Genomic DNA, 72,089 nt, shown 5'->3' with positions numbered 1-72,089 from the left:
CATGGAGGTTTGCTGGCACATTCCAAACAGCTGGCTTTTAGATGCATCTCCCAGAGTTTCCCTCCAGATCCTCAGAGGCCTGTGAACGGAAGGGGTCCATGGCGGGCTGGGAGAAGTTGCAGCCTCTCGCTCTCCTCCTGCCATTCTGATCCTGAAGTGCTCAGCCATTTGAGTTAATCTCCAGTGAGAGTCCCTTAGAATCATTCTTGCACGAGGAATGCTCAGTCGCTTAGTCATGTCCAGCTCTTTGCAACCCCATGGACTACAGCCTACCAGGTTCCTCTGTCCATGGGCTTTTCCAGGCAAGAATACTGGAGTGGGTTGCCATTTCCCACTCCAAGGGATCTTCCCGACCAAGCGATTGAACCCTCATCTCCTGAGTCTCTTGTATTGGTAGGCGGATTCCTTACCACTGAGCTACCAGGGAAGCTCCTGAAGGAGAAATAGTTGATCTGTTCATTTCTGAAACAGTTGGTCTGTTCACTTCTGTTTTTATACTGTTTGGGGAGAAACTGAGTCCTGGAGACTTCAGATGACCTGTGGGGCAATCAGGGCTCAGTTTAAGTCATTGTAGGTGCTCCTGACAGATCTTCAATTGTGGGCACATTTCCAATACTTAGTCCAAACACAGGCCTGTATGTTTGGCGTGTAGGTAACACTTGCTTTGATTCACCACACAGCAGTCCAGGGAGGACACTTAGTTGATGTGCTCATCCCCTGGAGTAGGGAAGGCTTTGGGAGAGTTGGTGTCTTCTAGGCCATTTCTTCCCCAGTCCCCTACCTGACTTTTCTTCTGCCTTGGGTGTTTTAGCCCCAGCTATTCCCACCATGCTGTCTACTGAGCACCTGTGAAGAAAAGAGTCCTTCTAAAGCCTCATTCAAGGTATGGTTAGGGAGTTTGGGATCGACCTGTACACACTCCTGTATTTAAAATGGATAACCAATGAGGACTTACTGTACTGCACAAGGAACTCTGCTCAATGTTATGTGGCAGCCTGGACGGGAGGGGAGTTTGGGGAAGAATGGATACGTGCATGTGTATGGTTGAGTCCCTTTGCAGTCCTCTTCAAACTATCACAATGTTGTTAATCGGTTATACTTCAATACAAAATAAAGCCTCATTTGATTCTTTTGCTCGGTGGGGGTACTGTGAGGTTCAGCCCTAAGGGGCCCAAGTGGAGGAGCCTCTGGCTGACCTTGGCTGGTGGTTCCCAGATACAGTCCTAGGAGAACTGGCAGCATCCCTGGAGAAGGTGCTAGAAATCGAAATCCTCAGCCTTCCTCCTCCTAACTGAGAGAGGAACTCCAGGGTGGACCCACTAGGCTCAACTCCAAGAACCACTTGCTGACACCAACCTGTTCAATTCAATGTTTTCTTTCGTCCAGTGTCAACCAGGCAGACATGTGGACCCCCTCCCCTTGCCCTAGGGAGTAGCCCTGCGGGATTACGGGTGGGCCTTACCATCATTGCTCAGAAATTGTCCCTTTAAAAAGTATGGCCCCTCCTGGTCCTGGCCTGTCTTTTTGAGAAGTGGGGAAAGAAATACAGGAATGAAATAAGTGGAAGGGATGGAGGAGGAGAAAACACAGTTCCTGGAGCAATAAAACCTCAAAAACTGCTGTGGGAAAATTTCCCAGTCATGGTGGATTAAAAACACGCGTCCAGATGAGCCGCTCTAAGTAGCAAAGAGTGGCTGAGAGCAAAGCGGAACATTAGGAACTCTGGCTGTGGTTGGCCACCAAGGTCTCCTCACACATCTGTCAGGGCTTCTGATCTGATGTGGCCTGCTTCCAACCTGCAAACTGCGTGTGCATGCCACACACACACACGCACATGAGCAAACACACATACAGATGTAGATACACACATGCACACTCAGATATACACAGGCACATACATGTACACACAGAGACACACATGCACACACACACAAGTGTCAGTTCAGTTCAGTCGCTCAGTCGTGTCTGACCCTTTGTGACCCCATGAATCGTAGCACGCCAGGCCTCCCTGTCCATCACCAACTCCCGGAGTTCACTCAGACTCAGACTCACATCCATAGAGTGGATGTGAGTAGGCACCTGTGTAAGCACACACGTATATATACTCAGATACACACAGACACACACGCACAGACACATATATACACACACATGCAGGCACACACACATATACACATGCACACCCAGATACACACAGACACACACATATAGACACACATATATACACACTCTCATACACACAGATACACACTCATGGACACCCACACAGACACACAGATGGGCAAAGACCAGATCTGGGGCTCCGTTTGTAGCTCAGCTGAAGGCTTTTATCAAAACAAATGCTGCATCTCTCATCTTTCAGTCTCTGCCCAGGCTCTTCAGCACCCCAGGGCCACAAGCGGTGGGGTTTACAATGGAAAATAGAAGCAGGACACTGTATGACGTGTCATCTGTGGGTTTGGTGGCACTGCTCTCCAGGAGGTGTGGTGACAGAGGCCGGCTGTCACTGGAACTCAAGAGGTGGCAGGAAAGGTGCCTTGTGTGTGATGAAGCCTGGAGTCAGTCCTTGGAAGCAAGAAATCCTGGAAACTCTCAGCAGCGTCCAGGGGATTCTGGGTGGTGAAAGAGCCCACACTTGGGCTGGTCTCTACAGAGCCTAGTGAGGGCATTTGGGCAGGCAGTCAGGCGTTTTTGGTGTCTGGGAAGATGGTACGCTCATACTTCCTGCAGAGCCCTGTAGTGCTACAGAGCAGAGGTGGCAACATTTGGAAACTTTGAGAAAGAGCTTCGTGGTTCCATGCAGGCAGCTGGGGTTGACAGTGGTGGGAGTGCGTGCTACTTACAGAAGACACAGCAGGCAGCTGAAGCCTGAATTCAGGCCCACGCTTCTATGTATTCCCCGGTCTCTGCAGTTCTGCATGCTAGATTTTAGATTAGTCTAAGTGGATAAAACAAGCAGGCTTAATATTAACTGGGGAATCTTGAAATCCTCTGAAGGTTTCTGTGGGGTGTGACTATTAGTAGCAAGTGACTGTTACCAGGCTGTAATTTTCAGTTCTGTGTGAAGGAATACTCCTTCCTCTTCTGAAGGTTCTGCTCTTCACACATTGAGGGAGCGCTCTGAAGGATCATGGTGCCACCCTGGCATTATCTAGACTAGGAGGCCATCCCACCTTGAACAAGGGCAGAGCTAGAATTGGTGAGGACCAGGTAAGGTGGCTGAGGGCTCTAGGGTGCCCCGAAGGCCTTGTGAGCAAGAAGCCAGGCCAGGATCTTGAGACCATGGGGTTTTGCTTTCTACTCAACTGATGTTGAAACTTTGGAGAGGATTCCAGAATGAACCATAAGATTTTTTCTATATCCTTTAGCCAGAGTTTCCTGTAATAACAGTTATGCCCATGAAAAAAGTGCGAGAGAACAGGGGTCTTGGTTCTCAGAAGCCTGGGGTCTCAGCCTGGCCATGGCTGCTCCATCTCTGAGACAAATCCATCTCCAGCTTCTCTTAGTTCTAGAATGCATCCTTCTACAAATACAGGGGCTCCATGGAGCCCCACAACCTCAATTCTTTTTGAAATTCAACTCCTTTGTGTGGAGTGTCTAGTAATTGCCCTGGGCAGAGTCTGGGAGGATTCTCAGTTTTAGTCTTATTCTAAAACTTCAGTTCAGTTGCTCAGTCGTGTCCAACTCTTTGTGACCCCACGTACGGCAGCACACCAGGCCTCCGTGTCCATCAGCACCTCAGATGGTGTGGCTTAAATAACAGAAATGTATTTTCTCAAAGTCCTAAAGTCTGCAAGTCCGAGATCAAGGCATGAGCAAGGCTGGCTTCTCCTGAGGCCTCCCTTGTTGGCTTGAAGACCACTGTCAACATGTCACATGGTCTTCCCTCTGTGTGTGGGTTCTCATCTCCTGTTCTCATAAGGACACTGGACATGCTGGATTAGGGCCCACCCTAATGTCCTCATCTTACATTAACCCCCTCTGCAAAGGCCCTGTCTCCAAACATAGTCACAGTCTGAGGTCCTTCAGGTTAAGATTCCAGCATATGGATTTTGGGGGATGTCCTTTCAGCCTATAATGGTGAGTGGGCCTGTTTGAGAGGGTGCCTGTCCCCTCCCTCCTCCAACATTCAACGCTGCTCTCAGAAAGTGCCTGATCTAAATCTCCCCAGAGAGAGAGAGAGACAGTGGGAGACAGAGACAGAGAGACAGAAGTGCCAGGCTTCAACCCTGTGCCGTGTGCTCAGCAGAAAACCTGTTTAAAGGGAAGCAGATGCTCCCTGCACTCCTGATCTCACACTGAGTCTGTTTAATATAATTGACCTTGGCTCGTGCACTCACCCTTAGCCCACCATGTCACTCAGCCATGGTTGAGGCTCTTACGGCTCTGACAGTTTCTCAGAGGGTCCCCAGCAGGATGCAGCTGTGTCGGCCCAGGGCTCTCACCTGCTCTTTCACGTCTGCCTCATGGCCTCTGGCTTTCCTCTCTTTCCTTCCCCACTTCCCCACTTTCCCCAGCATCCGGACTCATGTCTCAGAGGACTTTAGGGGGATTCAGACTAAGACGGTGTGGACTATGGATGACATGCACCCCCATCTTGGCTGTGAACTATGGGGAAGGATTTGTTTACATCTCTCACTGATAGTATCCTTTGGCCTCCAGTTGGCACTGACATGTCACTGCTGTGTTAACTGCCTCTGTGCCCTGCTACTGAGGGTGACAATGAGAGTGGGACTTTGTGGTACTAACTGGAGTTTCAACCCATACGCAGCACACATGGAAAATGACCAGAGGGGCTCACTGACAGCAAATGAGGCCGAATGTGCTTTCTCTCTCTCTTTTATTTTCTTTTTCTCCTAATTCATTTTTTCATATAAAAATGTGATAAAATGTACATATCATAAGATTTACCATCTTACGTATACAGTTCAGTGGCATCAAATGCATTCACGTTGTCGTACAATGGGGTGATGACCACTATTCGTCTCTGGAACTCTTTTCATTTTGGAAAACAAACATGTGTCACCATTCAACACGAACTCCTGACCTACTGTATAGCACAGGCAACTATACTCAGTGTTTTGTAATAACTTATAAGGGAACAGAATCTGAAAAGGAATTCAGATTTCCTTTTGTGTTGTATCCCTGAAACTAGCATGATACTGTAAGTCAATTATATTTCAATTAAAACAAAAATCACTAAATCTGCCTTCTCTCTTCCCCCCAGACCCTGGCACCCGCCATTCTACTTTCTGTTTCTATGAATTTGATTATTCTACACCTCTCATATTAGTGGTATCATATAGTATTTGTCCTGTTTCTGGTTTCTCTCCTTAGCATGATGTCCTCAAGGTTCATCTATGTAGAAGCACGTGTTTTTAAAGCTGAATAATATTCCATTTTGTGGATATACGACATTTTATTTATTTGTTCTTCAGTGGATGTTGGGGTTGCTTCCACTTTCTGATTGTTGTGAATAATGCTGCTATGTACACTGGGTGTTCAGACAGTTCTTTGAGACCCTGCATTCAATATTTTTTGGTAAATACCTAAAAATAGAAATATTGGATCATATGGGAGTAAAATGTGCTTTTAATAATTTTCAAAGATTGTAAATATCAATAGTATCCGCTGGGTCACAAATACATCTTCAGATAAAGGATCTGTGGACATTAGTATAAGAAAAACCACTTGTCCTGGTTTAGTTTCCCACAGAAACAGACCCAAGATGGTGGCTTGGGTGCAGAAGTGGGATGTGATCCTGTGAGGGTGGAAAAGTAAGCCCCCCACCAGGGAAGGCAAGAAAGCGGGTGCCCACCGCCTGGTTACACTACTGGGTACAGTCCTGCCTTAGCTCTGTGTTCGGGTGACCAGGGGAGACTTCCTGGATGACCAAGGAGAGGTACCTCCCCAGGCAAGGAGGGCTCTCATTGTCTCAGGGAATCCTAGCAAGACCAGCTGTCTGTGGGCTGTTTATTGTCACCATGCACTGAGATTCAAAACAGTGCAGCTCCCTAGAAAAACATGTTTGTTCCAAACAGCGGTTCTGTTTGCTCTTGAATTGTAATCATATTGATGCCAAATTGACATGCAATATTACTTATGCTTTATTCAAAATCATCTTCTACATGGAAGTTAATTTGAAAGATTCCAGTGACACAGTGACCCAACAAACATTTCTTTCAAAAGGAAGCTCGTAACGGCTCAGAATCATTTCCATTCCATTCGCATGAGGTGCACGACTCCCACAGTCATACATGACCTTGTTTTTAAACAGTCGTTTGAAATAAACAGTGATAACTCAGTGGTTTAAAAAAAAAAAAAAAGACCAAGAATCAGCTCTAGAGTTATCATCGCTTTGTCCTTCTATGGGCACTCACAGCAACAGTGAACTCTCAGGTGTAAGGGCAGATTTTAGTGCATTTGTTTCATCTCATGATGATTTTTGATATTTTTATCATAGAAAACATACCTGTAAATATACATGTTCTCATATCCCTGACTCATGTTCTCACTCTGAAACGGGTCCTGGGCCTGGGCAGAGGTGCCTGGTGTCTGGTGTTTTTTCGAGTGGAAGATGAACTCATAGCTGCAGCAGAGAGAGGCCTGGCTGTTAACGACCATTGCCTTAGGGTGAGATGAAACTGTTCCTGCCTCGTAAGGATCTTTCTCTCTGTCTGTGAAGGAAGATAAGGGGACTGCCTGTGTGAGGGCACCTGGGAGCTAGTCAGGACCCTGACACCCCAGAACTGCCCACCCTGGGGTGGTATTTTGCTGATGATCCAACCCGGATATGTTTATGTGATTATATTTGTTTCTTTGAGAAATGGATTATTTCCTGCCATTCTTGTAAACGAGAGTGTCACAGTCATCAGAGACTGCAGCCCTCCAACGTGAGCCTCCTGTATCCTCTTAGGTCACAAACAGTTCTCACTTTCGGCCACAAGCACAATTGATCTGGAAAGACTGAGCATGTGTGGCTCAGGATGATTGGACTGTAAACTTGAGGTAGCATCTCATCTGATCCTGGCTAAGCTGATCCTCTGCAACCTCTGAACTTGCTAGAAGGTTCCAGAATCTCCAGGGTAAGGGTGGCTGGAGAGAGAAAATGGATGGAAGAACCCCGCTGGGGTTCAGGGGCTCTCTGCTGTTCCTTCTCTAGGCCCCCTGAATGTGCTCTGGGTAGATTTGGTTTCCAGTGGCTCCTACAGCCCATGTGGTATAGGTGACCTATGGAATTTCAGGCCTCTGTGCCCCTCCCCTTCCACCAGTGTGAAGGACAGCCCCTCTATCTCTCACCCTGTAAGTTTCCTTGGTGGGGGACTCAGACCCAGGCCACAGTGTCCTGACTATAGACAATACTTGTTATGCTCTCAGAGTGGTCCCTCTGGGCCTAGAATCCGGCAGTGTCACTCTCCCTCACCCATCAGGCACCCCAAGGCATTTTGAATTCGACTTGGACAATCTTAATAGCATGAGACATTTTGGAAAACAAACAAACAAAAAACTTTACCCTTGATCTTCCCTCCCGCTTATTTTTTATTCATTTAATTTTTTTTTTTTTTTTAGAAATCTAGGGAAGGGCTTTGAAGTGTCCTAGAGCCTTGAGGTGGGAAGGGGTGGAATTCCTCTGTCTGGGTTCAGCAGGCTTCTCTGTCAGGAGCAGATGGATTGGGGCACCCGCAACAATAGCAGCAAATGCAGCCCAGTCCTCTCCTTTGATGTGCGAAGATTAAACATCGTGTCAAGTGAGTGCTGGAAGCTGGACTGAAATGTGATAATATGGAAGCCTGATACCTTAGGGCCAAAGCCTTATAAAGATAAAAATCAGATTATTAATGACAGTTTCCAGTTTTAAAAAAAAAGCCTTAAGATGTGTTTGATCAGCAGGTTCCAGGCAGACACCCCTGCTTGAGAACACATGCAGACCACATGCTTGCAAATGGAAAAGACCCAGTCTGGAAAGCAAAGGCTTTGGGAGCAGACTGGCCAGGAGAGCTGGGAGTCCTCAATGCCTCCACAGGAGGTTTGGCGAGAAGCCAGGGCCACTACCGAGAGGCCACCCCTCCAGGCGTGTCGCTCTCTGAGGGTGCCTGTGTGCTCTTTCCAGCTGTCGGGGAATCGCTGTGCAGAGATCCGAGTCTGGCTGCAGCCCCTGCCTGGAGGCTGTAGGGGGTGAGGGCAAGCGTTTCTCACATGGGGAAGAGACAGGTTTCTGCAAATCCCCTTCTATCTGATGTGTTCTTCCAGGAAGCTTATTTGCAGTGGATGGGGGGTTGAGATTTGAGGAACCCCCATGGGGTAGGGTTTCACTGGCTGCCCTGGACCTAGAAAGCCTGTCCAAGATGTGTTTGCAAGAAGGCATGTTCCGTTCTCCAGCTGAGATGGTTTCAGTTAGGTGGTACACGAGGCACGTGGGGAAAAGGTCTCTGGAACTGTGAGGGGGAGGGGTGGACTCCAGACTGAGTGAGGTTCCCAGTGGGCGTGTGATGTGGGCCTCAGTTTTCTCAGCTGTAACTGCAGAGGGTCAACCCACACGATGACCCTGGTCCTCTGCCATCATGGCATTAGTCATCAACACCTCAGTGTAAATAGTCCCTAGGATCACTTTTGGGGGATGAGACTTGGTACAGACACTCAGATTAAGGAAAGGGATTGGAAGGGAAGTTTCTAAGTACAAGGATCTGCCTGGGCTGCAGGATTTTGGGAGCCCTGGTCAGGTAGCAGGATGACAGGAGAGGGGTTGGGAGCGAAAGCACAGATGTGTGAGGTGGGGGAGGTTCCAGGTGTCAGGGTCATTACCATCCTCTGGGCAGGGTGTTTCTCCATCGGAGCTTCACCACACTCCCAGGGGACACACAGACCCTGTCTCATTTGTCTTGGATCAGTAAACCGAGGCTCAGAGAGGTTGGATATCTTGAATCAGAATTTGAATCCCAGCCTCTTGAATCTAAGCTAGGTTTTGTGACCACAGAACATTTAATTTATCACTTGGATCAATCCAATTGCAAAACCCACTCCTGGTGTTGGCCCCTGGCCCTGGCTGCCCCTTTGCACTCCTGGTGGTGGTTTAGTCGCTAAGTTGTGTCTGACTCTTGTGACCCCATGAACTGTGCTCCAATAGGCTCCTCTGTCCATGTGATTTCCCAGGCAAGAATATTGGAGTGGATTGCCATTTCCTCCTCCAGGGAATCTTCCTGACTGAGGGATTTTCACCATTGATGGTGTGCAAAGGCAGCCTGGCCCAATGAGGGATTTGAGAGACTCCTGAACAATCTGTGGGCTTCCCTGGTGGCTCAAATGGTAAAGAATCTGCCTGTAATGTGGGAGACCTGGGTTCAATCCCTGAGTTGGGAAGATCCCCTGGAGAAGGGAGCAATGACCACACCAATATTCTGGTCTGGAGAAGTTCATGGACAGAGGAAACTGGTGGGCTGCAGTTCATGGGGTCGCAGAGTCAGACATGACTGAGTGACTTTCACTTTCACTGAACAATCTATTCACTCAGAGGAGATGGTACTGGCCTGTCAAGGTCACCTATGGAGATGTAGGGGCCATGGCACCAGCTGCATAGTGGTTCCAAGGACAGATGATAGGATGCTGGTATGGCATCACGGATCAGACTCAGAGGCTGCTTCCCAGTGTTCAAATGGGTCTTCCTTCCTCTGTCTCTCTGCTGGTCGTTGAAGGCAGGCAGGGAGCACACTTCCTCTGGATGTGTTGCTGGATGGCTTGAACTAATGTATGATTGCCGAGTCTCGACCTGGTATGGCAGAATGCCCTCAAATGGTGATGGCTACTGAATACCCATTGACTGTATGACAGTTAGTGTGTGGGCTGGAAAGCAGAGCAGAGGTGTGGATGTTGGATTAAACACTTCTTGAGCACAGAGCAGAGCCTTCGTACCTTGCAGAATTGTTTTCGGGTGGGTCTTTATTGTGAGTTGGAGGATGATGGGCAGTGGGTGATGGGCACGCCCACACAGGGTCCTCCATGCAGCCAGGGCAGAAGTAGGCTGGGCATGGACGATCTCTAGCAACTGCACACATCTGCATATCACAGGAAGACAGGCTGGTCCTTGAGGATGTAGGAGGGCGCATGGGATGGAGAGCCACTTGATCTGCAATGATGACTCATTCTAGGAAGAAATGGGTCAGGGATGGAGGATGGACAATGTTGGTCATCTGCATCCTCTTGGTTGGAATGTAAGCGATGAGAGTTCAGCCTGCTTATGCACTTATGACTGTTCTTGTCCCCGTGAAATCACCGTGCAGGTGAAAAGGGTAGATCTTTTGCTCCTCTGGGGAATCCTGCTGTCAGCTGGACTTGAGAATCTGCTCCCCAAATGTGATATTTCAAGTCCTGAAGAAATCTATATTGACCCATTTCTGCCTGTCACTGTCACATTGCATCCTCCTACATGCCCCTCTGCACCTACAGCCCTCAAGGACTCCAATCCACCCTTGAACACTGGGCCTTGAGCAATCTGGTCCTTTTCAGAGGTCTGGGCTCCCTATGAGGGCTGTGGCTCCTGCACCAGCTGGCTCCTGCACCAGCTCTCTGCCCGTCTCCTGGCAGACCTGTCTCAGGAAGTGTTGCTATTTCTGGCCCACGGTGGATCATACATTCCTCCTGGGCAGATGGATGTAGCGGGTCTCACTTTAAATGGGCCAGATTTTGTTACTGTATCCCATGTGTGATGCCAGCTTTAAGAGGAGAGGTCTTCACATCTCTTTTTCGAGGGTGAATGAGGAGGGACTTCCCTGGTGGTCCAGTGGTTAAGACCCTGTGCTTCTATTGCAGGGGGCACCAGTTCAATCTCTAGTCAGGGAGCCAAGATTCTGCATGCCACATGGCACAGCCAAAAATACAAAGGTGAATTAGGAATGTTTCCAAACTCTGTTTGATGCCCATTTACCCAGAAACACACACATCAAGCATGGAGATCCACGACTACACAGCAGCTTCACAAGGTCTGCACTGTTTTCCCACAAAATGTTCAAAATGGGTGTGAGTCGCAGCCCAGATCCTGGACCTTCTCACAGCACAGGGGAGGGGAGGTGCCTGTCTCTCTGTTCCACCTGCCTCCAGGTATTCACATTCAATCTGCAGCCAAGTCTCTTCCTGTGTTGAAAAAGGGCTGAAAAACTATAGCCACAGTCACATTGTCACAATGAATCATAGATGTGGGTCATGCCTTGGGACAGATAAACAGGGTCACAGTTCACATGGCACCAGAGCTAGCTGGCCCTGGGTGAAGCTTGCGTGATGAGACCTGACCTCACCTCCCACCCCACACCTCAGGGTCACCTGCCAGGATACACTCCTCTCATCCCGTCGCTTCTTATCGGGCTATATTTCGAAAATTGTGCTTATGCATTCCCTTCAATACTTCATCTATAATAAAAAAAAGTGGGGTGGGTGGAGAGGAATAAACTAAACTATAAGGATTGCCATACATACTACTATATATAAAATAGATAACTAATAAGGACCTGCTGTATAGCACAGGGGACTCTGCTCACTACTCTGTAAGGGCCTAAGGGAAAAGAATCTAAGAAAAGGGTGGATACAGGTATATGTATAACAGGTTAACTTGATTATACAGCAGAAACTAACACAACATAATCAACTATATGCCGATAAAAATTTTTATAAAAGTTTTTTTAAAAGTGGATTTCCAAAACTCAGGTCAAATGGACTCAGATGGCCTAAAACTGTGTCTAAGAATGAACAAAACTCCATATTCTTTAGGTATAAAATTCCACCCATCAGCCAAGTTGTCCATGTTATTATTGGTGTTGGAGAAGACTCTTGAGAGTCCCTGGGATTGCAAGGAGATCCAACCAGTCCAACCTAAAGGAAATCAGTCCTGAATATTCATTGGAAGGAAAGATGCTGAAGCTGAAACTCCAATACTTTGGCCACCTGATTTGAAGAACTGACTCATTTGCAAAGACCCTGAGGCTGAGAAAGATTGAAGGCAGGAGGAGAGGAGAATGACAGAGGATGAGATGGCTGGATGGCATTACTGACTTGATGAACATGAGTTTGGGTGAACTCTGGGAGTTGGTGATGGACAGGGAGGCCTGGCGTGCTGCAGTCCACGGGGTCATAAAGAGTCAGACATGACTGAGCGACTGAACTGAACTGAACTGATGGATAGTAGTCTGCCAGGCTCCTCTGTCCATAGGATTTTCCAGGCAAGAATACTGGAGAGGATTGCCATTTCCTTCTCCAGGGGATCTTCCCAGTCCAGGAATCAAACTCACGGCTCCTGCATTGGCAGCTGGATTCTTTACCACTGAGCTACCTGGGAAGCCATATCCTATAAAAAGAAGGTGCTTCCAGGCCAGCCAACCACAGAACCCTCCACACACATTCTGCTCCAGTCTGGCTTCTCTTTTTCCTTCTCTAATTTAAGTCTGGTGAGTTAGTTGCAGGATCAGTATTGGTCACAAAGTCTCCCTTGCTACTAAACTGATGCAATACACTTGCCTCTAACTGTGAAGGGTCAAGTGAAGCATCCTTTAATTTCCACTACCCTTATTTTAAAAGACCCTGATGCTGGGAATGATTGAAGGCGGGAGGAGAAAGGGACGAAACAGAGGATGAGATGATTGGATGGCATCACTGACTCAATGGACATGAGTTTGAGTAAACTCCAGGAGGCGGTGATGGACAGGGAAGCCTGGTGTGCTGCAGTCCATGGCGTCGCAAAGAGTCGCATACGACTAAGTGACTGAACTGAACTGAACTGACCCTTACTTCAGTTTAAAATTTTCTGACTTTGACATTAAACAGTATTAGATATCAGCTACAAAACGTATGACCAAAGATAGACTATCTTACAACATAAAAGATAGCATCCCATGTATTTCAACATAGTAGCATTTGGTCTGTCAACCCATGTTCCTGGCCAAATACAGAAAAAGTGATGTGCTTTGCCAAAGCTGGTTTGGGCATTTGAATAATACTGTTCTTGTGATGAGATTCTGTAAGAACATCTTCTGTCAGACTGAGCTCCCTAGCTCACATCTCCAAAGGCTTTTCATGTCCAAGTCTGCTGAAGCACTTGGCAAGCACCCTCTTTACTGTGCTCTGAGCAGGAACTGAGGATGGGTTTCCCAGATGAAGGAGCATCAAGAGGGTGGCAGGCTGGTGGCCAGCACACTGGCCCTGGGCCAGGAGGAAATAAATGAAACCAGAGTCAGAATCACAGTGCTGCCTTGGCTTCCTAGGGACACCCTCTCCCTCTGCCTGGGCTCCCTGGGTAATTAAGAGGCAGCTGGATTCAGAGAGCTAGCTTGACACTGGGTGGAATCAGAGATTCATGTCCCAGCTTGAGTGCAGAGTGTCCTGTGCAAAGCCTGGGTGGTCACTGGGCATCTTTCCACTGGGCAATGCCATGCTTCCTTTCAAAAGCTTATAGGAGACTCCCCTCTTTTCCAAAGGCATGGAGCTATTTCATGTGCTGTTTTCAATTTTCCATGATATGACTCCAAAGAGCCTGTGATGACGGGAGGGTGTGTTTGTGAAACTGAAGGAGTCTCCCAGACCACAGTTCTGTAGACAGCGTCTCACTGAGTTGGGATGCAGAGGCTGGGAGCAGACAGCAGCGCACTGTTTTCAATTCTCAGCCTGGCTCTGCATCTGAATGCGGGTGGTGTGCACCATGTTCTAGGAAGAGCTGAAGGTCAACTTTGATGCTGGCTTTTAAAAAATGGGGAAAATCAAACACAGATTCCTGAAATATTAGCAACCCCGGGGCTCTGGGGATTTGGAAAAGAGGATGTGGGAAGACCTTGGACCTGACTATTCTTCTCTTTAAATTGATTAATTTCTCACCTTTCTCTCCTTCTTCCTGCTTTTCCACTAGACACCTGGTCAGGCATCTTTGCTGCCCTGGGACGGGCAGTGTCACAACTGCAATTGCCAGTTGGTTAGACTGGTGTGAGTACCAGAAGTCTGGCTCAGTTCCCCCACTCTGCTCCTGTTCTCCTTCTCCCACTACTCCTCTGGGTACCAAGGAAGAGAGCCCTGGGTGCATGCGTGAGTCTAGACGTCTGCAGACTTCTCTGTTTATTATATTGTATTATATTGCATTATATTGTATGTGTGTGCTCAGACATGTCTGAGTGTTTGTGACCACATGGACTGTAGCCTGCCAGGCTCCTCTGTCCATGGGTTTCTCCAGGCAAAAATACTGGAGTGGGTTCCCATTTCCTACTCCAGGGGATCTTCCTGGCCCAAGGATCAAACCCAGGTCTTTGTGTCTCCTACATCAACGGGAGGATTCTTTACCACTAGCACGTGTCTCTTTACGCTGGTGTCCTAATGCTCCAGCCCCGCCTTCTCCAGGTGTGAACACTGGACAACTTTCTGCCTGTTTTCACTCTCATTGTTTGCTCCACCCGCTTGCTTCTTCTTGAGAAGTAAGGCCCTGTGGCCATACTGACCTGTGCAGAGACCTTTGTGCAGGCTGAGTAGTGAGGAGGCCTTCCTGTGACTGGAAGGTGACTCTGTTTCTCACGTGTAGCATCATGTTTTGAGAGAATGAATAAGCCTGGGAAGCCAAAAGGGGCCAAGTCCCTGGAAAAAGTTCATATCAGTGCCTTCTGTGTCAATATTCTTTTAAACTCTTTCCCAGTTTGCATGAGAAAAGAGGTCATGCCTAAAGAGGGTGATCAGTGAACTTGCAGAGTGTTACTGACCTGCCTGGAAGGTTGTGATCTCCAAGGCAGTCACAAAACCTGTTGGGTCTCAGGGCACAATAGTCATGAAGGGTGACCCCACTGGCCAGACTCTTATTGTCTATGGAATATCTGCTGAATGAACAAAGCAGTTGGGAGTCTGAACCCAGAAGCGAGGCCCAGGAAAGACCCTGGAGTCAACTACACAGAAGCGCATGTCCTAGCATGGGACGGTTGGATGGAGGGATGGACATCAGGCTCTGGCAAGGTGGTGCTCACAGCTGGGTAAATGTTCCGGTCACCCAACTCCAATGTGTGTGTGTGTGGGGGGAGGTTTCCAATACAGCCAAGCAATTCTCTGAGACTAGGTGGGGGCCCTACAATCAACTGAACTCTGACACTGTTGATCCAGAGGTAGCATCAGATTCCACAAGTTAAGGGCTCAGTAGTGCAAGACTGTCCCCATGTCCCCTCAGAGGCCAGTTTCAAGTTCAGGTTGTCACCTGGGCTTCTGGAACAGACTGGATATAGGTTTCCCAAGTCTAGCAAACTAATCCTTAGAATTTGATTAGTTTGCTAGAATGACTAGATTACTAGCTTACTGATTTATTATAAACTGTGGAAAATTCTGAAAGAGATGGGAATACCAGACCACCTGACCTGCCTCTTGAGAAATCTGTATGCAGGTCAGGAAGCAACAGTTAGAACTGGACATGGAACAACAGACTGGTTACAAATAGGAAAAGGAGTATGTCAAGGCTGTATATTGTCACCCTGCTTATTTGACTTATATGCAGAGTACATCATGAGAAATGCTGGACTGGAAGAAACACAAGCTGGAATCAAATTGCCGGGAGAAATATCAATAACCTCAGATATGCAGATGACACCACCCTTATGGCAGAAAGTGAAGAGGAACTCAAAAGCCTCTTAATGAAAGTGAAAGGGGAGAGTGAAAAAATTGGCTTAAAACTCAACATTCAGAAAACGAAGATCATGGCATCCAGTCCCATCACTTCATGGGAAATAGATGGGGAAACAATGGAAACAGCGTCAGGCTTTATTTTTCTGGGCTCCAAAATCACTGCATATGGTGATTGCAGCCATGAAATTAAAAGACGCTTACTCCTTGGAAGAAAAGTTATGACCAACCTAGATAGCATATTGAAAAGCAGAGACATTACTTTGCCAACAAAGGTCCGTCTAGGCAAGGCTATGGTTTTTCCTGTGATCATGTATGGATGTAAGAGTTGGACTGTGAAGAAGGCTGAGCGCCGAAGAATTGACGCTTTTGAACTGTGGTGTTGGAGAAGACTCTTGAGAGTCCCTTGGACTGCAAGGAGATCCAACCAGTCCATTCTGAAGGAGATCAGCCCTGGGATTTCTTTGGAAGAAATGATGCTAAGGCTGAAACTCCAGTACTTTGGCCACCTCATGCAAAGAGTTGACTCATTGGAAAAGACTCTGATGCTGGGAGGGATTGAGGGCAGGAGGAGAAGGGGACGACAGAGGATGAGATGGCTGGATGGCATCACTGACTCGATGGACGTGAGTTTGAGTGAACTCCGGGAGTTGGTGATGGACAGGGAGGCCTGGCGTGCTGCAATTCATGGGGTTGCAAAGAGTCGGACACGACTGAGCGACTGATCTGATCTGATCTGAGCCTTCAAAGGGTCCTGCTGGGTTTCAGATTCATGCTACAAAATAGATTAAAAAGGTGTTTCTAGAGGACAGTTCAGTTCAGTTCAGTCACTCAGTCGTGTCCGACTCTTTGCGACCCCATGAACTGCAGAACGCCAGGCTTCCCTGTCTATCACCAACTCCTGGAACATACCCAAACTCATGTCCATTGAGTCGGTGATGTCATCCAACCATCTCATCCTCTGTTGTCCCCTTCTCCTCTTGCCCTCAATCTTTCCCAGCATCAGGGTCTTTTCCAATGAGTCAACACTTCGCATCAGATGGCCAAAGTACTGGAGTTTCAGCTTCAACGTCAGTCCTTACAATGAACACCCGGGACTGATCTCCTTTAGGATGGACGGGTTGGATCTCCTTGTAGTCCAAGGAACTATCAAAAGTCTTCTCCAACATCACATTTCAAAAGCATCAATTATTTGGTGCTCAGCTTTCTTTATAGTCCAACTCTCACATCCATACATGACTACTGGAAAAACCATAGTCTTGACTAGATGGACCTTTGTTGACAAAGTAATGTCTCTGCTTTTTAATATGCTGTCTAGGTTGGTCATAACTTTCCTTCCAACGAGTAAGCATCTCTTAATTTCATGACTGTAATCACCATGTGCAGTGATTTTGGAGCCCCCCAGAATAAAATCTGTCACTGTTTCCACTGTTTCCCCATCTATTTCCCATGAAGTGATAGTACCAGATGCCATGATCTTAAGTTTTCTGAATGTTGAGTTTTAAGCCAACTTTTTCAGTCTCCCTTTTCACTTTCGTCAAGAGGCTCTTTAGTTCTTCGTCACTTTCTGCCATAAGGGTGGTGTCATCTGCATATCTGATGAGATTGATATTTCTCCTGGCAATCTTGATTCAAGCTTGTGTGTGCTTCGTACAGCCCAGCATTTCTCCTGATGTACTCTGCCTATAAGTTCAATAAGCAGGGTGACAATATACAGCCTTGACGTACTCCTTTTCCTATTTGAAACCAGTCTGTTGTTCCATGTCCAGTTCTAACTGTTGCTTCCTGACCTGCATACAGGTTTCTCAAGGGGCAGGTCAGGTGGTCTGGTATGCCCATCTCTTGAAGAATTTTCCACAGTTTATTGCGATCCACACAGTCAAAGGCTTTGGCATATCAATAAAGCAGAAATTGATGTTTTTCTGGAACTCTCTTGCTTTTTTGTTAATCCAGAGGATGTTGGTAATTTGATCTCTGACTTCTCTGCCTTTTCTAAATCTAGCTTGAACATCTGGAAGTTCATGGTTTACGTACTGTTGAAGCCTGGCTTGGAGAATTTTGAGCATTACTTTACTACCGTGTGAGATGAGTGCAATTGTGTAGTAGTTTGAGCATTCTTTTGCATTGCCTTTCTTTGGAATTGGAATGCAAACTGACCTTTTCCAGTCCTGTGGCCACTGCTGAGTTTTCCAAATTTGCTGGCATAATGAATGCATCACTTTAACAGCATCATCTTTTAGGATTTGAAATAGCTCAACTGGAATTCCATCACCTCCACTAGCTTTGTTTGTAGTGATGCTTCCTAAGGCCCATTTGACTTTGCATTCCAGGATGTCTGGCTCTAGATGAGTGATCATACCATCATGATTATCTGAGTCATGAAAACCTTTTTTGTACAGTTCTTCTTTATATTCTTGCACCTCTTCTTAATATCTTCTGCTTCTGTTACGTCTATGTCATTTCTGTCCTTTATTGTGCCCATCTTGCGTGAAACATTCCCTTGGTATCTCTAATTTTTTTGAAGAGATCTCCAGTCTTTCGATTCTATATTTGCCCTGATCACTGAGGAAGGCTTTCTTATCTCTCCTTGCTATTCTTTGGAACTCTGCATTCAGATGCCTATATCATTCCTTTTCTCCTTTGCCTTTAGCTTCTCTTCTTTTCACCACTATTTGTAAGGCCTCCTCAGACAGTCATTTTGCCTTTTTGTACTTCTTTTTCTTGGGGATTGTCTTGGTTCCTGCTTCCTGTACAATGTCACAAACCTCTGTCCATAGTTCATCAGGCACTCTGTCTATCAGATCTAATCCTTTGAATCTATTTCTCACTTCTACTGTATAATCATAAAGGATTTGATTTAGGTCATAGCTGAATGGTTTAGTGGTTTTCCCTGCTTTCTTCAATTTATGTCTGAATTTTGCAATAAGGAGTTCATGATCTGAGCCACAGTCAGCTTCTGGTCTTATTTTTGCTGACTGTTTAGAGCTTGTCCATCTATGGCTGCAAAGAATATAATCAATCTGATTTCAGTGTTGACCATCTGGTGATGTCCATGTGTAGTGTCTTCTCTTGTGTTGTTGGAAGAGGGTGTTTGCTATGACCAGTGCGTTCTCTTGGCAAAACTCTATTAGCTTTTGCCCTGCTTCATTCTGTGTTTCAAGGTCAAATTTGTCAAATTTGTTTCTTGACTTCCTACTTTTGCATTCCAATCCCCTATAATGAAAAGGACATCTTTTTTGGGTGTTAGTTCTAGAAGGTATTGTAGGTCTTTATACAACCATTCAACTTCTGCTTCTTCAGCATTACTGGTCGGGGCATAGACTTGGATTACTCTGATATTGAATGGTTTGCCTTGGAAACGAACAGAGAACATTTTGTCCTTTTTGAGATTGCATCCAAGTACTGCATTTCTCTGAGAGACTCATAGCCCTCATAGCTCTGAGAGACTGCTCCAAAGTGGCGGTGGGGGAAGGTCAATATATAAGATTTTGGTGAAGGGGGAGGTCAATATCATGAAGCACTCATTTTACAAAAGGTTTTTTGTTATTCATGAGGATCTGATGTCATCATTAAGGAATATAGTGCTTCTTTAGATATGAGGAGATGCAAGGATTGAGATCATAAAATCTGTTCCTAAAAACATCCAACTATCTAAAGACCTGTCCCACCGGATTCCCTGGAACACAGAGTGCCTCATTCCACCCTGAACTTCCTCAGGGGTTGTTGAAGGTTAGCAGCTATAGCAGCATGGGGTTCAATCTGTGTAGAGTCAGATGGCAAATGCCTTTGTTGGTCAGTCAGTGGCAATGCTCTTGGTAAGTACTAATTTATAGTTGACTAGCTGTTGAGCTTGAAACCTGAAATTTGTTGAACAGCAGATTTGACTGAACTTTGTCCCTGGTTCCTGGAAAGTATCTGCTAAATCCTTGGAATTTCCAGTGTCTTTCTTATTTGAGGTGGGTCTCCAACCATTCTTGTGATTATGCTAATAAGATGACTCAGGATGGGGGATGGTCACAGTTGGAAAACCACTATACCATAGGATTAGAGCATTGGGGCTTTGAGCCTAATGCTAGTGAAACCCTGTATTTTAGGCTGGGACTTGGACCCTTATGCCTGTTCTTTTAACTGAGATCATATACCTGGTGTCTCAGGACTTAATGAGTCTCAGGTTCTTGATATTGCATTGCAGAAAGAATTCAGTGAGAGACAAAGTGATATGTAAAAAGTGGATTTATTTAGAGAGAAACACACATTACAGACACAGTATGGGCCATCTCAGAAGGTGAGAGCAGCATCAGCGTATGGGACTGTCAGTTTTTTATAGGGGTGGGTAACTTCATAGGCTAATCAGTGGGAAGAGTACTGCAGCTATTTTGGACAAGGGGGTCAGAATTTCCAGGAATTGGAAAGCCACCCACTTTTTGGTCTTTATGTTGGCCTCAGAACTGTCATGGTACATGTGGGTGTGTCATTTAGCTTGCTGATGCATTACAATGAGTGGATATTGAGGCTCAAGGTCTAGTGGAAGTCAACTCATCTGCCATCTTGAACCTATTTGGTGCCAGAGTCCAGCTCCAGCAGCCAGGGAATCAGCCTGAAGAGATGAGCGGTGTCAGTGGGGAATGATGCAGCCTCTGACTCAAGGTGCGGGACTGCATGTTTATTTCGAGTTTCAGGTTCTCTTTTATACTTTGACAAAAGCATTAGGTCAGAGGTTTGACTTCAGTTCCCCCTCACCCATATTTATTGTCTCCAGAAATCATTGTTGCCCTTCAAACAGAGTTCCTGCTTCAGCGATTCTCTCAGAATCGTGTTTACTATCTATTATCTACTTCCTCTTATGTGTCCTATATCTAACTTGTGATTACATTGTAACTCATGCTTATGTCTGGGCTGTATACCACATTCCTCAGTTTATTTCTTATCTTTCTAAATCCTGTTTGCCCCTAGAATCTTAAGCTCACTATCTCTTAAAAGGTTTCTAGCTATTAATATCTCTAAAATTCCTAATCTCTATAAGCTATAGTAAAATGTGCTAACACTACAACATTCCTTAAACTTTTAGCTTCTAACTATTCTTAATTATTCCTAGACCCTAAACTCAACAAACTCCCTTTGCCATAAATATTTCCCTCACAAACAGGTCTCAGATAACAATCCTTCCCATGGCCTCAAGCTGCAGCCTATGTGCTCATCCTGGAATGTTCTTTGTAAAGATCCTTGAACAAATGTCAATGGTTAACTTTATAGATTATTCTCTGGGAACAACTGCAGAAGGCTTTGTGCCTTCTTATGCTCCTCTCAAGAACAATAAGCACCTTAACATTCTTTCCAGCCAACTCAACCGAAGAAAGGAAAAAACAAGTCAGAATCACAAGACCTAACTCCTTCATCCTGGGACCGTATCTGCAGGACGAGGAGAGAGGGTTGGGGCTGTGCCTCCATTTTGTCAGCAATGACTAATGTGGCTCCCAACAATTTGGTTCTAATCAGTTTATGTTGTGTCCTCGGGCTATGAAATTAAAAGATGATTGCTCCTTGAAAGAATAGCTATGGCAAACCCAGACAGCATATTAAAAGGCAGAGACATCACATTGCCAACAAAGGTCCACACAGTCAAAGCTATGGTTTTTCCAGTAGTTATGTATAGATGTGAGAGTTGGACCATAAAGAAGGCTGATTGCTGAAGAATTGATGCCTTCAAACTACAGTGCTGGAGAAGATTCTTGAGAATCTCTTGGACAGCAAGGAGATCAAACTAGTCAATCCTAAAGGAAATCTACTCTGAATATTCATTGGAAGGACTGACGCTGAAGCTGAAGCTCCAATATTTTAGTCATCTGATGTGAAGAGTTGATTCATTGAAAAGACCTTGATGCTGGGAAATATTGAGGGCAGGAGAAGGGGGCAACAGAGGATGAGAGGGTTGGATGGCATCACCGACTTGATGGACATGAGTTTGAGCAAGCTCTGAGAGAATGTAAAGAACAGGGAAGCCTGGTGTGCTGCAGCCCATGGGGTTGCAAAGAATCAGACATGACTGAGCTACTGAACAACAACAACAACCTCAGGCTAGATCATTCTTTTAGAGGTTATGCCCTGCCCCATTCCCTCCTGTTTAACTAGCAACCCAACCTCTGGGAATAGAGGCAGATGGAGACTGACTCAATCTCAGGGCCATTCACACAATTAAACCTACATGCTGAGACTCCAGTAGAAAATACTCACCTGAAGTTGAAAGCTGAGTGCCGAAGAATTGATGCTTTTGAGCTGTGGTGTTGGAGAAGACTCTTGAGAGTCCCTTGGACTGCAAGGAGATCCAACCAGTCCATTCTGAAGGGGATCAGCCCTGGGATTTCTTTGGAAGGAATGATGCTAAGGCTGAAACTCCAGTACTTTGGCCACCTCTTGCGAACAGTTGACTCATTGGAAAAGACTCTGATGCTGGGAGGGATTGGGGGCAGGAAGAGAAGGGGATGACAGAGGATAAGATGGCTGGATGGCATCACTGACTCGATGGACGTGAGTCTGAGTGAGGAGTTGGTGATGGACAGGGAGGCCTGGCGTGCTGCAATTCATGGGGTCGCAAAGAGTCGGACACGACTGAGTGACTGAACTGAACTGAAGTTGGATCTGCTTCCCTGTGCTGGGAAGGGATGGATCCTGAGAACATGGAAGCTTTGTGTCTGGGAGACCCCACCACAAGCCCTGTACATTTTCTCCTTTGGCTGATCTTGAGTCATACCTTTTATAAGAAAATGGCAATCCTAATAAAGTGCTGTCCTGAATTCTGCAAGTTGTTCTAGTAAAGCATTGAAACTGAGGGTACCAAAGGAACTCCTGAATTTGTAGCAGGCTGGTCACAACAGCAAGGGCCTTGGGGGCCCCTGAGTTTTCAGCTGCCAATAGCAGTGAAGGCAGTTGTATAGAGGATGATGTTTCAGCTGGTAAAGTCTGACCTCATGCTGGTAGCCAGTGTGTCACAATTGCTCTGCAGCCTGGCATCTCTCAGGGTCAAGAAGCCATGGCCAAACACTGTGTCTTAAAATGCTCTTCATCAGGTTATTTAAGTCTGTAGGTTAAATTGCTAGAAACTGTAAATATATATATATATATATATATATATATATATATATATATATAGTAAGAGAAAACATGGTGCTGATAGTAATCTATAAGTTGTTGATGAGCCTCAGATTCTAAGATCAGCGCTTTGGGGATTTGGCATCGGTACTAGACCACCCCACTGGGTTTTACCGTCTCTCCCCAGAGCTCCTTCTGTGCTTGTTTATCCTGTGTTAGAATCCTCATCACACCTTACATGCACCTTCCTTTTCCCCCCAACCTCTGCTGCCGATGGTGGAGTACAGGTTTTGTTTACCTTAGTAACCCTGCTGAAAACAGGGGTGTGCAAGAGGCTGTGGTTCTGCAAAGACTCCACCAGCAATAAAGTTTGCCCAGAAAGGAATCCCACTTCATAGACACAACACTGTAGTTTACCATTGTGAGTGCTGCTGAACCCTTCCAGCATCTTAGCACCTCACCTCTGAAAGCTCAATGAACCTGAGGCAGGTGGGGTCTGGGCTTGGTCTTGCACCCCTGCAACCTATGCTGGTGGGTCACTTCCTGACAGAGGAATCACAGGGAGTTCTTTGTGGCTCTGGGTCATTGTTCAAAGCCCTTTAAAGAATGCAGGGTTTCAAAGGGGAAGGGCAAGATAGTGGGGGTTAAGAAGTCCAAACTACTATGTATAAAATAAGCTCCAAGAATATATTATAAAACATAGGGAATATAGCCAATATTTTATAATAACTATAAATGGAATACGGGGGCCTCCCTGGTGGCTCAGACTGTAAAGAATCTGCCCGCAATGAGGCAGACCTGGGTTTGATCCCTGGGTCGGGAAGATCCCCTGGAGAAGGGCATGCAACCCACTCCAGTATTCTTGCCTGGAGCATCCCATGGACAGAGGCGCCTAGTGGGCTACAGTCCATGGGGTTTCAAAGAGTCAGATGCAACTGAGTGGCTAACAAACACACACACACACATAAATGGAGTATAAGCTTTAAAATTTGTGAACCGTCTTGTTGTACACCTGAAACTTATATCATATTGCACACAATCTTACCTCAATAAAAAATAAAAAAGAACAGAGGGTTTTAGCTTCACCTCTCCTGCATTCCTATCCTTTTTATTTCTGCTCCTAGTCAGCATCCTGCTGAAGCTGACAGTTCAGGAAGAGAGACGATTAGATACAAGTGTTTTTCCTGCCAACGCCTCCCGGGGAACGTTCCTGAATATCCTTAGCCAGACGACCTCCCTTCTCTGCTGCAGATTGTTTTCTGCTATCAAATGTTCTGCCAGCTGTGGCAGCTGGAGTTCAAAGCTGTCCCCTTGCAACAGAGAGTGTCCTTGGTGGGCTTTCTGGAGAACAGATTAATGCCTGGCAGTATGTGGCTCTCCAGGCAGCAGCTCTGTGTTGGCTTTTTCAAGGCAAATAAGAATCTACCAGAAAGAGTGATAAATCCTCCCTGGCACCAAGCCCTCAACCTTGGCTTTCACAAACTTGCTTCTGTAGAGTGGGGAGTCATAATCTGAGTGTTTGCTCATCCAGAGCTATTCCTCTGGATGAACCCAGAGAGGGCCAAGCGTAGTGTGCCCTGTGCAAGACCCAGGCCTCTGACCTAAGCAGCTTTCAAGAAGACTTCACGTGGTTGTAATCTGTCTGCCTGTGTACTTGATCCTATAAACTGACAGTTGGTATAGAACGACCCTTGCTTTGAAGCTGGGGGACACAGTGGAACTGTCAGAATGGAATTATACAGATGTAATAATGGCCAGATATGGTTAAGTGAAAAGTGCAACTAAGTGGTTGGGCAGAAAAGTCTTGTCACCTGGGGTTGGGCTTTTCCAGATCATTTGAGTATGTCTAGCATGCATGGAACTTCACAGGAGGTGGGCCTGGGGCCTTGAGTCATGACAGCCCACCCTTCTGCTCCACGCCCTGTAAGAAGGTTGGCAACAATTCCAGCTGATGGGCTGATGCAGACAGAACAACTCAGCCCAGAGCCAGCTTCTACATGGTGGCAGACACACCTCCCACCACCGGTCACCACTGGCCTCAGTGGATGGTAAGCCTTGATGAGCCATTTCCTCTGAATCGACCTTGAGCTTGCTAAAACCATGTGCTAACTCTTACTCCTGATGACTTGTGCCCTACATTGGCAGGAATCCCTATTTACTGGCTGCTGTCCTCAGCCAAGAGACTGTCAGGGATGACTGACAGAGAGCACTTAGAGGGCCCGGTTATTGTTCTTCCTTTTTAAAAATTCTGGATATGAATCTTAGAGAAAGCACAAAAGCAATCCTAAGAGAGAACTCAGGTGAAGCCCTCTTAATTGGGTGAAATCAAGTCAATTGTTTTCTTGACTCAGAGGCTGGGATTCCTAACTAGACATGGAAGGAAATGAAGGAAGACTTGATAGGCTCTGTGACTGCACAGTGCTAACTGAAGAGGGTGGAATGCTCAGTAACACCTGCCTTCCAATCATCCTGATAGATCCTGTTTTCCAGAAATGCTCACACCGCTCTACATCCCACCTTCCACTGGTTTCTTACTATAGGACGTAGGGTTTTGCATGAAGGAATGCCCTCTGTGTTCCTTCTCTTTGGATCCCACAAGTCTTTGTAACTGTTTCCGCTAATAGAACATGGCGGAAGTGGTGCAGGGCGTCTTTGGAAATCAGATCAAAGTCCTAACAGTTTCTGCCTGGGTCTCCCTTGCTCTTGGGACACTTGCTGTAGAAACCTCACCACCATCATGGGAGGAAGCTGGGGCCACATGCAGAGGCCACGTGTGGGGGTTCCAACTGAAAGCCCATTGTGCCTGCATGGACTGTCAGACCTAGGAGAAAATGGTCTTCAGGTGGCCCCTTCCTCAATTTGACTCCCCAGCAGAGGCCCCAGACACCACGGGGCAGAGACAAGCTGCCTGCTGCTCCCTGTTTGAACTCCTGACCCATAGGAACCAGAAGAAGTAATAAAGGATTACTGTTGTTTTAAATCACAGGGTGACTCAGTCAACCATCTTATCCGAAGTAGTGGACACTTACTGGGCACGGGCCCTAGCGTGACCCCCTCCATGACCCCTTCTCATCTTCCTTTAAAGGAGGATGTGTGAGAGCCTGGTGTGTGGAGGGGGCTCAGGGAACAGGAATCACACGACTGTCACCAAAGGCAGCAGGCCTCTGTTCCTGGGCATGTCCTCCTGCTGCTAGTTTTAGCTCCACGGTGATTTGTTAAATCTGTTTATAGCGATGGTCAGGCCCGCCTCTAGGAATAACAAAGAAAAGGCGAATGGCTGGAGGGAGGAAAGTTTGGTGAGAAACACAGATACATGAGTTCCATAGGAATTCACAGACATGAGGGAATCCGTAAGAACCCTCATCTTAAAAAGAAATTTTTTTTTAAAAAGTTTTGTTGTGGACCATTTTAAATTCTTTATTGAATTTGAACCCCTATCTTTTAAGTGGCTTTCCTGTGCTGTGCTGTGCTTAGTCCTATCTGACTGTTTGTGACCCCATGGACTGCAGCCTGCTAGGCTCCTCTATCCATGGAGATTCTCCAGATAAGAATACTGTAGTGGGTTGCCTTGCCCCTCTCCAAGGGATCTTCCCAATCTAGGGATTGAACCCAAGTATCCCACATTGCAGACTGATTCTTAACCATCTGAGCCACCAGGGAAAGCCAAGAATACTCGAGTGGGTAGCCTATCTCTTCTCCAGGGGATCTTCCCTACCCAGGAATAGAACCAGGGTCTCCTGCACTGCAGGTGGATTCTTTACCAGCTGAGCTACTAGGGAAGCCCAAGTAATTTTCCTAGACCTCAAATAATTCTTAGCCCATTATGTCCATCACCACATTTCCAGGCATTCTGTATCTGCTGCCCCAGCCCCGCACCCAGGATACCAAGATAAAGAGTGAAATCTCTTCCTCTTTCTGAGGCAGGGGCTGACTGCTGTGTCCTCTCTGCAGCACGTGGCGTCAGCACGCCAGGGGTTTCCTTGGAGTGTGTCCTGGAAATGTGAGAAAGCATGCGAGGCATCTGACACCCCATTACCTAGAACTGAGTGTTTTCATGACATTCGCCCAGCTGTACCTTTATATAGTCATAGGGCACGGATATTATGCAGGTTCAAAGAGATTAAGCTTCCTTCCCCACCCAGCTGCTGGGGCATGATGCCTGGCATATGGAAGATGGATAGAGTTACTCACTCTGAAGGGTATTAGGAAACCTGTCTTGATTTTATTTTAGATTTTTAATAAGTAGCTCAGATCGTTGGCCATGGTTTGGGATGGGATGGCAGGCATCTGAAAGACAAATCCCACGTGTGGCGCCAGCTGGGGTGATCTGGGAGCAGGGAGTCTTGTTTGTTCAGCCACATTTAGCATCTCCAGTCAGGTGGAGGGGGGTGTCCCTGCCCCCTTGAATTGGGACACATGTTTGATTCCCTCTGGGAGGCCTGTTTCTTTGCTGGGGAGTCACGGACAGGCCTGACTCCCCTGCGCTCCCTTGTGTGGGGTCTTGAGCACATGGCCACTCTCCACTGGCTCTGGCTCCCTTCCTCTGGAGTTGCTCCATGAAGACTGTAACTCAAGTGAGTCTTGCAGTTGGATGCACTGCCCCTTGAAACATCTCTGGCAGCTCCTGGATTCCAGGAAGAGGCCTCCTCTCCCAGAGCTGCAGAGCTGAGTTGAAGGGGCCGCTTATGGGCCTGGCCTCTAGGGGAGGAGGGTTCTGTGGGGAAGTGACCTTGCTGCAGGAAGGCAGCCAGGAGCCAGGCAGGAGCTGGCCATGGAGGGACTTGCAGATTGGCTTGGGGTATGTGGGATAGAGGAACACACAGGGGGAAGGGCCAGTTCCAGGCCTTACTGTTGAGGGTAGCCACAGAGGTTGGGTGGCCCTCTCATTGGGATCATTGACCACAGGGGTCACACAGGTCCTGATGGCTCCATAGTGCCCATTGCAGAGCATGAGCAAGACTGGCTCTGGGGACAGTCAGAGATCCCAAGATGTGGGCACAGAGTGGCCTTTCTTCTCCAGCAGTCTTGCTACTGTGGCTGGAGGGGAACCCACTAGAGTGGAGTTGGGAGGTGAGAGAGATGGAATGGGGAGGGGGATATGGAGTGGAGGAGATGAAGATTGTCAGGGAAGTGGATGGAAGGTGGAGCTGGGGGAGGTGATGGGGTGGGATGAGGGTGGAAAAGATGGGATGGGAGAGGTAAAAGTGGGAAGGAGGGCAAGGTAGGGGCATTTCTAGTTCCAGGTGAGACAGCCCTACCTAGGACAGGTCCGACAATCTCCATTTCCTTTCTGCCCTGATGTTCTGTGACTTAAACAGCAACTAGGAAAGCTGATGCAAAACTCTCAGGACAGCACAGAAGGAAACCAAATTTCACATTCATTGACAGCTGAAGCCTAGGTGAGGCGGTGACACTATGGGGTGGAGGCTCTGGGCTGGGCCCCTTCTCTCAGAAAGCTCACCTACCTTGGCCCATGTGCCCCTGCAGCACCCAGACCTGGCGGGTCTTGGGCACAGGCTCTGTGGGTAGCCCTGATACTTGGGGGTGCTTTTCATGGCACAAGAGCTGTCTGAGGCCATGACCAGCTTTGTGGTGCTGCTCTGATCTCACACCCTGCTGGAGGACAGGCCTCCTACCCCTCTGCACAAATGGGTGGAAAGGTGCCCCTCCTGCATTGACAGAAAGCAGCTTGGCCTCCAGGATGGAAGAGAGCCCTTGGTGTCTTTCTCAAATTCATCCCCATTTGGGATGAAACTTTTGAGGTTTGGGAAAGCCATGCTGCCTCTTGGATTATGGGGTTTTCCTGGTGGCTCAGATGGTAAAGAGTCTGCCTGCAACACAGGAGACCTGGGTTCAATTCCTGGGTTTGGGAGATTCCTTGGAGAAGAGAATGACAACCCCACTGCAGTATTCCTGCCTGGAGAATTCCCATGAACAGAGGAGCCTGGTGGGCTACAGTTCATGGGGTTGCAAAGAGTCAGACACAACTGAGCAACTAACACTTTTCACTTCCTAGGTTTGGGAAAGCCATACTGCCTCTTGGATTACGACTGTCTCCTTTGCTGCATATATTTCACTCCTTAGTTGGATGTGGAGGATGTGGATCCTCTAAGGAATCTAGGGTGCTGACATCCTTATCCATCTGGATAACTTGTAGAACAGGCCCTGAGAGGTCTGTGCTAGAGAGGACTGGGAGGTTGAGCACCTTCAAGCAGAGTGGAGGAGAGCATCTCTCAAGCCTAGTTCAGGCTGTTGATGTTTTCGGGGCCACCAGGGCTGGGCATAGGGGAGCAAGTGGATGGCTGTGTTCGGGTTCTGATGTGGCTGAGTTTTGGCCTCTGAGCGGAGCCGAGCCCCTGGGATCCCAGCGCTGACGTGGGCTCCAGTCGCATCAAGGGGAAGCGTGACTCAGAGGAGTACCTGGTAATGCAAGCACTCCTGGCCTGTCTCCAGTGACTGTGTTGGGAAATCTGGGTCAGTGTAGCTGGGCCTGGGTGAGGTGGCCGTGGTGGTTAAGTGCCCACAGCTTTGAGGGCACTATCTGGGCCATGTACTTTTGGCTTTTTGCCCCCTTACCAGAGTCTGCAGCACTGAATACACCCGCTGCCTTCAGTTGTCCAACAGCCCCTACCACCCTGCCCTGGGCAGTCCATCTGGGAGCCTCTTGTGATCTCTCACTTACAGTTAGTTTTATGTGTTAATTTACCTGGACCAGGGGTGCTTAAATGTTTTGTCAAACATGATCCTGGGTGCACCTGGGAGGGTATTTCTGGATAAGATTAGCACTTGAATCTGTAGGCTGAATAAAGCAGATTACTTCTCCAGTATGGTGGGCCTCATCCAACCAGTTGAAGGTCTGAATAGAACAGAAAGGCGAAGTAACAGAGAATCTTTTCGTCCTGATTATTGGGCTGGGGCATCAGTCTTTCACTGCCTTTGGACTCAGGCTGAAATACTGGCTCTTCTTCAGTCTCAAGTCTTCCAGCCTTCAGACTGGAACTTCCACCATCACTTTTCCTGGGATTCAAACCAGAACTACAGCATCAGCTCTCCTGGGTTTCTAGCTAGCTGTCTGCAGATCTTGGGTCTTGTCAGCCTCTGTGATGATAGGATCCAATTCTTTATAATAAAACTCTGCATGTGTGTCTATGCCCTATAGGTTCCATTTCTCTGAAGATCCCTGGCTAATCCACTCAGTATTCTTCATCACTAAATTCATGGCCCTCATGCCTGCTCCCTACTTGGGCCTGGGACAAAGACGCAAAGCTGCCCTCTATGCCCAGGTGTTAGGATGGGACAGTGGACAGGCCTGGTCACCCCATAACAAGGCTTAGCTTTATATGGGAGGCCACTGCAGGCCCAGTCATGGCAGAAGCAATATTCAGCAGATACCCTTGCATGTCTAAGGGCTTACAAAAATTTATAAATCCTAGCAAGGACATTTTTGCTAAATGATGACCTAAAGTTAATCTGGATTTCTTGGGAGAAGCCTGAAATATGAGAGCATAATAGAGAAGTTTAGATGTAGTTTGGATAGAAAGCTGAGAGTCCTTTTACTCCTGCACAATTTGAGTCTCAGATGGTGCTAGCTACCTTATTTCCTGAGTGTGGGAAGTGTGGGAAGGGAATAAGAAATTTTATTTTAAAGAAGTGCTAATCTACCACATGAGTTTGACACAAGATCCATCTGAAAACAAAGGAAGCAAAATAAATAAATAAAGTATATTTAAATCTGAAAGTTGGGGTTGTGGGGCTGGCAGTTCCAGTAGCATTCACATTTACAAAGAGTATTTGGAAATCCTTTAAGGAGGAGCTGTATGAGAGGTTATAACACACACACACACACACACACACGCACGCACATATGCATGCACATCCACACACAGACAGCCCACCTATACTATTTATGTGTTGATGCTGCCTTTCTGAAAGCACTTTGAAATTTGCTGGCGTGTGGTGATGTAAGTCTAGGAACTTGTAACAGGCCCTTCTACGAAAGCATGTTTATGACACTGCAGATGACAGAGTGAGAGCTGGGAGACTTCTTTTTATTCTTTTTTTTTTAATTTATTTTTTAATTGGAGGATAATTGTTTTATAGTATGTTGGTTTCTTCCATACAATGAGAATCAGTTGTAACTATATATATATATATATATATATATATATATATCCCTCCCTCTTGGCCTCCCTCCCATCCTCCCACCCCTCCCCACTTCCCACCCCTCTAGGTTGTCACAGCACTGGGCTGGGCTTCCTGTATTACACAGCAGTTTCCCACTAGCTACCTATATTACACAAGCCAGTGTATATACGCAAATGCTACTCTCTCAATTCCCAACACCCTCTCCTTCCCCCGCTGTGTCCACAGTTTGTTCTGTCCACATCTGCATCTCACTTCTGATGAAACCACTGCCAACAGAGGACAGTGAGCACAAGAAGCAGCAGCACAAATGCAAAAGTCAAAGCGAGAGCTGAGGTCCGGCTCCATCTGCAACCAGATCAGGATGGAAAGCTCTGGGCATTTCCAGGCTCAGACTTATGGCTTTGCTGCTGGTGATCAGAGCAGAGGGCCATCCCCATGCTCAGAGAACCCTCCTGTCCTCCCTCAGGCATTTAGTCCATTCTCACTGACTCAGAGCTAAAATGCCTCTTTGCCTTAAATATCTCGGGAGGGAGACATGACTTCGGTCTTGGTTGTGTCCTTCTGGCCGCTTCCTCCAGCCACTAGCAAAGCTCCCATTTTGTGAGGCTGATGGTTCCAGCTGTGAGATGAGTCTCACTAAATAGTTTATGAGAAATGGCTATTTTTATGTGAGCAGAAAAGGTCAGTTCCTGGAAAGCTGGGGCAGCCCCTGTGTTAGCAGATGAAAGAATCGCTCCAGGAAGCCGCCGCCCTCGGGCTGGTCCTCACTTCACTGAAGCCACTGCCCAACCACTGGGAGATGTGGCTCAGGGCAGCAGCTTCTGTTGAAAAAAGTGACTTATCTCCAGTCCACATTCGCTGCTTTTCGTTTTCTGACATTTAAGAAGGAAATCCTAAACTGGAGAGGAGACCGGAGAGGAGTTTTGATGCAGCCTGGTTTAAATTGGTTCTCAAAGTGGGTCCCTGGAAACTGGTTAGAAATACATGTTTTCAGACCCACCCACCTGCTGAGTGGGCACCTCAGGGGTGGGGCTGGGACCTTCTAAGTCCAGAACACCCTTGCCCCTCACACACCAACCCCTTGTCTGAGCAGGCCTGGCTCGCTCCCTATCACTACATTCTTTATTTCTTTGATAAGACTGATCACAATCTATATTGGTTTTCCCTGGTAAATGCATTGATTCTCACCTATCAGCTCATCAGCTTGAAGGCCAGCAGGGCTGTCTTTCAATTGCCAGTGTTACACCCTGCCAGGAGCAGATCGTAGGCTCATATTTTGAGTATGAATGTGTGTGTGAATTTTCTTAGCTTCTCATTCACAATTTGGAGGTAGATTCTGCTTCAAAGATCTGTGGCTAGGATGAGGGCAGGCAGCACCTGTAACCCACCTATCCTACGTTCCTCCTATTAATGACCTCTAATAAATGCTAGTGACCTTCCTTTACATCACACGGGCAAGGGAAAAAAAAATGAGTGGGATAAAGGGCAGACGGCAGCCCACTGGGTAGTAGGTCTTGCTCTGTCCCTGGGGAATTGAGGATGCAAACATTGGATTGCTGAAAAGTGCTAAACTTACAAGTTCAGAGACTACAGTTTGGATCCCTAACCCACCATTTCCAAGGTTGCCCCTTGGGCGTTTCACTGAACCACTCTGACCTTCAATTAATTTCCTTATCTGTAAAACAGGGTAATAAGAAATGTTTCCCATAAAAAAATTTTCATACACAGAGAATAAACACATGGATACCAAGGGAGAAGGGGAAATGGGATGAATTGGGAGACTGGGACTGCATAATACAGGGAACTGTCTTCATTGCTCTGTGGTGACCTAATTGGAAAGGAAATCCAAAAAAGAGGGGATATATGTATACACGGTCTTCCCTGGTGGCTCAAATGGTTAAGAATCTGCCTGCAATGTAGGAGACACGGGTTCGATCCCTGGGTTGGGAAGATCCTCTGGAGAAGGGAATGGCAACCCACTCCAGTACTCTCGTTTTGAGAATTCCACGGTCAGAAGAGTCTGGTAGGCTATAGTTCTGAAGGTCTCAAAGGGTTGGACACGACTACAGTAGAACAGTAGAAACAGTAGTTACAGTAGAAACTAACACAACATTGTAAAGCAAGGATATTCCAATAAAAATTAAAAAGCATTTAAAAATCTCATACAGATTCACATTTCCAGGCCCCTTCCTGGATTAGAGATGGGGGGAGGCTGGAATTGTATCTTTAAATCAAGCACCCCAGTGGATTCTTCTGGCAAGTTTGGAAAATACTGACACCAGATGCTTGCTAAGGTCTGGCTCTACGCTATGATCTATACATTTAGATAAATAATTCTTGAGAAATAAGGTGAGGTATGATAATGATTTTGAAATGATATGCCTTGTATTTACTGAATATCACTCATTGTGATCCTTGATTTTCATGTGTAATCACTTGAGGGGCACAGTTTGCATTTTCCTTTGCAAATGAAAACCTCTCCCAGGGGTTGCTCCTCAGTGCCTTTGGCCATCATGACAGGTAAGAAAATCTTATGTCAAAGGCTCAATGTGTGTTGTCATTAAAGGAAGGTTGACTCCAAAGCATGTGATACATAAGGAAACTGGATCAGGATTCCAGAAACGGAAAGACCTATGGTGACTCAGATGCTAAAGAATCTTCATGCAATGCGGGAGACCCAGGTTTGATCCCTGGGCCAGGAAGATCCCCTGGAAAAGGGAATGGCAACCCACTCCAGTATTCTTGCCTGGAGAATCCCATGGCCAGAGGAGCCTGGCAGACTACAGTTTATGGGGTCGCAAAGAGTTGGACAAGACTGAACCAACTTAGCATACATGCATGCATAGGCTGACATACAAGCTAGCCCTTGAAGGCCAAGGAAGCTTTGTATAAGGAGGACCATGAAGAGGAAAAAGGACCTGAAAATGATAGGAGGAAATTCCTACACTAAGCAAGAATTTGGGTGAAAGTGTGCTATGGGCTGATTGGTTTATAGAGGCACCATCATTTCTGGAGGACAGGGCGTGCATCAGGGTTGATGGGAAGACGGGGCTCTTGGAGGGACACTGAGACCACACTTTGTGCCTTGCTTAAATGATACAGCAGAGTTCTCAGAAGTTAGTGATTCAGGCTGTTGGCAGGCAGGGCAGGTGTGCTAGGAAAAGCTCTGGTGGGGAGGGTGGTTCAATCTGGCAGACATGGTCTTGGTGAAGCAGTGGGAATACTGAGGGAATGTTCTTGGAGTGAACTTTCAGGAAAATAAAGGACAGACCTTAGCATTTGTGGAAACAGGAGTAGGAGGGACAGCTTCAGGAGTACCCCAGGGTTTCCCACAAGGAAGAGCCTAGAGGGTAGCCTCGGGACCACAGGGTGACGGTGAGCTGGAGCTGATGTGGGAGCAGTGGGAACTTGTGTTGAGGTCAGGGTGGGCTGCGCTGGTGTGGGCTGAATGCAGACAATTGTAAAATTGGATTTGATTTACAAGAAGAAATCAGGGTTCATGATAGAGAATTCTGGAGTCTCTTGCATTGAGTCTGCACTTCAGTTTGGGTAGAGTCATCATAGTAACCGTGTCCCGAGAATCTGACATATTTCTTGTTTGTTTAGATTTTCTTCAATTTCTTTCAGTAATACTTCATTGCTTTTAGTTTCCTTTTCAAAATACAACGGATATGTTTTAATTTGATAAAGTAAAATTTTAAAATAGTGTTTGAGAGAGGTAACTTGAGTGCTCAGTTACTCAGTCGTGTCTCGACCCCAGGGACGGTAGCCCACCAGGCTCCTCTGTTCATGGGGATTCTCCAGACAATTGGATGAGATTAATTTGCTGGAAAAGCTCAGCAGTCCCTGTAGAAGATACTCCACTATTTATTTCTGCTCATACGAAATGCATCCTCATCATGGGACCATCCCTTTGTTTAGCACATACCAGATCATGCAGACCCCTTTGTTGGGGCCCCCCAGACTCAAGTGACCATGTTGCTGTGACGAGGCCCAGGAATGTGTGAAGTGACATGGACTGTTGGAGAGTTGTGAGAATTTAGGCCAGGCCCCCTGGGGAGGTGACCTCTCAACAGGTCCTCTCAGGCAACGGGCACTCTGAGCAAGGGCGCATTTGGGGAGCCATGGAGTCCAGGCCCCACCTGAACTTGGCTGTGCCAACAGAGCCAGTATGGTGGCTTAGAGTTGGTGAGAAGGAAGGTGGTATGAGGAGGTGGGAGTTGTGGGCAGAGTCCTCAGTTGAGACCACAGGAGCAGACTGGGGACATCAATCCCAGGCACTTCTTAGAGATCCAGGCAGAGGAGCCCCAGCCTCCTGCTAATGGATCAATGGTTCCCCCCAAGAACTCCTCAGCCACATCAGATTCTGAATCTTATTCTGAATGGATTTTAGTGGGATGTGCTCTGACTCAGATGTTCACAGTGTCTCTTGTTGAGCTGAAGCAGGGGCCACAGGGACCCCGCATAGGACTTCCTCATCTACCCAAGGAGTGAACACTGAGGACGTGGGGGTGCTCAGGGAGAGGAATCTGCGTGTCTGACTGTCAAACTTTGGGCTCACTCTTAAAAATCATGCAGAGCCCCTTGAGACTTTTGTTTGTGTAGGTGCATCGAACAGTATTTACTACATGAGCTATCAAAATGGAAACAGTCTTAAAACACAAGTTCTTTCACATGGATGTGGTTGCTGGAGTGACGGGCTTGCCAACGCTTCACGTGGCCTCCAGAAATGTCCACTGCCCACCTCTTCATACGCACTGGGGAATGAGAATGAAAGGGGAATATCATGTACTATTATTATGAAAACAATCTTGACTTTACGTGGCCCTGAGAGGGGCTTGGGGAACTCCCAGGGGCTCCCAGGCCGCACTTGAGCACTGCAGACTCAGGCCAGTGCTTCCTGTTTCTCAGGAGGTATCTTGGGGGTTAGGACAAGGGCTTCTCCCACTGCAGACAGGGCGTAGGTCCCACCAGCTCCCTGCACTCTGCAGAGCAGGGCCAGACTCCGCCCACCTGGGAGGTAGTGAAAGTGAGGGGCCCACCCTCTTCTCTATTCAGGTTCTGAAATTGAGAAGGCACACAGTTGAATGGGAACCTCACTGCCATTTTCCTCCTGACAGAGGCTACGATAGGGACACGGCATGGGGTGTCAGCCTGGGAGCCTCCAATGGGCCCTGCTGTTGCTGTCGCTGCTGCTGCTAAGTTGCTTCAGTTGTGTCCGACTCTGTGTGACCCCATAGACAGCAGCCCCCCAGGCTCCCCCGTCCCTGGGATTCTCCAGGCAAGAACACTGGAGTGGGTTGCCATTTCCTTCTCCAATGCATGAAAGTGAAAAGTGAAAGTGAAGTTACTCAGTTGCGTCCGACTCTGAGCGATCCCATGGACTGTAGCCCAGCAGGCTCCTCCATCCATGGGATTTTCCAGGCAAGAGTACTGGAGTGCCAATGGGCCCTAGCCTTGGGCAAACCTTCTGGGCTCCTGTGGGTGGGGCCAGGGCTCCCTGTGCAGCAGGCAGGCCCCACCTGGACCGAGGCGGGATGCAGAGGGCCTGGCCTGCATGTGCCCCCCTGTTATATCCCCTCACCCTCAACTCCAGGGCCAGGTGCAGAGAAGACAGGATGTCTATCTTGCCCTCTGTGTCCCTCACATCAATCGACAGCTAACTGAAGCCCAGTTGTCCTCTCATGTACTGGATTCGTTTTCTTCCCAGTGAAGGTCTGGGGTTTTAGTCCGGGGCTTCAGCCTGCCTGTGATGCGGTGCAGCAAGGAGGTGCCTCTGTTTTGCTGATGTGTGGTGGTCGTCCTTTCAGTGACAACAGCTTCTACGGCCTGCCTGTGCTCCTGTGTGGGGCATCCCTTGCTCATCACACTCAACCCTCTGTCCCTCGTCCTCTGGGAAATTTCTCACAATTCAAGTCCAACTGGAGGACCTTCTACATGTTGTCCAAGGGTGTGTGTGTGTGTGGTCTCACAATTCTCATTTTACCATCTTGGTGTAGTTTCTGAATTGAGTTTTTTTTTAAGTAAAATATATTTCCTAAAAAATAAAAAAAATAAGTTTTTTTGTTTTTTGGGCTTCAATATCACTGTGGACAGTGATTGCAGCCATGAAATGAAAAGATGCTTGCTCCTTAGAAGAAAAGCTATGACAACCTAGACAGTGTATTAAAAAGCAGAGACATCATTTTGCTGACTAACATCTGGATAGTCCAAGCTATGGTTTTTCCAGTAGTCATGTATGGATGTGAGAGTTGCACCAATAAAGAAAGCAGAAGAATCAATGCTTTTGAATTGTGGTACTGGAAAAGACTCTTGAGAGTCTCTTGGACAGCAAAGAGATCAAACCAGTCCATCCTAAAGGAAATTAACACTGAGTATTCATTAGAAGGACTGAAGCTGAAGCTGAAGCTGAAGCTCATATACTTTGGCCACCTGATGCTAACAGCCAACTATTTGGAAAAGATCCTGATGTTGGGAAAGATTGAGGACAGGAGGAGAAAGAGGCGACAGAGGATGAGGTGGTTGGATGGCATCACAGACTCAATGGACATGAGTTTGAGCAAACTCTAGGAGACCGTGAAGGATAGGGAAGCCTGGTGTGCTATAGTCCATAAAGTTGCAAAGAGTTAGACATGACTTAGCGACTGAACAACAACAGCAACAAAATTTCCTGGAAGAGTTGAGTCTCTCATTCTCACAGGTTGTGAATGGCTCTAATGAATGAGCTGATCGTTTCTCCCAAGAGCAGCTTTACCCAAAGTATATGGGATGATATAGGAGGAGAGCAGATGGATTCAGGGACCTGGGTTAAGGGACCTGCAGAAGGGCATGGCATCCTGTCAGAAGCAAGAGTTGTCCCCTGGGCAGTTACAGGGGCAGGGGAGGGGGCTGTTCAGGGTCATCCCCTACCCTTGAGCCTTTCCCTGTGGGTAAAGGACTTTGGTTCTCTTTTCTTACTGACCTTTAGTCCTTATGACTGAAATAGCCCAAGTTCTGGGATGGGAAGCCCAAGGCTCCCTAAGAGACTGGTCATTTCTCATCAGGACAATAAACCTGAAGACTTTTTTCCTGCTGAGACTCTGAATGGCCCCTCATGAGCTCAGTACAGTCTGGCTGTGTGGTCCTTTTTTCATCACAGAGAATGCCTGCCTTTCAGGACATGGCCCTCTTAGTCACTATCAGGTTTTAAAAGACAAAATAAATTTCATGCTCCTTATAACCCCAGAAGCAGCCGTAATTCCCATGAGGGATACGTGAGCATCTTTGTCACTCCCTAAGCTCACATATGCCATTGCCAGAGGAAGTCACTGTTTAGTATACAGCACTTGGGGGATGCCTCAATTTGTATGTGTTATGCACTTTTGCACAGATGGAAGCTATAAGTGGGTACTGTTTTGCTTTCAGTGTATGTGTGTTTTTCATCACATTATATTCTGGACATGATTCCATGTCAGCACATGTTGATTCGCCTGATTTTTTTTAAGAGACCACAGTGTATTCCATAGTATGGATTGGGACTTATTTAACCAGTTTTCCCTGGAAGGATGTCTGTCTACTTGTCTCCAGCAGAAATGTAATATATTTGAAAATAAGATCACAAAATTGTATTGAAGCAAGGAAATGCCACCAGATGGTAACTCAGATCCACAGGAACAAATGCAGAAATCTAAGATGAGAACTGGAAGGTTAATAACTCCATTACTGTATATGTGCTCTCCTTTCTTCTTATAAAGACATTAAGCAATCAAATTTAAAAAACAGCAAATGATCTGACAAAATGTTTCTCCAGGGAAGATATAAAAATGGCCAATAAACACATGAAAAGATGCTCAACCTCATTAGCTAACAGGGAAATACAAATCAAAATTACAATGAGCTATCACTTCACACCCAGGAGGATGACTGTCATCATAAAGACAAACAATAATAAATATTGGTGAGGACAGACACCAAATAGAAGAGAAATGGAATCCTCATTCCCTGCTAGTGGAACTGGAAAACAGTCTGAGTTCTTCAAAGGGTTGAACATAGGTTAATACATGACTGCTGCTGCTGCTAAGTTGCTTCAGTCGTGTCCGACTCTGTGCGACCCCATAGATGGCAGCCCACCAGGCTCCCCTGTCCCTGGGATTCTCCAGGCAAGAACACTGGAGTGGGTTGCCATTTCCTTCTCCAATGCATGAAAGTGAAAAGTGAAAGTGAAGTTAGCCGTGTCTGACTCTTTGGGACCCCATGGACTGTAGCCCACCAGGCTCCTCCATCCATGGGATTTTCATTTCTGAGGCTACAAGCAAGAATAAAGAAGCACATGTCCACACAAAAATGGACATACCCAAGTTGGTAGCAGAATTATTCAGAATAGACAAAAATGGGAGCTAATGAATGGATAAGTAAAATGTGGTACCCACATACAATGGAGTATTATTCAGAAATGAAAATTAATGAAACTCTAATACACACTATAGCATGGATAAGCCCTGAAAATATGGTAAGTGAGAGAAATTAGTCCAAAAAGCCCACATAGATAATTCAGTTTATATGAAATATCCAGGATAGGTGACTCTAAAGAGTCAGAAAATAGAATAATGGTTGTCTAGGGCTGGGATGGGAGAGTTTAGGGCAATATGGGCAATGACTGCTGATGGATGTGGGATTTCTTTTTGGGATAATGAAAACGTTTTAAAATTGGTTGTGATTATGTTTACACAAGTCTGTGAATATACTAAAAACCACTGAACTGTTCAGTTAAAATGCACTAATTATAAATATGTCCAGTTAAAATGCATGATTTACAACAAGTTTGCTCAGTGGGTAGAGTCTTCCAGCAATACAGGAGACAAGGGTTCAATCCCTGTGTCGGGAAGGTCACCTGGGGGAGGAAATGACAATTCACTCCAGTATTCTCACCTGAAAAATCCCATTGACAGAGAAGCCTGCCCGACTACAGTCCACTGGGTCCCTAACAGTCAGACATGACTGAGCATTCTACTGGCTTGACAGGTTAGACGTATATAACCTGTCATAATATATATGACAGGTATATATATGACCGTATATAATAATAATAAACTGATCTACCATTTATCTATTTCTGCCTATCAGTCTTCTATCTACTCATCTCATGTCAACTTTGGCTTCGTGACGGATTGGTGAAACTAGGACTGTTTGGATGGTTTATATTTAAGCATGTTAACCAATTTTCCTCTGCTGTTTTCCCACTACTGTTTTATTTAGGGTGTGCTATTGATGTTAACACTATAGTTTAGTTCTTAGATTATTCCAGGATACTGAGCAGGGGTTTTTATGGAGCTAGGTGAGGAGAAAACAGCTCTCAGCTGTAGATCCAGTGACAGATGAGACCCGGGTCTTCACTTCTGGAAGAGGTGGGTGTGTTCCCTTGAGGTGGGGAGGGTTGCATTCTGAAGGAGGAACGGATTGGGGCTGTCATTTGGGGCGTGATTACTGTGAGAATGGCATGGAAGGATGTTGAGAAGCCACAGGAGGGCTCAGAGGATATGATGGCTCCACTCTTCCCTCCTAGACAGCCTTCCTGCATTGCAGTGACAGGAAAGCTCAAATGCATGATTCTGAGACCCCTTTCAAGTCAGGGCTTCTATATTCCATTTAGGTTTAAAAGTCAGATGACTTGGCCTGAGATTTGCAAGGCAGAGGGCCAAGAGGGCTGTACTTTGGCCACAACTATTGTTTCTGCCAACAAACATGGCAGTGGAGATGGTGACTTGCTGACGAAGGGATGAGCAGGGCAGAGCAAGGTCCAGTTTCTGGGGTTGCGAAGCCTGACCAGCAGGACACAGGGCACTCATTCGATGGGTCACAGCAGGGTGGTGTGACCCTGGAGCTGGCAGTGGTCTTTCCAGTCAGACTTTCCTGATTCTAGTGGCTTTCTGATGGAGGCAGTTTCTTGGTTGTGGCGTTCTCCATATTGGCAGTGTCAGGGTGGTGCTGGAGAGCCAGTGGGTTTCTGACTGAAGAGGGAGAAGCAGCCCCTTCCTGGCTGCTTTGGGAGCTGTTCTCAAAAGCCCATCCCGGTGTCTGTTTCTCTGGCCCTGCCTGGACTTCTGTGAGCCACTCAACAGTCCACAATGAATCTCTTTCTGTTCTAAACCAGCTAGAGAGGATTCTGGTTTTTGTAACTGAACCCTGACCGATACAGTGAATTACATCAATGGATTTCTTAACACTGAACAATTTTGCATTACTGGAATGAACTCAACTTGGGTAGAGTGTGTTCTCCTAAAACACTACTCAAGTTATATTTGCTAATTCTTTACGAAGATGTTGACATTGCTTTCTCATGTAAGGCTGGTCTACTTCTATTTCATATTAATTAAGTTATTAGTGTCTTGCTGACCTTGGGGAAAAAAAAGAATCTGGATGATTTCTTTCTTTGCTGTATTCTTGAATAAGCTGTGTTAGTAGTTATTTATTCCTCGAAAATTTTGAAGATTTTCCACATAAAACTAGATGAGGCATTTTGGGATCAAAGTAGCTTTTATTTCTGCAAATTCTTCCATTGTTATTGATTTGTTAGATTTCCTAGTTCTTTTTAGGTTGATTTGCCAAATATATATTTGTTGTTGTTGCTGTTCAGTCGCTAAGTTGCGTCCAACTTCTCCACCCCAAGGAGTCTGCTAGGCTCCTCTGTTTATAGGATTTTCCAGGCAAGAATACTGGAGTGGGTTGCCATTTCCTTCTCCAAAATATATGTTTACTTATATAATATTCTATTTTAGATTAAACTGAGCCATCTCATTAAAATTATTTCTTGTTTAGTAATATAAATATGAATGGCCAACAAGTTTTTCTCTGAATATTATTTTGCATGTTTCTTTTTGTAACATATAGTTGGATTTTATTTATTAACCTATTCTGAACTTCTTTCTATTTTAAGCAAATAAGGTTATACCACATTTATGAACATATCAAATCAATTTGGTCTTTTTAACTGGTATCTACTGTTTATTTAAAAATATTTCTCTTGCTTTCTCTCTTTTGTTCTGTAGTCTTTTCCTTTTTGTTTACTTTGGTAATTTAGATACTTTTTTTTCTTATTTTGGTTTTCTTTAAATAATGCCCAAATGTCCAAATTTTGAATTATCATTGTTAGAAACATCAATAAGAACAGCAACACAATTTATTGAAATCTCACTAAAAAGCATGAGCAAGTTAGCTCACCTTTACCTCCTCTCATCTTTCCTTCCTCCATCACGTGTGGACTTTTTGCCCTGTTCCAGTATGGGTAGGAACAATAGGGATACATTTTGAAAGCATGAATGAGATTTAAAAATATCTACTAGTTAATATTAATAAAACTAATAATTCTTATTAATCATTTTCTCTTGAAGCCTTTACACATGAATTTCAACCCACATCTTTTTCACTGGGAAAAAGAGAATTGCTTTGAGAGCATGACATAGACAAGTTTCCAGATGCCAGAAAGAAGAATCAGATAGACTGGAGTCCAGATAGACCTGATTTCTGAGGGAAAAGGGAGGGTGGTTGGTCAGCTGTGTGTTTTCTGCCTCTGTTCTCTCCAGACAAAAATGATGCATGTGAGAGACTCCCAGAAGGGTGGAATCCAATTCCTTTTGGGTCTCTTGGTGGATACCACTCAATGAGGGCCTTGCATAAAGCTGGGAAAGCTCCCCTCCACAGGGGAAATGTCAGTGTTGCATATTTAGATGTGTCAGCTGCACCACATCCCACCCACCCTCTCCTGCCCACTGTACCCTTGATCCCAGCATCATGAATGAATTGTAGAAGTTTCTCATTCATCTCACTGAGAACAGAGCGAGCAGCTTAGAACCGGAAGTCAGCAGCCGTGGAGTGACATAGTGAAAGGCAAGATGATCTGGTGATACACACGTGTTTTTGAAATATGCTTTTAAAATTTCAGCTATTTTAGGCTATTTCCTGTTTTATTATTGTTATTGATTTCTGACTTTGGCATCTGATAAAGAAAGTGGTTTACATGATATTGATTTTGGAGCATGGATTGAGACTTCTTTTGTGGCCCAGTGGGTGCTCTCTTTTAGAAAACATTCCAGGCATACTGGAAATGCACAGTTGCAATTTCCATTTGTTGGGTGCAGGGTTTTGCATATGACTCCTAGATAGATAGACTCAAGAGGATTCAAAACAAAATCCTAAGTTTTTCTTTTTGCATTTTCTGGGAGAGTAATATAATCTCTTAGTATGATTGCATATTTTTCACTTTCTCTGGGAAATTATGTTAGATTTGTTTTAATTCTTTTGATGCTACACTGTTAGTTCTTCCTAAAGATAATAGTTTTATAAATTCTTAGAAAGTTATTCTTTCTATCATTAAGTTATGATTTTCTTTGTTACTCTTTTGTCTTGATATCTATTGTGTCTGAGCTACTCAGCGTGTGGTATTCTGTTATGGAAGCCAAAGCAGTCTCATATAACTATGCTTAACTTTGTAAGAAATTGCTAAACTGTCTCCCAAAGTGGCTGTACCGTTTTGCTTTCCCACCAGCAATGGATGAGAGTTTCTGTTGTTCCACATCCTCACCAGCATTTGGTGCAGTCTGTTTTTGGATTTTTGCTATTTTAATAGGCATGTTGTCATACCTCATTGCTATTTTTTTTTTTTCCCATTTGGCTGTGCTGGGTCTTAGTTGCTGCATCTGAAATCTGGTTCCCTGACCAGGGATGGAACCCAGGTCCCCTGCATTGGGAGCATGGAGTCTTAGCCAGTGGACTAGGGAAGTTCATCATTGTTATTTTAATTTGTAATTCTTTAACAACAAATTATGCTCACCATCTTTTCATGTGCTTATTTGTCATTTATTTATATTTCTTTATGAGATGTCTATCCAAATTTTGTAGTCATTTTAAAACAAGTAGTTTTTTAATTAATAGTGAATTTTCAGAGTATTTTTGGCTATACAAGCTGCTCAGTGATAAAGAATCTGCCTGCAACTCAAGAGATGTGTTCAAGAGACATAAATTCGATTCCTGGGTTGGGAATAACCCACTCCAGTTTTCTTGCATGGCTTTCCTGGTGACTCAGACGGTAAAGAATCCACCAGCAATGTAGGAGACCTGGGTTCGATCCTTGGGTTGGGAAGATCCTCTGGAGAAGGGAATGGCAACCCACTCCAGTGTTCTTGCCTGGAGAATCCCATGGACAGAGGAGCCTGGAGGGCTATAGTCCATGGGGTCGTGAAACAGTCAGACATGACTTAGTGACTAAACAATAAACCAACAACAATTTACTGAAGATGAGTTGACTATATGCATGTCAGGTAACTCTAGGCTCTATTCTGTTCCACTGTTTTTGTCTAATCCTTCATCACTGCCGTGTTGCCCTGATTACTCTAGATCCATGGTACGTGTTTAAATGAAATAGTATCAGTTCTTCCCCTTTGTTCTTCTGCTCTTCCTCTTCTGCTTCTTTCTCCTCTTATTTTTTCAATACTGTTTTGGATATTTTAGATCTTTGACTATTCCATATAAACTTTAAACTCAGAAAATAGTTTGCTGATATTTTATTGAAATTTCATTGAATCTTTAATCAAGTTGAGAAGAACCCATTTCTTAACAATATTGAGTTTTCCAATCATAATCTTTGATTTTTATCCCTAAAAATTTGTCATTTTCTGCATATACATTCTGTGTATTTTTGGTTAGATTTATACATAAATTCATTTTTGGTGCTATTATAAATGACACTGTGTTTTTTATTTCAAATTTTAATTGCTCATTACCAGGATAGGAAAGCAATTGACTTTTTATATTAACCTGTATACTGCAATCTTTCTATGCTTGATTATTAATTCCAAGATGTGTTTTGATGTTGTTGTTCATTCTTTGGGATTTTCTATGCAGTCAATCATGTTATCTGTGAGTAAAATCAGTGTTATTTCTTCTTTCCTAATTCATTCTTTTATTTCATTTCTTCTCCTATTGTACTAGTTGGCACTTCTAATACAATGCTGAGTAGGAGTGGTAAGAGGAGACATCTTTGCCTTATCTCACATCTTAGGGGGAAAGCGTCTACTTTCTTACTATTAATTAACTATGATATTAGCTATAGCAGCTTTCTGCTTCAGTTTGTTTTTGTGTGTGTGTGTGTAGGGGGGTATATGTTCTTCTCAAGGTGAAGAAGTTCTACTCTATTCCTACTAGCCAATTTTTTTTTTAATCATAGGTGATAGGTGATATCACAGAGAGGTATTTTTTTAAATGCTTTTTCCACATCAGTTGATATGATGGTATAACTTTTCTTCTTTTGCCTGTTGATGTGATAGATTATGTTAATTGATTTTCAAATATTGAATCAGTCCTGTGTACCTCACAATCCCACTTACTCATGATGTATAATTAAATTTTTATTAATTATTTGAATGACTATTTAGATAAGATCCGTATAGTTAAAGCTATGGTTTTTCCAGTAGTCATGTTTGGATGTGAGAGCTGGACCATAAAGAAGGCAAGAATTGACACTTTTGAACTGTGGTGTTGGAGAAGACTCTAGAGAATCTCCTGGACTGCAAGGAGATCAAACCAGTCAATCCTAAAGGAAATCAATCCTGAATATTCATTGGAAGGACTGATGCTGAAGCTAAAGCTCCAATACTTTGGCCACCTGATGTGAAGAGCCGACTCATTAGAAAAGATCCTGATGCTGGGAAAGATTGAAGGCAGGAGGAGAAGGGAATGACAGAGGATGAGATGGTTGGATGGTACGAGTTTGAGCAAGTGCTGGGAAATGGTGAAGGAGAGTGAAGCCTGGCATGCTGCAGTCCGTGTGATCGCAGAGTTGGACATGACTGTCAACTGAACAACAACATTTAGATAAGATTCTTATATTGGAAAAGATTGCTATGCCTTATAACTCTCTTTTAATCTGTGACTTCCCTCTTTATCTTTCTGGCTTATTTTTGCAAATTCAGTCATTTGCCTTATAGAATTCCCAACTGTTTGGGTCTTGTTGATTTCCTCCCCATATTTTTATTTAACTTACTTGTTCCTCTGTCTTTGGTATTTCTTACAAACTATTAGTCGAATTCAGAGACTTATTTTGCATTTAGATTGAATTGATTGATTGATTTGTTTGGGGGCAAGACTCTTTCACGGATGGTATGTACTTTCATCAGACAGTATATAACATCTGCTTGTCTGTCTTTGCAATGTCAAAAGCCACTGATGTTCATTTCCCCAATACATAGTTTCATTAACAGAACAAAATTTAGATTTCTAGTTCCAGCATTTTTTTCATCATTTGGTAGCTGGAATATTGCTATGAAGAGAAAAGTTTCTCTCATTAGCTACCTAGTGAAAGAGTTTTTTTAGGGAAACCAGGATAAATCTTTGATTCTTTCTCTTTAGTTGCCAGTTTTCAAAATAATGCGATCATTCCTATAATAACTTTTGAAGAAAGTACTATTATGTACTCAATGATTTAAATATCTTCTTGTGTTTTAATCTCCTGCTCTGTCCTTATGATCTTTGGTGTTGCTCTTACTGTTCCTTCCATGGTGATTAGATCCCATTTTCAGTGGCTCCTTATTTCCTTTTTGCGGTAACCTCATGTTTTATTAGTGTCCTTGCTTTCAGATCAGAGCAATTGTTCCCTCTGTGTCTTGTACACTTTCTGCTCTCAGTGCAGAGTCAGCCATTCCTCAAGGAGCCTTGATCCCTTTTTGTGGGAAATTCAGAGATTGCAATCTGCACACTTAGCAGAGTTTTAACAAGAAATTGGAAATGGCGTGTGGAGACCAAGCCTTGAGCAGACTGGGGGCCCGAATCACGTGTGGGAGGACTGAGTCACGTGTATCCTGAATTGTGAAAATATTCCCACGGAATGACTTTGTTTTTCTTCTGCTGGGGGGCCCAGAGGTTTCACCCATCCAGGACAAGTTTTCACATTCATTTCTTGGCTTAAGATCCCCCAAACCATATGAACAGTGCAGATTTGGAATCCTTACGTGCATGTGGTACAGCCTGAGGTTTTGATTTCTCATGGGAAACCTTTTTCTTCTCATTCAGGGCCCCAGGCAGATGGCAATCCTGCCTGACACATCCCAGGACTGGCAGCTGGAATTCCTCTAGCCTCCTCTTTTCACAGGGAGGGATGGTCGTTTATTGTCAGCCCTTCCGTTCTCACAGTTGGGCACTGGGATCTCAGCGGCCTGAGTGGGTCCGTGTGCCTCCTCCCACCCAGAATATCACTGTGCCTATTTCCAGGTGGTGGGGCCTTGGGGAGCATAGCTTTCTGTTCCAGTTTTGCTTCATTTCTGGTATCTAGTAACTGACTCTTCTCTCTTCAGAGCCTGATTAAAGGTTTTTAAGACAGTCATGTGAAGTGAAAGTTGCTTAGTCATGTCCGACTCTTTGTGACTCCATGAATAAATAGTCTATGGAATTCTCCAGGCCAGAATACTGGAGTGGGTAGCTGTTCTCTTCTCCACGGGATCGTCCCAACCCAGGGATCGAACCCAGGTCTCCCGCATTGCAGGTGGATTCTTTACCATCTGAGCCACCAGGGAAGCCTAAGGATACTGGAGTGGGTAGCTTATCCCTTCTCCAGTGGATCTTTCTGGCCCCCAAATCAAACTGGGTCTCCTGCTTTGCAGGCAGATTTTTTTTTACCAGCTGAGCTACCAGGGAAGCCTTGCTGCTACTGCTGCTGCTAAGTCACTTCAGTCGTGTCCGACTCTGTGCGACCCCATAGACGGCAGCCCACCAGGCTCCCCCGTCCCTGGGATTCTCCAGGCAGGGAAGCCTTAAGACAGTCATATTGAGCATATAAAATCTGTTCCCTTTTCTGCCTTCTTGTTAACCTGGGCACCATAAAATTGTATGTTCTCTTTTTCCATCTCTGGTGGGGTTGCATTTAATCCATGAGAGCAGGTCATGGGGAACAGCTCTTTCTCTTGGGATGCTGGCTCCCAGCTGGATTCTCTGTTTTGGGGGGTGCGGTGGGGGGAAGACGCCCATAGCTGGAGGTTTTGATGTTTGTGATATTTAACATATCAGTGCAGTCACCTGCATGGACCTTCTCCTGCCTCTTGGAGGCTGGGTGGGTGACATGTGTCCATTGCTCAAACACCTGTCTCAGAGTGATGTGGGCTCCTGGTGTATGGTGTTGCCCTCATGGATGGAGAGCTATGTCTCCTGGGCGCTTGCCAGGTGTCTTGGCCAAAGCCTCCTCTGCCATCTTCCAATTCTTTACCAGGTCACTTTTTAAAAAAGATGTTTTTTACAAGCAATAAATGCTGGAGAGGGTGTGGAGAAAAGGGAACCCTTTTACACTGTTCGTGGGAATGCAAACTAGTACAGCCACTATGGAGAACAGTGTGGAGATTCCTTAAAAAACTGGAAATAGAACCACCGTATGAACCAGCAATCCCACTGCTGGGCATACACACTGAGGAAACCAGAACTGAAAGAGACACGTGTACCCCAATGTTCATCGCAGCACTGTTTATAATAGCCAGGACATGGAAGCAACCTAGATGTCCATCAGCAGATGAATGGATAAGAAAGCTGTGGTACATATACACAATGGAGTATTACTCAGCCATTAAAAAGAATACATTTGAATCAGTTCTAATGAGGTGGATGAAACTGGAGCCTATTATACAGAGTGAAGTAAGCCAGAAAGAAAAACACCAATACAGTATACTAATGCATATATATGGGACGTAGAAAGGTGGTAATGATAACCCTGTATGCGAGATAACAAAAGAGACACAGATGTGTAGAACAGTCTTTTGGACTCTGTGGGAAAGGGAGAGGGTGGGATGATTTGGGAGAATGGCATTGAAACATGTATAATATCATATATGAAATGAATCGCCAGTCCAGGTTTGATGCATGATACTGGATGCTTGGGGCTGGTGCACTGAGACGACCCAGAGGGATGGTATGGGGAGGGAGGTGGGAGGAGGGTTCAGGATGGGGGACACGTGTATACCCGTGGCAGATTCATGTTGATGTATGGCAAAACCAATACAGTATTGTAAAGTAATTAGCCTCCAATTAAAATAAATAAACTTATATTAAAAAAAAATAAACTTACCAAAAAAAAAAAAAAAGATGTTTTTTAAGAACATTACCACTAAATACCTCACATTTTCTTATCATCAGACTGTTTTCCTCTGAAGGAATCACTGTCTTCAGAGATATCAGTGCCAAGTGGTGCCTGGAAGGCATTTGGGATAACACTTGACCCACTAGTGAGCCCGGGTGGATGGAGCAATGATGCTGTCTGGGAACCTTCCCAGACATGAACACAAAGGCCGGTATTCTTTTCTCTCATTCTGCGCTGTTTCCCCTGACATGTTTTAGTACTGATTAGGGACCGGTGGGTCCCTTTGTTCTTAATTAAAAGTGGTTGTCTGTAAATATTCTACCTTTCTATTTTGTTTTCCCTCAAACTTAAAAAGGCAGAGGCCCAAGAAGACAGAATCAGAATCTTGTATCACAGTCCATACTTCCTCCTGAGAGCAAGGGCCACTTAAGTGGGACTTTTGCAGCTCACATTTCCTCTAATTTTAATAGTACAAAGGTCTTCTCAAAGGCAGTTATCAGGTACCAAGGGACTATGCATACCCATAGTGGATGCTGCTGTGTCCTGTGGCCTCCCCCAGTGCAAGGTTTCTAAGGAGCCAGCTGGTGATGCATTCAGCACAGGTTTGTATAAATGGTGCATTTGTAAGAAAAAATGTGAGATTTTCTGACCTAGTAACTGTTGCTTAGAAACTGTTGTCCACAAAACCTAGAATTCAGGAAAGGGCATTGGTGAAAGGGAATAAACTCTAGACCTAGATACAAAAGATGCAGGTGAAAACCCTAGTCCCAGTAGTGGGATGTGACCTTGGTACATTTGTTTAAATTTATCACAGCTTGTCTCATCAGCAGGCCAGCTCAGGATCCAGGGATATCTATGTTGTGGGAAATGCTGTGGATCCAAGGATACCACCAGGAGAAGAGATGGGCATCTGCTTAGCATCCAACACTTGAGGCCGACAATGAACCTGACAGCAGGTAAGACTCAGAATATTTGTTTACGGCATGCTCTGTGGTCCCAAGCAGACTAACAGATCCTTGGACTAACACCTCTCCTCCGGGCTGGGCTCTTTAGGAGTCACCTCTATTTCCATCCCACTTTCTAGTTCTCAGTAAAGGCTGGTTCATGGGAAAGTAGGGGGTCTGATGAAAAATATGAACGTGACCAGCATGACTTTGTTCCTTTTTGTCCAATACAAGAATCATACTGTGCTGAAACTGATGATGTGTTGATCGATGCAGGCAAGCAAACCAGATCTCTCTGTGCATGGAAAGTTCTCTTCTTTCTTCCTCAGCATCTACAGCTGTGCCTTTCACTCAATGTGGACAGTTCTGTCCTTCAGGGGCCAATAATATTCGGTTCCTGCTTTGATACTGCAGTTTGGATGGCAAGGGATACTGTGTCCTGATCACTTACTCTTGCCAGACTACTTTTCTGCTGCTGGAAATGGAGACATAAAAGACAGGTTCGAACTCTCCCAGGGCTGCAGCTTGAAACTTCTAACTACACTCCAGGAATCCTGCAGGAATGTGGGTCAGTGGTTCCCTTTGGAAAGAGATGAACACAAATGAATTTATTTTGCCAAATGCTTGTTTCTGGATCACGGTGGAAATACTGTTGGATTTCAACTCAAAAAAACCAAACGGCAAATTCGTGTTTGCTTAGCCCAAACAAGCTCCTTGCATCTCCCGAGCCTCAGTTTCTTCATCTGTGAATTAGGGATGGGAACCTACCATGACAAGGTTGCTTGCTGGGCTGGCTGAAATGACATACTGGAGTGACAGGATTGCTCATCTGTTCCACATTATTGGGTTGACACCAGATGGATTTGTTTCACCACAGTTGTCCCGCTTCCCTGAAATGCCATTTCCCGTGGGACAGAAAGCTGGGGCCATCTTAATGTATGTTCCTCTGAAGTTAGGTCTTGATACATGGAAAGTCATTTTGTTCAATTCCCATTTCACAGGCTCCCAGTTTTCTGTGAATGGAGACTTCATGCATTTTTTAATCTTTGATTAGAAAATCTCCAAGTCCCAAATAAGGACCTTTAGTGAAAACTTGAGAGATTTTAGCTTCAAATCCAGAAACAGTTAAATTAGCCAATGTGATAACCGCACTCTGTCCCAGAATGTTGAATGTCACAGGCTTCAGAGTTTGTCTGCAAGTGGTATGTAATTAGGTCAGCAGAGGAGTGGAAATGCTGGTTAATTGCTTCAATCTTTTTCTCTTTCATTCTTCTAAATGCATTTCAATTGTCTATTAACTGGAATGTTTTTCTTCCCAGAAACAGTGAGTGTCTCAGAGGTTCCCATGGGGTACCCTGTGTTTGGGAGTGTGCAGAAGTTCTGGGGGCGCCCTGCAGTTGGGGGTGGGCAGAGTATCTGAAGGGGCACCATGCATTTGGAGGGCACCCTGTGATGGCCCAGATGATAAGGAATCCGCCTGCAAAGCAGGAGGCTTGGTTCAATCCCTGGGTGGGGAAGATCCCCTGGAGAAGGGAATGGCAACCCACTCCAGTATTCCTGCCTGGGAAATCCTATAGACAGAGGAGCCTGGCAAGCTGCAGTCCATGGGGTTGCAGAGTTGGACATGACTGAGAGACTAACACTTCCACATTTCCACGGTGTTTGTGCAGAGCTGCAGGAACTTACAAATTCCTCCTTCCTGTCACCCAGGCAGGACTGCTTTTCTTACAAAAAGGATTGATAGTAGTGTGGGTTTTAACTGCCAGCAAATATGAGCTTTCTTTGGAAATGTGTCATTCCCAGTATGGGTGTGGAGCTGCTGTATCTGTTTACAGCTATCTCTCCTTCGCTGGTTCCTCGGAAATCACCCGGGTCACTCTGGCATCCACCACTCAGGGCTACAGGAAGATTTGTCTCCGTGCTGCTTTACACTGAAAAGCCCAGCTACCTGCTTACCGACACAAGCTCATTGTGTTAGCAGTACATAGCATTAATTCCTTGTACTGCTTTAAATTTCTAAGTGAGGCAGGCCCACTCCCTGAATGTGTGCCTTGCTCAAGCCTACAATTTATCTCCCCGATGGCCATTCTCTCCTCCTCCTTAGTAACAAGAGCTCTGAGTTTTAGCTGGGACTGTTATGGCAGGCAGTGCCACGTATCCTTGCTCCTTTATGGCTAGCTATAGCCATGCTCCTGCATCCCCCTCCTTGAGATGTGGCCCTGAGCATTGTGTGGACTCCGGAAGCATCATGTGCTTCCCTGGGCAACAGCCTGAAAAGTGGATGTACAGAGACTTCATTGGGAGGTGTCATCCCAGAGCAGCGAGGGTCAGGAAAAGGGACTCTGGCAGGAGAGACAGAGATGCCTCACTGAGCTGTTCAAAGCTTCCCAGAAACGTGCCAGTTTACTCGGTCATCCGGAACTCGTCTCCAACATAACAGTCCATCTTGGGGAGAGGGGAAGGGAAACCAGTGTATATGCCAGCTCAAACCTCTTGTTTGTCAAATTTTAAACCATAGGATATGACCCCCCCACTTCTTCTCCTGTTTGTATCACTTCTGAGGTAGCCTTGGGGAAGGCCAAGTCCCACCCCCAATGATGTGGGGCTTCATCTGAGCCCAGCAGTGAGGGGAAGTGTCAGACTCTTCATGGGTACCAGAGTTGCTATCATGCTATCTGGTGGGAGCAATAGAGTCTGTGATGCAGCCTGCCTTCACCCCAGAGAAACTGAGATAGCCAGTCTAGGAGAGGAGGTGACAGAGAAGCAGCTGAGCCCTAACAATCTAGGGAAGGACAAAAACTGGGTTTAGTACATGTCCTTAAAAGGAGTGGGTGTGCCCTGGAATACAGATGTGATGGCTGGAGCTCTGGCAGCCATTTGGAAGCTCAAGGAAGAGGCAAAATGCTTATAATGATTGGGTATAATCTAGAATAAAGCTCATGCTCCTGATAGTATTTTGAATTTACCCTGCTAGTTAACCAAACTGGTGACCTCCATACTTCTTGTACAGGTCTTGTTGTCTTTTACAAAAAAGAGACACAGACTTCTATTTTGTTAAAGCTAATGGGCTTCCCTGTTGACTCAGATGGTAAAGAATCTGCCTGCAGTGCCAGAGACCTGGGGTTGATCCCTGGGTCGGCAAGATCATTGGAGAAGGGGTTGACTATCCATTTTAGTATTCTTGCCTGGAGAACTCCATGGACAGAGAAGCCTACAGGCTACAGTCCATGTGTTCACGAAGAGTTGGACACAACAGAGAGACTAACATATTTCCTTGTATTTAAAGGCAAAACAAGTTTCAACTACTGTAGCACGTGATAACAGTTTGTTGGATGAATGAATAAATGTCCTGGTTGATTAATGCTTGTCATATATCCAAAATAGTAGGTTTATTGCAGTGTATTTGACACCAGTGTTTGTCCTCTGCACCTGTGTGAATCCTGCCTGTCCCTTAAGGCTGGGGACAGCCTTGACCCAGCACACGTCCATGGTCTCTGCATTAAAGCACTTTCCTTTCTTTCTGTTTCCATGTTTCCCTACATTTTCTTTTCTTAAATATGAACCCAACACCTCCACCTACATCCACTCAGCAAATTCTTCCCCTTTGTCTAAAATTCCGTATACATGTCACCTCCTTGTGAAGCCTTCCAGCATCCTCCTGGGCAGGGAGCACTTGCCCATGTTCCTCCAGCACTCAGAGCACACACAGTTCCTGCCTCCGCTTCCCTGCCTGGCTCCCTGAAGTTTCTGCATCATCCCTTCTCTCTCCTCACACCTTCCACCCATCCTTTCCCTTCCCACTCTTTACTGAAGACATGATTTACATCTTCCACAGAGAAAGTACAAGCCTCCAGATATGAACCTGCTCTCCTCCACATCAGTCAGCCTCCATGTGCAGCCGTGGGCACTGCCCTGTCTCCTGGTGATGTGTCAGCCTCCCGCAGGGTGAAGACAGCCTTTAGCACTGGGTGAGCCATCAGCACTCCTACAGAAAGCTAGAGTCTCCTTCATTCCCCACACTCATCGGCTCTCCTTAACTTTGTTGTAGCAATTTCTCCTCTTCTTTTGCACCATCAATTCTTCTATCTACAGAATCATTCTCATTAGCATTTACACATGCTGTAATAAATCTCTATCCACTCCTTCCAGCTGCCGCCTCATTTCTCTGCTCTTCTTTATAGCAAAACTCCTTGAACAATTCTGTTTTCATTTCTCTCCCTTTTCTCCTTTGAGTCCATTCCAGTCCAATTTTTCTCCCCTCCAAGGTCACTGTTGACCTTGACAAAGCTAAATCCAGGGGTCAGTCCTGGCTCCAGCTATCCATCACTGCATGACAAAAGTGCCCCCCAAATTTAAATAACAATACATTGTGATGAATCATGATTTTGTTGGTTTACTGGGCTCAGCTGATGGTTCTAGCTGGGCTTCTCATGTCGTTGCTGTCACATGGTTTCTGGGGCTGGAGTCACCTGAAGGCAAGACTGGGCTGTGCATTCAAGATGGCACACTCACCCAACCAGCGGTTGGTGTTGCCCATGGGCTGGGAGCTTGGCATGACCTTGACCACAGAACCTGCCCATGGCCTCGCCATGTGGCTTGGACTTCTCACTGAGTGATGTTGGGTTCCAAGAGAGAGCATTTCAAACGTGAGCATTCAGGAGACAAAAAGCAGAAACTACCAGGTCACTTGCATCTCCATCTAGAGCAGGTGTGGGCTCTTTCTTCTGGGTTGTGATGCTCAAAGTGTCATGGACTCAACAGGGAGCTGGAGAAATGAAGTTTGGCCCCGTCGAGGGAGTGACAAAGTCACATTGCAGAACAGCCTTTGGAACAGGGGCTCCCTCCCTCCCCCTTCAAACATGGTCTTCAGTGTCTTCCTGGAGGCACTTTCTGCATCTCTCATCTCACTAGCTGCTTATTCTCAGCACATTTCCTGGATCTTTCCACCTCCACACTTTGGCACTTCCCAGGGCATCATCTTTGCCCATTTTTGTTCAGCCCTTTTCTTGATCATCTGTCTAGTACCATGACTCAGAGTGGTGTGAGTCATAGTTGCCATGGGGTGATGCTATGGTGGATACACCTGTAAGTAACTGTTCTGTGGTTCATATGGATGGGGCTCCTTCCCTGAAGGATTTCATAGGGGTCTGCACCCCAGGGTAGTCTCTCTAAAGTTAAAGAACAGTGGAATGACCCCATGGCAGGTCTCTCTGCTGTGCCCAAACATGAGCTCCACATTGTACTTGCCTGAGAGAGTGGTACCCCTGGCCTCCTGAATTTACTGTTATCAGTGGAACATGAGGGGGCATTGATGTGTCCCTTCTAGGCCAGGAAGTTCTTATTTACTGGTGCTTGTCTTTCTTCCTTTCCTGCCTCCCTGACTGAGGAAGAGTATATCGATATGGACACATTATAGGTGACTCAGAATGCCAATCCGATAGGCAAAGGGATAACTGGTTCCCTGGTAGACTTGAGATGACTGCAAGATGAATGCTGGCTATGCTAAACCGCTGAGACATAAGCTGGGCCATTATCACAGTGTAATTGGTCTGTTATGATGTATGAACAGCAGCAGAGCTTTCCAGAAAAATAGGGGGTATTTCTTTTTTTTTCCCCTCAATCTAAGCAGATAAGAACCTCTCCACACTCCCAAACCTCCAGCTGCCCAAATTGAAAACAATAGAAAATGAAGATCCTGAGTTCCTAAACATTCTGGATGTGACCTCTAAAGCATTAAAGATTCACTAACATTTGATCTCTGTCTGCAGGTGTCTATCACATATCTGACACTTGTCTCACCTATGAACACGATTATGGAGGTCCAAAGCAGAGTACAGCCCTGTCTCTAGCTGAGATAAGACAAACAAAGTCATCACATATGCAGTTAGGGAAGAGCTGCAGGCAATCAGATCCTAGCATTTGTTGAATACTGATGCACAGGTTGGGCATGTGAATATAAATGAGACATTGTCTGCTTTCTAGAAGTCCCTGATACAGCGGGGCCTGTGATATGGTTGGTCATTCACTCAGCAAGTTTTTACTGACAATCTGCTATGTTCAGGCTCCATTTCGGGCATGTGGGATATAGCAGGCAACAGAATCGATTGAATGAGGTCTCTGTCCTGAAGCTCTCACCTCCTGGGTGGGATATGGGACAGTCAACATTGCCTGGCATATGGTGATAAGAGCTATGAGGAAGAGTGACGAAAGGGGGAAGGGGATCAGTGTATGGTCAGAGATGCCTCATGAAAGGAGATATTTGCATAGATACCATGAGTAACATGAGTGAGACAGCCAGGTGGGTCTCTAGGAAGAGAGTGTTCCAGGCAAAGGCTTGAGAATGCAGAGGCCTTGAGATGGAAATTTCTTGGAATGTTGGAGAAACAGCAGAGATTCTCTGGGACTCTGGAGCATGATGGGTGGTGGAGTGGCAGGAGGCAGCAAGAGGCTGGGGGCCCCTGTTTGGACTTAGGTTTACAGCTCAGCCTGTGAACATTGCACCATGGATGCCCTGACACTTGCCTGACCCTGTAGGCACAGGAGGCCGACTGCAGGTTGCACTCAGAAGGAAAAGAATTGAGTGGTTCTTTAAAAATGTTTGTAATACAAACATCAATAAAATACTGGGTAAAAATGGAGAAAAAGCCTCCTCTCTTTGTAAGTGTCTTAAGAATCACACAGCTTTATTTCATGTCCTCAAATATTTAAACAGAGTTTAGAGATTCAAATGAATTTTTTTTTTTTTTTGTCTTCTTAAAGCATCCAGGATCTCCTAGTTCCTGCTCCACATGGGTTGAGCTGTTATCTTGAAATGTTTTTTCATCTCTGACTTCCTGGAATGGGTTTGCTTAAGGAAATCGGTTTTGAGAGTTTGCCTTTAGTTCTGGCACACTCATGGGAACCTTGTTACAGAAGTCGGCGTATGCTATGAGCACCAGAACTTCAGGGCTGTTTTCCGGCCCCTGAGACTGCTGGCCTGTTCAGTTGACCCCTGGCAAGAGGGAAACTCCCTTTACTGTTTGAAGGCTGAGTACCCATGGCTCAATTCTAGTCCCTTGGGAAGACAGAGACAGGAATCTAAGGTTTCATAGCAAAAGAATGATTTGAAAAAGAGGCTTTCATGAGAAGTCAGTCCCCAGTTACTGAGAATATTGTTGTTGCTCTCCATTTTAAATTGGATTTTCATCTGAGGATGTGGTATTTAAAAGTAAATCATCATCCATGTAGGTTTCTATGGAAGCTCCCCGGTTCCTTGTGGTGAAATTAAATTAGAGAAAGAAATGAAGGGAGGAGCAGATGGGCCCGTTTTCCAATTTGGGCTCAAGTGGATCTCAAGGAGCAGGACAAGGGTAATTCAAAAGAATCTAAAATGTCATCTTCAGAGAATGCTCTGATTGGTGTCCAGGGAGAGAGCTGTCCTTCCTTTGTCATCACATTCCTCTGATGGAATGGACTCACTACTGGGCCGCACTTCATTTGACTTGGGTTAAGGAAAGGCGGTGAGGGCATCTCATGTGCTATAAGGAACTGAGCTGTGTGCCCCCCAAACTCATCTGGGCACCCCTGGTGGCTCGGCAGTAAAGAATCTGCTTGTAATGCAGGAGCCGTAGGAGATGCGGGCTCAACCCGTGGGTTGGGAAGATCCCCTGGAGGAGGGCATGGCAACCCACTCCAGTATTCTTGCCTGGAGAATCCTATGGATGGAGCAGCCTGGCAGGCTACAGTCCATGGGTCACAAACAGTTGGACACAACTGAAGCGACTTAGCATGCAGGCACATACAACCTTATTCGGTGAAGCCCTAACCTCCAACGTGACTGACTATACTTAGATACAGGGCTTTAAGGATGTAATTAGGGTTAAATGAGGTTATAAGGGTGGGGCCCTAATCCATGAGGAATGATAGCCCTGTGAAAAGAGACCGAGTCAGCCAGCTCTCTCCCTCTGTGCCTGTGCAAGAGGCATGGCCATGTGAGGACAGCAGGAAGGCCTCTGCAAACCAGAAACAGGGCTCACATTGGATCTGCTGGTACCTTGATCTCAGACTTCCAGCTTTCAGAATTGTGAGAAGTGAATGTTTGCTGGTTAAATCGTCTTACCCTGTGGCATTTCTTAAGGCTGCCAGAGTTGACTAAGATGTGGAATTAAACGCTAATGCAAGACCAAGTGGATAAAGGGGTGAGGGGCAGTTAGGCTGTTTCTCAGCTCCCACTGACCACCAACACTGGGTTCACATCCACATGATGCTGGCCAGTTGAGCCAGCCCTGGCTGAGCAGGCCAGGACCCTGTGGGCTGTCACCCTCTTGAGCAGGAGCTGGATGTTCTCTCTGTCATCAAGGCTTTTGTCCTGCTCAAGAAGCATTTCTTCCCATCACTTTCCACTTATTCACTCAGTACATCACCTACGAGTCCATTCAGACCAGTGATGCAGTGCCAACTTGTGGATCACCACAGGGGCCAAGCCCTGTGGTGAGCATGTGCTGAGCTCTCACTGAGGACACAGTTGTTGGTTTGGCATGGGGAGTGGATGACAAAAAACATTTTAGGGATCATAGCTCAACTATTTGACAAATAAGACAAAAGGTCACACATACAGTAGTCAGAATATTGGCATCATAAGTGATAGTTTTTTATTTTCTTGGGCTCCAAAATCCATGCAGATAGTGATTGCAGCCATGAAATTAAAAGACACTTGCTCCTTGAAAGAAAAGTTATGACAAACCTAGACAGTGCATTAAAAAGCAGAGACATCACTTTGCCAACAAAGGTCAAAACTATGGTTTTTCCAGCAGTCATGTATGGATGTGAGAGTTGGACCATAAAGAAGGCTGAGTGCTGAAGAATTGATGCTTTCGAATCGTGGTGCTGGAGAAGGCTCTTGAGAGTCCCTTGGACTGCAAGGAAATCAAACCAGTCAATCCTAAGTGAAATCAACCCTCAATATTCATTGGAAGGATTGATGCTAATGCTCCACTACTTTGGCCACCTGATGCGAAGAACTGACTCATTGGAAAATACCCCGATGCTGGAAAAGATGAAAGGCAAAAGGAGAAGGGGTCAGCAGGGGATGAGTTGGTTAGATAGCATCACCGGCTCAATGGGCACGAGTCTGAGCAAACTCCAGGAGAAGGTGAAGGGCAGGGAAGACTGCTGTGCTACAGTCCATGGGCTCGAAGAGTTGGATACAACTTAAGGACTGAACAACAACAACAAGTCTAAGTAAAAAATGAGGCAAGAGATGCTGGTCTGGACACTCAGGAATTGGACTCACTCACCTGTGACCAGGCCTCACTGGGCACCAGCTGTCCCCCTAGTGCTTGTGAAGGGGGCACAGATCAGATCATTGCTCTCTGCCAACAGGGGTTTTAACATGAAGTATTCCTAGTTTCTCTCCCAGTAAAATCCCTCACCCTCCCTTTGAAGGTGTGAGTCAGGAGAGATGGAGAGTCGCAAGAGTGTCAGCCTGGGTGCAACTCCCTTCCCGTGGGAGGAAGCTTCAGGAAGAGGAAACAGCACCAGTTTCCCTGCACAGTCTAATTAAGGACGCAGAAGGGAAACAAGTGAAAGAGCGAATCAGTCAAGGCAATTACAACTAGTGATAAGCAGTGTGAAGGAAGCAAACAGTACACAGGGGAGGAGGGGAGTCATTGGAGAGCCTGTGCTTCTCCGGGAGAGTCCAGAAGACATTTAGGCTGATGGCTAGGGACCCATCACTGAAAAGGAAAGGCGATGAGGGGCAGGGAGCAACATGTGCAGAGCCTTGCAGTGTGGCAGAGTGGGGCATGTGCTGGAAACAGAAAGCAAGCCAAGATCACAGCAGAGTGAACGAGGGAAGGATGGAGGAGAGGCTGCCGAGATGGAGCAGTCTCATCTCACGTGGAGCTGGGGGAGAAGAGGCCAGGAGGGAGGGAGCTGAGGGAGGCCAGTCAGGGTGCTGTCATGTGGTCTGGGTGGGGCAGTGGAGTTTGCATTTTGGCAATGGGATTGGAGAGCTGGGGGCAGGTCTGAGACATGGTTTGAAGGTAGAGTTGGCTGCTTCACTGACGGACTTTGCATATGGAAAAGGGACAGGTAAGAACCAGGGAAAACCTGGCATTGGAGTGGCCCACATTTGACTCTTGGTGAAGATTCTTGAGAACAACAGCCAGAGCATCTCAAAGATCACAACTGCTGCTGCTGCTGCTAAGTCGCTTCAGTTGTGTCCGACTCTGTGCGACCCCATAGACGGCAGCCCACCAGGCTCCTCCATCCATGGGATTCTCCAGGCAAGAATACTGGGGTGGGTTGTCATTTCCTTCTCCAGTGCATGAAAGTGAAAAGTGAAAGTGAAGTCGCTCAGTCGTGTCCGACTCCTAGCGACCCCATGGACTGCAGCCCACCAGGCTCCTCTGTCCACAGGATTCTCCAGGCAAGAGTACTGGAGTGGGTTTCCATTGCCTTCTCTGAAATATCACAACAGATGTGCATAAAAGTTCCTTGAATAATGATTGCAGGGGCTTCCTTTGAACTTCAGGGAACTCAAAACTGAGGTATTTAATTAAAAAATTTGTTGGAATGGAAGCTAGTGGGGAGATACGGGAAGAGAATCACGTTGAAGGGCAAAAGGTGAACCACGGTATTTATTCATCTTTCTGGTGTCTCCTCTCATTGCTCCCAAGGATCCAGGCATTGATCCATGTCTCAGAGTCATTATAAAATATTAATAGATACACACTTTTTATTTCCATTTTACTTTTCTGGAAATATCTATTTTAAGGAGGGCTTGAGAGGCTTCCAAGTCCAAGGAAATCTAGTCATTCCTTAATCCATTGAGCAGGTGCCTTCCAAGCAGCTGCAGAGAAAGAGTGTTTCCACAGTGCCTGCCAGCCAGCTCAGCTGTTGTCCAGGAGACGAGTGCTCCATGGACCTACTCAAGCCTTTCCTAGTCTCTTTCTTGCTCTTAACTCTGCATGTGGAAAGTCAAATTGTCAGGAGATTAAAGTGCTCACTTTTACCTCTAGCTGGAATTCCTGAAGGGTTTTAAGGAAATAATGATTCCCCAGTAAATGTGTAGATTGATCCAAATCACCATTTTACTTCGTATTTATTTAGTACAGTTGGTTGAATAATGGCTCCCCAAAGATGTTCACGTTCCTAATACCCAGAGCCTGCCGTTGTGTTACATTACACAGCAAAAGCTCCTCTGAAGGTGGAATTAACTTAAGAATCTTGAGATGGAGAGATTATCCTGGAATATCCAGGTGAATCCAATGTCATCACCAGGTTTCTCATCAGAGAGAAGCAGGAGGGTCAGAGGTGGAGCTGGAGAGAAAAGTTATAAGGATGGAAGCAGAGGCTGGAGCAATGTGATTTGATGGTGGAGGAAAGGCCATGAGCCAATGAATGCAAGAACCCCTGAAGCTGGACAAGGCAAGGAAACAGGTATTCCCCTGGAGCCTTCAGAAGGCAGGCAGGCTGGTGTGCTCCTTGAGACTAACCCAGAGAAATAGATTTTGGGCTTTAGACCTCCAGAATAATACATTCATGTTGTTTAAAGTCACATAGCTTATAATAATTTGTTACAGCATCAAGAGGAGCCTAAGATGCCCAGCACAGCAGTTCTGCAATCACCTGATTGCATGGGTTGAACATTTAACTGTTTTCTCATAGAATTCACCACTCTATGCCATCCTATACCCCTATTCTTAGTTTCATCTAGGCTGATTTTGACACTTGGCCAGATTAACCATTTATGTCCTTTCCCCAGTAGAAACAGAGGGTATTAGCTGATTTCCATTGTTTGGAATGAGCATGAAATTAGAATCCAAAGTCACCTGACTACTTGGATATCTGCTTGGTGGTCATAAAGTCTGGAAACAATGATGAAGTTATTTTTTATTATTTAAATCATAATATTTATTAATACTTTATTATTTTCTCGATCTTGATAGAGATCTTCTAATTTTAAAATGTGGAAGATTGGTAATGTGAATATTTCAAAGTTATTTTTGTGGGCTAATATATTTAGTTTTAAGCAAATAAAAAATTGATTCTGGAAATCTACAATTTGTAAGTTTGACAACTGTCCATGGCACAAACAGATGATTTTGAATGATTTTTGAGGGGTGAAGGAAGGAAGTGATAGTTATTGGATGCAACCATTATTTTATTTGGAATAAGCAAGACCAAGTTCACCTCTTTTTGGTTTATTTGTATTTTCATTTGTTTAAACAAACCATTTCATTCACAGTAAAAAAACTATATTGGTGAATATTGCTTTAATGGCTTGTTTTACATATAAAAGATTATATTAACTTTAACTGTAAAGTTATTCATTCAATCTTTTTTTAGGATGAGTTAATAGACATAGGGGACCTAGCTGGCACTAGTGGTAAAGAACTGACATGTCAATACAGGTGATGCAGCAGACATGGGCTCCATCCCTGGGTCGGGAAGATTCCCTGCAGTAGGAAATGGCTATCCACTCCAGTATTCTTGCCTGGAAAATCCTATGGACAGAAAAGCCTGACAGGCTACAGTTCATGGTGTCACAAAGAGGTAGACATGACTGAGAACACATGCGTGTGCACGCGCACAAACACACACAGATGTAGAATTGCTATTCAAAATATATGCATGTTTAAAAATATATGCCCTTTTAAAATCTTAATAAATACTGTTACTAAGATCATGGCATCTGATCCCATCATTTCATGGCAAATAGATGGAGAAAAAGTGGGAACAATGGCAGATTTTATTTTGTTGGGCTCCAAAATCACTTTGGACAGTGACTGCAGCCATGAAATTAAAAGACGCTTGCTCCTTGGAAGAAAAGCTACGACCAACCAAGATAGCTTATTGAAAAACAGAGACACCACTTTGCTGACAAACTTCTGTATAGTCAAAGCTATGATTTTTCCAGCAGTCATGTACGGATGTGAAAGTTGGACTGTAAAGAAAGCTGAGTGCCAAAGAATGAATGCTTTTGAATTGTGGTGCTGGAGAAGACTCCTGAGACTCCACTGTACTGCAAGGGGATCAAACCAGTCAATCCTAAAGGAAATCAACCCTGAATATTCATTGGAAGGACTGATGCTGAAGTTGAATCTCCAATACTTCGGTCATCTGATGCTAAGAGTTGATTCACTGGAAAAGACCCTGATGCTAGGAAATATTGAGGGCAGGAGGAGAAGGGGACGCAGAGGATGAGATGGTTGGATGGCATCACCGACTTGATGGACATGAGTTTGAGCAAACTCAGGGAGATAGTTAAATACAGGGAGGCCTGGCAGGCTGCAGTCCATGGAGACGCAAAGATTTGGACATGACTTAGCAACTGAAAAACAACAACAATGTGTGTCTGAGGATGTATGAGTGTACGTGAGTGCATGTGAATGCGTGTGTTTAAAATGTACTGGTTGGCTGTCAGTTTCACCCTAAGGGTATTCCTTCTATGAGAGTTGAGATCACTTGTCTCTTGGCCATGGCTGGTCCTCAACCCCTGGGCCCTGACTCAGGATATCAAGTGCTCAGTTGCTCAGTTGTGTCCGATTCTTTGTGACCCCATGGACTATAGCCCACCAGGCTCCTCTGTCCCTGGGATTCTCCAGGTAACAATACTGAAGTGGATTGCCATGCCTTCCTCCAGGGGATCTTCCGACCCAGGGATTGAACCTATGTCTCTAATTTCTCCTGCAATGGCAGGCAGATTCTTTTACCACCAGCAGCCATGTGGGAAGCCCAAAGGAACAAATTATATTGTGGGATGCATGACCCAGTGGACAGGAGGGAAGCCTCTATTCAGAGGTCAGTGTGAACTATTTGCTTTCTCTCTTTTTCAGGCTGTTTTGATACCTTTTCATTAGAAGGCTTCCCTCCTTGCATCTGCACTCATGAGGCTCCCCTAGTGGTTCTGGATGGTCATCTCCGGGCTCTGCACCCACCCAGACCTGCTCCCTCGGGTCTCCCCTTCAGGAGGCTTGGTTCTGTTCCTTTCCCGCCACCCCCCCATCCCCCACTCGCAGTGCTTTCATAGCAGATGACATGTGCCCTCCTGGAGGACCAGGTGGCTGCACTGTGAAATCATAAGTCGTTACAATCTAAGCAATTAGGGTTTTTCATAGGACCACATGCTAATTGAGGTTGGAGACAATGTGTGTCTCATTTGCTACCGTACCCTTGGAGGACAGCCCAATTCCTTTCTATCCTTATATTCTTCATCTTCAATAAATATTTGTTGAATGAATACAATATTACAAATGCTGAGAAATATGACTTTTCCCTACACAAAGTTTTTTGAATAGAGGGTCTCCATTAAATTGAGGACAAGATGTGTGCATATGTAATATATATGTGTATAGGTATTGATACATTGAGGGCTTCCCTGGTGGCTCAGATGGTAAAGAATCCACCTGCAGTGCAGGAGACCTGGGTTCGATCCCTGAATTGGGAAGATCCCCTGGAGAAGGGCGTGGCAACCCACTCCAGTATTTTTGCCTGAAGAATTTCCATGGGGACACAGAGAGTCAGACACAACTGAGTGACTAAGCACATACACACACACACACACACACACACACACACACTGATACACTGAATATGCAGTGACATATTGAGTATGCAAACAATGGCCAGACCACATCTGGCAACAGAATTCTGACTCAGAATTTCCATAGTAACCAGTCCAGGACTGTCAAAACTTAGTCAGTGAACACTGGCTGCCCTTTTTCTTGTCCTGTTTCCAACACTGGACCAACCAGAGAAAGTAAAATGTGCTCCCTAACCAATCAGACGGGTTGCCTCCTTCTTGGCCCATCTCCTGCTTCCCCAGGCCCACCACCTCCACTCAGCACACTTAACACCTTCTCTTCTTGTTCTCTATGAAGGTTTGAGTCTCTGGTAAAGGAAAGGAATGGTGGTTGATTCTCTGGCTACAGCAAGCTTTGAATAATTGCATTTGGTCCTTCTCATTTGGGTGGACTTCATTTATTTGATACACACAGACACATACATTTTGGGCATTGGTTTTAATGATAACTTACAAAGGTTAATAGAGGCATGTCAAGAATGACCCAGATGTCCATCACACAGACAGGCACTGTGACTTCTTTATCTGGATTTGCATGTTGACTCATGGCATTTGTCGCACTAAATAAAGGCCAAAGGCCAGGGAAGTGAATAGTTGACAAGAATTTAGCAAGAAGAGTGGTGGGGAATGGATTCTGCACATGGCACATGCTGAGGTGGGAATAACTAGACCAGAGGCCGCTGTCCAAGTGTTGAAGCTGGGTCTACTTCCCCATCTCTGGCAGGTGGTCAAGGCAGAGGAAGTTCAAGATGGGCAAGGTTGGGTCCCTAAACCATGATATGGAGGAGGTCTACCTGCCCATTGGAACAATCGTTTTTGATTTTGAGAACAAACCAGTCAGTCCTAAAAGAAATCAACCCTGAATATTCTTTGAAAGGACTGAGGCTAAAGCTGAAACTCCAATACTTTGGTCATCTGATTTGAATAGTCTTATTGGAAAGGACCCTGATGCTGGGAAAGATTGAGGGCAAGAGAAGTGGGTGTCAGAGGATGAGATGGTTAGTTGCCATCACTGAGTCAAAAAACATGAACTTGGGCAAACCCTGGGAGATGGTGAGGGACAGAGAAGCCTGGCATGCTGCAGTCCATAGGGTTACAAAAAGTCAGATGCAATTTGGCGACTGGACAACAACAAAGTAAACTTTAATAGCATCTGACCAAGCCATGAGACTCTGGGGCTTGTTACAGAAACTTGCATTGCCTAAATGAATGTGTGTGTGATCAGTTGCTTAGTCAGGTCCGACTCTTTGCAACCCTATGGACTGTAGCCTGCCAGGCTCCTCTGTCCATAGCATTTTCCCGGTAAGAATACAGGAGTGGGTTGTCCTTTCCAAGGATTTCCAGGGAATCTTCCTGATCCAAGGATCAACCTGCATCTCTTGCATCTCCTGCATTAGCAGGAGGGTTCTTTACAACTGTGCCACCTGGGAAGCCCCACCTACATGGCTACCTTCCCCCAAACACAAAGAAATGAAGACACACAGTAGCAGAGAGCACCAAGTGCTACATAGACCTCGGTGAGCTGGGGAGTGGCTAGCCATGTGGGTGTTACTGTCACCTCTTCTAGGAGGCAGCCTGAAGCTGACACAAGTTTGAGGGGAGCCTTCCATGTAGAGACTTGGGCTGGAATAAGGGTTTGAGGTCTGAGGTGCCTAGAGAGTTTGAGAAGTAGAAAGAGGCCAGGGTTGTGCTGCATCAGCCCAAGTGGACACAGCAGTACCTGATGATGATGGAGTAGTTGGCAGTGGTCAGAGTATGGGGGCTAGGTAGAATGAAGAAGAGAGTGGATTTTATTCCAAGTGCACAGTGGGAATCCTACAGCCTTCTGTATGGCAGTGTTCTTTTTATTTTTATCTTTTCAGGAAAAGAAAAATGTTTCAACTCAGGGAGTTGGTGATGGACAGGGAGGCCTGGCGTGCTGCGATTCATGGGGTCGCAGAGTTGGACACAACTGAGCGACTGAATTGAACTGAACTGAACTGAACGGCACCTTTTCAGAAAAAGGGTTATCCATTTAACAAACATTTATTGCCTGCCTACTCAAATGGCTAAACAATGCATTCATTTACTTCTTATTCAGACAACATATACTGAATGCTTACTGTACTCAGTGCTAATGTCATGGGGTAGATGTTCAGGGGTGAACAAAAGAGATGGAGCATCTCCCTCCATGAAGCTGATAGCCTAATGAGAGACAAGCTTTCGGTAAATGTCCCCAAGTAAACTGAGAAAGACGTCTTCAACGCGGGCCATGAAGGTAAAGAACATGGAGTGTTGGGAGCCAATACTAGGGAGAACTTCTTCAGATCAGGGGATAAAGAAATCAGGAAAGCTGAGTGCTGAAGGATGAATCATGAAGCCTGGGGATAGGGAGGAACTCCTGCCAGGGGGAACTGCATGGGTGAAGACCCTGAGGTGGGACCAGGCTTTATGTGTCTAAGAAACTAGAAGATGGTGGAAGCCAGAAAGCCAGGGAGAAGGTGGGTAGGGCCAGATCCCATGGGGCTCCCACAGGAATAGAACTGCAGGGCAGTGTTCTGTTTACACATGTGAGGGATGGCTTAAGTGTGGGTGGACAATGGAGCAGACAGGGCCGTGGTCCAGCCAAAGGATGGCAGAAGATGGACATGGAGATTTGTTGGGATGTATTTTGAAAAGGGAGCTGTTGGGATTTGCCTAGTATTAAATGAGGGCATTTAATGAGATGAGATGAATTCATTGAGATGAATCAACAGCCCTATCTAGATCATTGACTGAAGACCTAAGAAGTGTTTCCAGAGAGACTGAGCCTGGGCTTGGAAGAATGGGCCATCCTGAGCCAGCAAACAAAGCCTAAGAGTTATTAATATCCTCAAAACAGCATTGTTATGGGAGAGACATCCCCTGTATTTGTTTTATTCAAATTAAAATCCAGAAATATTATCTATAAAATGAGCCCTGAAGAGACAACCTCCTGTTCTAAGCCCAATACTGGCAAATTAGTTTCTGCAAAATGACATCACTTGCCAAATTACATTAATGTGACCTATTTTTATTTTATTGGGTCTGCAGTTTTATAGTAAAAGATTTTAAAATTATTTTGTTTTATAGTTATATAAAAGCTGAAAAGCTCACGAAATGTATACCTAAATGTATACACATTTAATTCATATTACGATAAGAATAATAAACTCCAGACAGGAGATCCACGATAAATTTTTTTCTTTTAAAGGGAATGTTGTTTTGGTCATGTTTAGTAAACACTGCTTGGGTGACCTGCTGAAAAATGCTGTGTTGTCTGCGGTGGGTACACAAAGATGGCCGAGTTGGTCTCTGCATATGGAAGGAGGGGATTCTGCTAAGTGACATGCCCATCACCTGCCCTGTCTCCATGGGGACATCTCCAAGTGTGCATCACACTTGTAGGAAGATGGTTCTCCTGGGAAAGAGCTGTGACTCCTGCACTGTCTGCATGTGACTGCCCATCATCGGGGGAGTTTACAGAATGTCAAGGTCTAGATACTAAATCTATGGATACAGATTTAACTCACTGAGACCCAGCCTAGGCACTGGTGGATTAGAAACTTAACTAGGTGATGGGAATGCACAGTCAGGCTGAAACATAGAACCATCTGGAACTGTGATCTGGTTGGTGAACACGTCTCATCAATGCTAGTCAGATGCTTTGGGAAAGATGTACAGACGATGTGAAAGTCAACAGATAGCCACCTGTTGGAACAGGAGGAATGCTGGACACTCACTGGAAATAACGTCATAAAACAGAGACCTCAGTCTCCCCACAGCGTGTGTTTTGACTGAGGAATAGGAAAGGGAAAATGCAATATAAGAAATTATAAAACAGGAAATAAGAAATTCACCTTCCTGGCTTTGAACAAATATATTTTTATTAAATCCCCTGATCTAGCAGGCACCTCAGGATGCGGTGTATTTCTGAGAAGACAGCAAAGCAAATGGGCAGATGCTATCTCTGTATGCCTGGAGCCAGACTGTCCACAGCAGGGAGTGATGGGGTGGGTCTGAGCTGCCCTGGGGCTGGTCCAGGCGTCTTTGTGACCAGCATCCCCAGCATCTTCACGCATCTGGTCTAGGCTGGAAGCTGTGTTGTCCAGAACTTCTCTCTGATTTCACATCTTTGTGGAAACAAATGTTAACTTCTCATTCCTGTGTCTTGCTCACACTTTTACCACTGTGCTTCTCGTGGTTTCCTGAACACATCTACTTATGTTCTCCCTCCCTTATAGACTTGGAGCGGGGAGACTCCTCTCTGGTCCCTTAACACTTACTTCAGTGCTTTTATATAGTTGGCACCCACACACCAAACCGATTCAAGATTTCATTTTTCCCTAGAGATCTTCTGCTTTTGTTTCCATTTTTCCATGTTACAGTCATTAGTATGGGTGTTGGTTGACCCTTCTAGAGTTAGTAATGACGACTGTCCATTGTTGGAGGCCATTAGGAAGCTGGGAGTTGTGTGGCGCTTGGACGGGACTTGCCACAGCACCTGTAGGTGAAATTGGGTGGGTGATAAAAAGCGACTCACATATTTTAAAGATGATTTCTTTATCTTATACTTTCTACTGGAGCATCTATCAAGCAGATGGCTTGGAAGAGGCCATCCTTAAACTCTTGAAGTGAGGTGAGAGGATGAGCAGCCGATGGCCCCACAGGACATACTGAATCGTAACTCTGCCTTTCCACAAACTCTCTAGGGGATTTGATGCACACTAAAGTTTGAGAACAATTGACCTAGGATTACTTCCATTTTTCTCATTCTATCCTTTGCATTTAATCTTTGAATGCATATTTATTAAGCTTCCACATGGCAGAAGCATTATGCTATACAGACAAATTCCTTGACTTTGAAAATTTCACAGTCTTGGCAGGGTGGCAAATATACTGACTTTTGTTGTGAGGGGTCAGGGCTGTGAATGTGGACTGTTAGTACAGGTGAAACAAAGGGAAAGGAAGTACACATATCAGAGAGCAACATGATGGGGATGTACAGCCATTTTTTCCCCCATAAAATCCCAGCAGCTCAGCAAAGTGGTTCCCATTGCCCTGTTTGATAGCTCACCACTTTGATGTAGGGGCCATGTAGCCATCTGCAGAGGAGGGGAGATCTGAGCAGAGTTTTGGAGTGTCTGGCATGAAGTAAGTGAGAAAAGATGTTAGACACTACTCTTATCTAGCATTTCATCAAGTGTGGGCAATACCAACATAAACTCAAGGCTCTATTTCTTGAAAACTTTAGTGGCGGCTCACATATCAGTGGCAGCCTGTACTACATTATTTTTCAGAGTTGTCTGGTTAAGCATCACCTAGGGCACTAGTTAAAAATAAAAATATCTGGGCTCCACCTGAAATAGCCTGACCCAGATTCACAAGGAGATGATCCTGGGAATCAACTTCCAGCAAGTCCACAGGGATTCTCAAACTTAGGTAAAGAAGAAAAAGTATTCTCAAACAAAATGAGGCATGTGTTAAGAAAAAGATGTGGTCACAGGCTCTAGGGATCAAATGTATGTGTGTGTGTGTGTGTGTGTGTATTTGTGTCTGTGTGTTCAGTCATGTCCGTCTCTTTGTGACCCCATGGGCCATAGCCCACCAGGCTCTTCTGTCCATGGGGGATCTCCAGGCAAGAATACTGGAATGAATTGCCATTTCCTACTCCAGGGGGATCTTCTTGACTCAGGGATCAAACCAGGGTCTTCCTGCATCTCTTTCATTGGCAGGCAGCTTACTTATCACTGAGCCATCTGGGATCAGAGGGTACAGGTTAAATGCCAAGGGAGAAATAGGGCAATATTGATTTAATAAAAATGGAGCGTTATGTGGGAGCAATGTCAGCAAGATGGCAGACTAGAAAGTTGTAAGTCCTCACTCTTCTAGAGAAATATGAAGTAAATGACATGCAGACCAAAAGCAACTTTGAGGGAACTCTAGAAACCAGTAAAAACTCACTTTAGATGTAAGGACATACATAGCTTGGAAGTGAAAGGTTGGAAAAAAATACTTCATGTAAATATTACCCAAATGAGATCAAACAAAACTGTCTTTAAGTCAAAAACTGTTATAGGAGACAAAGAAGTGTATTATATAATGACAAAAAGTCAATTCATCACAACAAAACAATTATAAATATATATGCACCACACATCAGATTTCCTAAATATATGAAGCAACCATTGACAGAATTGAATGGAGAAACAGATCACAATAATAGTAGAAAACATCAAAATATCTCACTTTCAGTGCTGGATAGAAGAACCTGGTTCTTCTATCCAGAAGATCAATAAGGGAGAGAAGACATGACAATAATATAAAACAATTGGATCTTACAGACACATGCAGAATACTTCATCAAAAGTAGCCGGATATATGTATTTTTTCTCAAGTGTATATGGAACATTCTTTAGAATAGACCATATGTTAGATCATAAAATAAGTCTTAATACATTTAAAAGGGTTAAACTCTTACAAACTATTTTTTCCAACTACAACGGAGTAAAACAAAACATCAATTTTGTTGTCTAGTCACTAAGTCATGTCTGACTCTTTTGAAACTCCATTGACTATAGCCCACCACTCTCCTCTGTCTATGAGATTTCCTGGGCAAGAATGCTGGAGTGAATTGCCATTTCCTTCTCCAAGGGATCTTCCAGACCCAGGGATTGAACCCACATCTCCTGCATTGGCAGGTGGGTTCTTTACCACTGAGCCACCACGGAAGCCCTAGACATCAATAGCAGAAGGAAAATTAGAAAATCACAAATACAGGGAAGTTAGGCAGTACACTCTGAAAATACTAATGAATCAAAGAAGAAATCATAGTAGAAATTAGAAAATACATTGAGACAAATAAAAATGAGAGGGCAGCATCCAAAACTTACGGGATGCAGCAAAAACAGTGCTCAAGGGAAATTTACAGCTGCAAAGGCTTACAGTTTAAAAGAGAAAAATCTCAAACCAACAATCTAAATTTACACTTTAAGGAACTAGAATAAGAAGGACAAGCTAAATCTAAAGTTAGCAGAAAGAAGAAAATAATAAAGATTAGAGCAGAGATAAAATAGAAAATAGGAAAACAGTAGAGAGCTCAATGGAAAGATGTTAGAGTCTTCAAAGAGTCTTCAAAGACTTGAGTCTTCAAGAGTCTTCAAAGAGATCAATGAATTGGAGAAACTTTTAGCTAGATTGACTAAAGAAAAAAGAAGACTCAAATAACTAAAAATGGAAATAAAAAGACACTTTACAATTAATCTTAAAGAAATAAAAAGGATTATGTGGGAAAATTGTAAACAACTGTATGCCAACAAACTGGATAACCTAGATGAAATGGACAAATTTCTAGAAACACAAAACTTACCAAGATTGAATCATAAAGAGATAGAAAATCTGAGCAGACCTATATCTAGTAAGGAGAGTGAATCAGTAATCACAAATCTTCCAACAACAAAAAAGCCGAGGACCAGATGGCTCTACTGATGAAGTCTACCAAACATCTGAGGAAGAATGAACATCAATCCTCTTCAAATTCTTCTAAAATATTCAAGAGGAAGGAAGATTTCCAAATTCAATCTGTGAGGCCAGAATTACCCTGTTATCACAGCCAGATGAAAACACTACAAGAAAAGAAAACCACAATATC

The sequence above is a fragment of the Bos indicus x Bos taurus genome, chromosome 8 (assembly GCF_003369695.1).
Source record: "Bos indicus x Bos taurus breed Angus x Brahman F1 hybrid chromosome 8, Bos_hybrid_MaternalHap_v2.0, whole genome shotgun sequence".
NCBI classification, from domain to species: domain Eukaryota; kingdom Metazoa; phylum Chordata; class Mammalia; order Artiodactyla; family Bovidae; genus Bos; species Bos indicus x Bos taurus.
The sequence above is the reverse complement of the archived record's forward strand: the minus strand, read 5'-3'. Positions refer to the sequence as shown.